This window comes from Strigops habroptila, chromosome 2 (genome assembly GCF_004027225.2).
Source record: "Strigops habroptila isolate Jane chromosome 2, bStrHab1.2.pri, whole genome shotgun sequence".
Classification (NCBI taxonomy): domain Eukaryota; kingdom Metazoa; phylum Chordata; class Aves; order Psittaciformes; family Psittacidae; genus Strigops; species Strigops habroptila.
In genome coordinates, this window is record NC_044278.2 from 71,886,129 (window position 1) to 71,957,441 (window position 71,313).

The window sequence follows — 71,313 nt, forward strand, 5'->3', positions numbered from 1 at the left end:
GCACCAGCGCATGAGGATCATTGCTGCTTCTCAAGAATTAATGTGTTTAATTTTTATAATAGAATGGTTTGGGTTAGAAGGGACCTTAAAGATTACCCAGTTCTAACCCCCTGCCATAGGCAGGGACACCTTCCACTAGACCAGGTTGCTCCAAGCCGCGTCCAACCTGGCCTTGAACACTGCCAGGGAGGGGGCAGTCACAGCTTCTCTGGGCACCCTGTGCCAGTGTCTCACCACCTTCACAGTGAAGAATTTCTTGCTAATATCTAATCTAAATCTCCCCTGTTTCAGTTTAAAGCCATTATCCCTTGCCTTATCACTACAGTAAAAAGTCCCTCTCCAGATTTCTTGTAGGCACCTTTATGCACTAGAAGGCTAGAAGGTACTGGAAGCCTAGAAGGTGTCCACAGAGCATTCTCTTCTCAAGGCTGAACAAGCCCCACTCTCGGCCTGTCTTCATAGCAGAGGAGCTCCAGGCCCTATGATCATCTTCATGGCTTCCTCTGGACTCCCTCAAGCAGGTCCACTTCTTTCTTATGTTGGGGACCCCAGAGCTGAACACAATACTCCAGGGGGGGTCTCACGAGGGCAAAGATATGCCTGCATGGGAATCAAGGGTAATGAGGAAGGCACAGAGATCAAATACCTGTGGTTCCAGATGTTGAAATATCTGTTGATGCCGCTCACCTTTGTATCTTGCAAAACACAGATCCCATTTAAATTGTACCCCTTCCCCAAATCCCTCCTAACTTTGTGACCTGGCAGTAGCTCCAAGGAATTTTAGTTCCTTTCTATGTGAAAAACGAGCAACGCAGTCCCATCGCTCTGAACTTCCTGTGTTTTACACACCAGGCTCATTACTCTGCATTGCTTCAATACAGGATTACCTGAACATATACATTAAAATCCCTGATCCAACTGGATCCTGTGCAGTCCATCGCAGGAATACAATCTGAGCCCTGGGTAGCGTTGCCATCCGCAGTGTAGGGAACCTTCCATATGGTTTCTGAAAAGTGGTTACAGCACACGTGCACCAGGCACTTTTCAAAGTAAAACAGATCTGTTCATTTTTATTTTCAAAATACCAAAGCAGTAAAATCATGTAATTGAGTAATCACTTGCCAAATTTCCTTTTTTAATCTAATCTATTTTGAGTTACATCAGAGCCAAAATGCAAATCAAACTGGTAAGGTTCCAAGATTTTTTTTTCCTTTCCCTTTTAGAAAACGCAATTTAAGGGGCTCATAAGTAAGGAAATTTTAAAAACCATTTGTTTTGTACGCTCTAAACTTCGGAAAACAAGTTTCAGCCTGAAGTGCATTTTCATAGGTAATAGGTTAAATAGAAGTCTTATGTAAATTGTGATCTCTTCTTCACAACTCCAATGTTCACTTCATAAAATTTGATTTGAAAACAATGCCATTGTTTTAAAAGAGGCTCAAAAGGTCAGAAATGAGGATAAAAAAAAGTATCCACTCTGACAAGGCACACGTATGGTCTCTCAGCTCTAAGTACAGCATCACAAAAGGGGAGATTCCTGAGATTGCTCATTTGCAGTCTCCATGTATAAAGTTTTTTGAGGGATTTGTGTTGCAGCAGCATTAAACACCAAACACGCTCGCCAGCCTGGGCAAACTCATCAGGAGTTGACCATAAGGTGAGAAGGATCCCCACCATCCTACCGCAGCCTCACTAAGTCAGATGTCTCAACAGATCAACCAACTGGTAGGTAGTAGGCCTTCCAGAGCACCCGCTGCTGGAAGCCTTTGCTCTTTGGGTTGTGGTTGTTCAGATTCAGTCTCTTGCTATCCACAAGTGGACCCCTGTGAGGAGACACGTGGCCTTGCTGGTTGCCTTCCACCATCGTGCTGACGTCTGTCAATAAACCTGGCACCCACTCAAGTCATGGGGCTTTTCATGGTGTTTGGCTCTTCTCCCCTGAAAACTCCTTCCTCAAATGGGGCACTGCTTCTGACACCTCCCTGCCCCTTTTGTAAGGCTGAAAAGGCACAACTGACCCTGTTCAATCTGAAATACTTTAAAGCAGCCAGTTTTCTTCTTGCTGGAAAAAAAACCCCTCCTGACACTGCTGTCAAGAGCTGTTTATGGAAGGGACAGGCCAATCCTTAGCACTCAAAATGTAGCAAAAGACACACAGGAGAGTGAGGTGTAGGAGTTTCAAGGCTGATAGCTCGCAAAAGACTGACTGACCTTGCAGCTGCCCTCTTAAAGGGGATCTTGCCCCTCTTTAATGTGCCCTTCCTACCCTGTCCCCAAGCAGCACTACCAGTACTCATCTAATCCTGATGACCTGGTTAGGTAAGCTAAACCCACTAAGATCTAATTTTGTTTTTCTGCTCCTGTTGCTGCTAAAGGCTGAGTTTTCTACCCGTTTAACTCCTCAGCTCTATCTCACTTAAACTGTTAGGTGACAGCCAGCGTCAGTTCAATGGAAGCCAGGGCAGTGTGCGGCCAGGGAAACAGGGACACTCTTTTTTTGGCAGCTAACAGCCCAAATTAGCTGTGATGTCAACCCACACCCTCAAGTCTCTGATGGTTAGGGAGACTAAAGACATGGTAGAGAGGGTGAAGGAGAGGCAGGAAAAGCGCGAAATCAAAACAGACCAAGGATAAAGAGAATACACATACTAGATGCAAAGTAGGGGCTGGACTGTGAGTGTTGATCGTGGGAACAGATGGAGAGATAGAGAGAGAAATGACACCCATTACACTCAAAATCATATGTATGAGAGAGGGGGAGAGGGGATGGCAGAAGCAGAGCACGGTGGGAGAGATGGAATTCACACAACAGGAAAAAGATTTGCAGAAAATAATGGTTTAAGAAAAACTGGAATTGGAACTTACTGTTCACTGGAAAATCACAGCCTAGTTGTATCAGCGCAGTTAGAAAAGAACCATCCTTTGAAAAACAGCTCAATACTTTCTCTTTTAATGTTCGACATTTGCAAGGATCACCTGCTCTTTGTACATTGCATAGTCACACAAGAAGAATTAAAAGGTACAGCATCACATTTGGCCAGCCCAATAAACATTTATTGGATTAACTAGAGGCATAACATTGCACAGAATAAACTAGAGCCAAATCAAATAAAATATTCTTCCAGTTCTGTAGAGGATCGAGATGCAAACAAAAAGATTTTGATACTTCTATGGCTCTCCATTGGCACAGTAACCAGAGAGGAATATTCATTAGATCTGACTATAAATGTTTATCTTGTGTGGGAGGTCTTAGTATAGTAATATGTATTAGAAACTTGGTATTTTTCCAATCAAGCCTTCCCACTTCCATTTACATATATTTAATTGTAAATATCCATTTTCCTACCTGAAGCACTTTAAATAAATGCACAATAACCACATTCTACACAGAAGAGGAGTGAATAGCTTAGGAGACTCGTGATGAGCCCTAGAACTACTCCAGCCTCCACACAGCTGGTCCAGAGCAATGCAAGATGATCCCTCCTGCCAGCTCGTGGGGGGCCTTGTAGACCAAGTAGGTGATCTCACCCTCATTTCTCCTGAACTGGGATATTTCCCCCCAAACCAATCAATCACCGTTGACAGAAACTGGCATCTATACCAACGGAAAGGTGATGGCTGGTAAGGAGATGCCCTCTCACACACAGAAGTGGGTTTCTTCAGAGCACAACCAACTTCAATTTACACTTCTCTTTTCTGAGCACTGAAATGCATGGGCAATAGAATTAATATACTTTGTAACTGCAACTTCAAAACAGAACTGCAGAATGCACAGAAACTCTCAAGTGAGGTGTCATCATCTGACCTCAACTGAACACTGCTGTTCACCACAGTCCGCAGCAGCAGTGCTGCCTTCGGGGGGAACACACTTCAGCCCCTTGAAGCAGGGAGGTGGCAGGAGCCCAGAGCTGCCCTAGCTCTCCCTGAGAATTCCCCGGATACACAGCACCTTTCAGCTGGCGCAAACCCATACCACTTATGCATCGGGGCTACAGGTGTACCGCAGGAGTGCTTTTGACTGCTGCTGTCACCTAATGCATAGCTGACATAGGGTACATCATGAGTTCCTCAGACATACGCAAAAGCCCCAGTTTGTGACAGAAAGCATACTTTTTTTCTTTGTGACGGAAAGCACATTTTAGAAGAAGAGAAAGAAAAAGTTTTCCAGGCAGGATGCACTGATTGAAGACAAGTGAAAAAAAGCTGGAAGCTATTCTTTCAAGATGAGGTTATGAAACCAAATTGATAAAATGGGTAACTGTGAATAAGCATGAAAAAAGCAAGGTCTTATCAGCTGGTTTCACAGAAGATGTAAGTTGGGAAGAAGAGATAGGCTTTCACATACTCAAAACCACTCTTCAGGCATGATCCAGAGGCAGTAAGCTTCAAGCTAGAGCCGAGGTGAGGATGAAGCTTTGTAAATTAGTCATACTTGAAGCCTCTCCCCAAGATACTCTGTACCGAATTAACTAACATCTTGAATATTACCGCAGTCACACTGACCTACTGCTACAGTATGCATTAACGATTTAGTAACATAAAATTGGGGAGCGCTGGTGTTGAAACAGACCCTGGGCAGAAATGCATGTCCTTTGTACTGCTTACCATGATGAAGCCATATTTGATTGCTAGAGTTACATTAATAGCAAAATCAAAATTTTATTTTCAATGCCAAAACTCAGAGGGTAATGTCACCAGATGACTTATGGGGCAATCTGGAAAAGATTAAGAGACAACATCTTTTGCTTTGTATTTACAACCAGGTTAACTATGAATTCATTTTATGAGTTGTTGTAGGGTATATTTGTAAGGTGAAATTAAGATATCATTTACCTTAATACTGACCAATTGAAGTCAGAGGGACTACAGGAAGTAAAAAAAAAAAATACTTCTGGAGAATAAAACAAATAGAGTGCCTCTTCTGAAAGTCACATACAGTTTTTTTCTGCATAGGTTAAAACTTTTATCATAACAGATCATAAACTGTAAAGCAGTTCTTGTGTCTATCAGAAAATTCTATTTTATGTGTGAATTTCATGTCTTATACATGAGGACAGATAGAACTCTTCCACTGCATTATTGGAGACTTATCAAAAAACAGGATGCTTTTTTCTTGAGAAGATGAAAAGTACAGAGATAAGCAGGGAAATAAAGACTGAAGTTTAACCAATAATATTTTTGTGTGGTTATCAGAGGAATGTAATAATTAATCTTTTAATCATTCTGAAGATTGTGTGAAATCATAATATCTCATCTTTTCCAGCCTCGACCTGCCATTCTTGATCTGAATTACAAACAATAAGAAAAGAGATGATTTAATGAGCAACTTTGTCATGTTGCCATTTTGCCTTAGTCAAAGGCAAATGTCTAGTTTTGCCTCTAAACTAAAATGGAATAGACTTGAACTATGCTGACAACTGAGGCAAACATGACCAGAACAGTTAGGGCTATTTTAAAGCTAGGACCCCGGTGTCTTCGTGTTTTCATAGAGACATAACTAAATACACACTGTTAAGAAGAAACAAACATTCATTTACTAGAAAATAAACCCCTTTTTGTGAAGAGACAAACATGTATGGAAAGAAGCCTAACATTTGACAAATACTAAACTAAATCCGTAAGGAAATATTTCAGTCGCAATGGTAACAGGTATGTTCTTCTTATGAAGGAAAGAAAATGTCAGCATGATTTAATCATACTCAATAAATAGGCACTTCAATAAAGTATACGTTTACACTGGCTTTCTGAATGCTAGGGCATCACAAAGTAGTATGGCTTTATTACAATGGATGGAAGATGGCAACTACTTAGAAGCCAGTGCCAACAAGGATTATAACAAATCCAGTGAGTATTTTGTTTTTCAATTATTCATAGAAAATTTAATCCTGATTAAGTATCCTTGGGCAGGAATTCATGGGTAGTTGATGACTGAAACCAACATTTATTTGAAATGCTTCTGTTAATTTAATCTGTGTATATGGCTTAATTATGATTGAATCCTCAATGTAACAGAAATGAATTATATCAGGATTAAAATTCTAGTACCACATCACCCATTCCATTTTCTTTGCCCCTTTTTTTTTTATTTGAAAGATGCAAGCCTGCTGTTTTAACTACCTTCACGTTGCTATGTCTTCTAAGCCTCAAATACTGTTTAGACCTTCATTACTGGATTAAATATGTAGTTACATTTACTAAAAAAAAAAAAAAAAAAGGCAGATATAAACCTTATTTTCCTTCCCATTAAGATTTTAACCACTATGAACATTAGTTGCAAAATAGGCTTTTCTTTTACACTGATAATAAAGGAAAGTTTCTTGCAGCCAGTTGGGAACATTTTACATGTGTTTTCTAGAGGACTCCCCTTCTTTTGTTTGCTCTTCTTTTATACTTATACATAAAACACATTTTCTCTAAAGCATGAAAATAAAGGAACTTTTACTCATTGTTACACATCACACCAATTTCACAACTGGCCTATTTCAGACTTGTTTGAGCTTGTACATGTTTAAAGAACTGCATTTTATAAGACCTTCGAACCTTGTATTGATACAAAACAAGGACATTTTTTTGTGTGCGTGAATACGAGAGAAAAGATTCATTGTACTTTTCCGTGATACAGCTCAACACCATATGTTGCATATAATATTTATGAAATTAATCAAATTATGGATTTTTCTACTCCACAATACTTTTAACAGATCTAGGGACCTTGTCACACCAAAGGTCTGTGAAGTGCTCTGATATTACTACTCTTTTCTAGTGAAACCAATGTATGACACACCTGTGACAAAAATACCTGTATATTTAAGTCATTATTGCACATTTATTACAGAAGGTACTCCTCCTAAACATTTCAGAAGTGATGTCGATTTTTATGTCCAGAGGATACTGTTAGTGGCAATGTCACTGATGACAGTGAAGATACTTCCCAATATAGACTATGAGATAGAAAAAGTCTGTAGAGGATAACCATAGAGATACACTGACAGAGGATAACACCCATGGTAATAATCTAGGGAAAAAAAAAAAAAAAAAAATAAAGAGAGAGAAAGAGAGAGAAAAAGTGAGAAAAAAGAAACCAAACCCCAACCCAACCTCCACCAAACAACCCACAATAAATTTCTATAGCATACTGTGTAAGTGCTTGAGGTCTAACTTTAAACCTTTTAATACTGCTGCAGTTACAAAAGATTTGAACATGAATCTCAAGTCCAGGACTCAGACTCTCACACCTGGGTGTTTGTAACTTGGTAGATAGCCCTGGGCAAGTCACATAACCCTTCTGGCAGTCTCTGTTCTGGGGAATTTCAGACTTGCAATTCACCACCCATGCAGTTTCACAAGCAGAGGTGATGTTTAGATATTCTATTCTTACAACAAACAGAGTTGGGGAGGGAGGGGGGAAAAGCCTGGAAACACTTTGCACTAACACAATCATGGTGCTGTGAGGATAGTGATTTATAAGTCTCACTTATCGAGACTTCTTTTCAGTGCAAGTCTCTTCAGCGGTAAAAGATGTGTAAGGTCGTATTTATTAAACACATAAAGGTAACTCCTGTTTCTGAGAAAGCAAAAGTCTAAGTTTATGTACAGAGAGTCTTTCAAAATACATGTTTTCCTTACATAAGCATGGTATTTACTGATTGTGCATTTCTTTATTGTATTGAAGTGCATTTAAAGAAGGAAACACAGCTAAATTATCACAGTTCATGTAGGAACTGCAGCTGCACACAATGGTTAAACTTGCTCAAATGCAAGAGCGGAGCAACTGCACTCTCTCTTCAGCAAACTCGAAATCTCAAAACATTGCAAAAGTTTCCTTTACTGATCTCTCATGTTCTCTTGCCCTGATGATGTTTTAATCAAACAACAATTAAAAGTCTCATTTGTAGCTTTAGAGGAGTCTTTTTCTCCTTAGATGTCTTTTTTTTTTTTTTTTTTTTTTTTAAATCAAAGAAAGTATTTAATTTACTATATATTTTTAGTGGAACCTTTTTCTTTCCCTTACATATCCTCTACACAAATAAAAGCTCAATTTCCGAATATATTTGCATACAAATGCACAGATGGTTATAACCATAAAGAAAAGAAGCAAACTCTACCCTGGAATGAGGCAGTCAATCACCTGAAAATAGTAGTGCTTTTTATCTGAACGTGGCAGGCTCCACACACTAGTTCTCTAGTTCCCAATATGTTTAAGCAACCAAGAAATCCAGAGAGTCCACCTGTGTTTTTAACTGTTTAGCGCTTACAAACCAAACTACACAGTTGGACAGATTTCTTAATCTAAAGAATACAGTTCAGCTACAGGTTCCCTGACCTATTTAGCCACATAAAGCTTTTAAAGGATGAAGACTAAAAAGCAAACAACAGAAAAAAATCCACTGATTTATCTTTGTACTAGCTTTGTTAAAAGAATCCCCAAGGTGTTTTTAATTAAAAAACAAACAAGCAAACAATAAAACAAAACACCCCCTCCACATTTTCCTTTGACTTAACAATCTCCCCCCTCTCCCTCCCTTAACCTAGAAATTATTACTCTTAGATGATTCAAGCCCTGTACGCCTTTGTAAAATATGACTCACATTAGCATCAATGAGAGCTGTGTGACTAAGACTTTTCAAGTTGCTTTGGGGTCATAAGATTAACCGCCTAAGAGCATGAGTTTGCTAACAAACACTGAACATGAAGAACAACTACTATTCAAATTCCACCTCTTTTATCTTGCCTGTACATACCTTTTCTCTTTGATATTCTCTGAATATTACAGCAATGGTTGCAAGACATGGGTGGCACAAAAACCAGAGAATGCAGGCCTGAAAGAGAAGATGAGTTTAAGTTATAAAATGACTACATGCCAGCTTAGAAGAAAGAGATGACAGTTAGAGGAACTGCATTTACATTTCTGTCTATTTTATGAACCCATTGTTTAATTTTCAATCAACAGAACGAAAACCACACAATGAAAGGTGGGATTTCTGTTTAAAAAAGCTCTATACTGCTTGTCAAATTAAAATGACTACTCAGAGTTTGATGACAGGGTGCAATTTAATCAAATCAGACACTTAAACATTAACTTTCTTATGGAAGAAAAGAGTTTAGTGCTTCAGTCAACTGCATGCCACAATTATATTTACAGCAGAAAGGATCAGTTTCCCTGATGCAACCCATACTTTGGCAAAGGTGATATAGAACTCCCTTTTCAGCGTGCTTCTCTCCACTGTGATGATCTGGTAAAGACCAGCAGCCAGTGATAAAGCTAGGCAAACTCTGAGGCCAATAAGCAGTCCGCTTGCTAAGCCAGGGTGTGAATGGTAGCTGTGGTGATTCGTATCTTCAAACTGCTCCCAGATTAGTAAAAAGCTCTGGAAAAGAACAACAATAGCAAAGTACATTTAGAGTAAACAGGGTCACACTAAACCTCTATTAATCTTCCCATCACAGATTAAGTTATTTGCACAACTGGTCCCTAGCCTGAACTGCTTTTAGTTTGTCACTTATCTATTATTACTCCAAGTGCAACTGGCAGGAACAGTCTCACTTCTTGAATTTCATAACTTTTAGAAAGTTTGACAAGATAAAGTTTCCTTTAATTTGGATAGAAGGAATGTGGCACCTTAGCATAAGATCCCTAGTTAAACAATCTAGTTAAACATAACCTAGTTAAAAATAAACTAGTTAAAGAGTAGGCCTACTCAGCAGGAAGCCCACTGAAATGATTCCACAGAGCTACAGGGAGGTGTCTCCTTCCACTTGGGATCCACAACCTGTAAAGCTTGTTTCAAAGGCAGGCGACTACGCCTTTTCTTTCAAAATCCTAACAGGATTCACTTTTCTTTTCAAAGATGGGGAAGTAGAGGGTGGTGCTGCTGCCCCTTTTATACAATAGCCTAAAGGCTCAAGCATTCACCCAGGATGAACTTGGATCTCCCACAATTCCCTTCTTTGCCTAAAGGATATCCAGCTCACATCTCCCACCTCCTTGGAGAGTGCCGCAACTGCCAGGCTATAGGCTGTTCTTGGGTGGGCCACTCTCCACCCCTTCTATTGAAGCTGTGCCATTGTGGAGAAAAGAATTCAACATCAGCTAGGTCAGAAAGGTGAGTGAGCCTGACTCTGCAAGCCAGCAGCTCAGAAACCTCTGAGGGTCCAGGATAGGGAGCAGCACAGGTTCCAAATACTGTCCAAATCTGGACAAATGCTCTAGCCAACAGATAACTACAAAAAAGAAAGTAATCCTCCTTAACTTTCAGCACTGTATCCATTTGCTGCAGAACTCAATTTTGTAGGAGCACTGCGAGAAGGAGTATTGATAGATTCTCTAATGAAAACCAGACTAAGAAGTGTCTAAGCTTCTGAATCTTAGTTGGGTAGGAGGCAGGTGTGTACTTGTTGCATAAAAAATGGGTCTTGCCGAAGAATACCTTTTTAAGACTTTGGGAATGTTAACGTTACAAATTAGAATACCCATAAAGTTTAGACTCTCACAGCATCATGTAGCAGCTGAATGTCATTTTACAACCTGAATATACACTGGAATCCAGTCTACCTACTACACACATCTAACCTGCACTTAGGTTTCAGGTGCCTAATGAAGCAGACTTTCTGAAGAAAGGTAGGCAAATTTGATTTATGAGTGAGGTAGCTCTGAAGGCCTTCAGAAGCAGACACTGTATGCCTCAATTTAGAAATCTAAATTAGTCAAATTCCTTTCTGAACACATTCAAAGGTGCTCTCGCTATATTAACTACATAAAGACAAAAAGGTTACTGATATTAACTTAAAAAAAAAAAAAGAAAAAAGTGTAATCCACCTGTGCCTTCCAAAGGTGGGTGGCCTTGAGTCTCATCAGTCAAAACAGGATCATTTTTGCTTAGAATATCCTCAGAGACTACTCTCACACTTTTCCCTTCCCTTACCTAGGCCACGATATGGGCAAGTATGACTGCTGTCATTTCAGCCACTCCTCAACCACCTGGATGGAAAATGAAAGGATGGGAGACGGACAGACATAAAGCATGCATGTCTTGAACATCACTGATCACTAGTAAACAGTCTGACCAACAGGCTTCAAATGTTCCCATCATAACTCTCTATTTCTGACTAACTCCAAGCAAACATCTTCGAATGATCACATTACTTGACTGAGAAATCTGTCAAGGAGTAAAACTGAAGAAAGACTAAATGGCTCCTGAAACCCTGAAATACAGTGCAGTGTTTGGTAAAATTGTGTCTACAGCACTAGTTTTGGCATGAAATTGATGAATTCTTATCACAGAAGTTACTTCAGTCCAGGTAGAATATGCTCAGGCAACAAACAAGGGTTCTACCCTTACACAAAAGAACTTTGTAAGCTGTATTACACTGCAGTCTTGTACAGAGCATTTTCCCTTTTGATGTTTACACTTCCCTGGACTGGACACACACTGTCTGAGACAATAAAGAACAGAGCTCATGAGGGCTTGAATTTTCCTTAACCTACACCAACAGTAACAACAATGAAGGAAGCCACTTTCATGAGAAGATGACAAAGAGCTGGAGTAAAGGAATCATGAGAACAAAGTCCAAATCCTCATGGGAAAATAGTGTCTGACGGCAGGGTATGCTCTGGACTAGCTGCTTAAAGAGTGGAAGCTGTGTAAACAACATAGGAATCAGTTGATCAAAGACTGTGTATAGTAACAGCAATGTAAGATCACAGAAGTCCAGCTTCCTTCAGTTTCATTAGATTATTTCAAAATAAGCAGAAGGCAGAGACATTAGAGGCAGAGACAGAACCATCCATGCAAGACACCAGAAACTCAGACAAGGTAAACATGTGTCATTGTTCTTATTATGAGCTGGGATGGTGATCTCCTCAGAAAAGGGGGATCCTATAAAAGAGAATTCTCTGCTATGAAGTGCTCCTAAATTACAATGGATTAAGCAATCTGTTCTCAATGCAGGAGGAACTTTCACAGCCAAGCATGATCTCGAAGTCCAAATCTCTTTAATTTGCTATGCCTGAGAAACTAAGGTCAGTAAGTCTTAAAGTCCCTTATCTTGACCACGTAAAGGCACACATCACCTCACTTAGCTGCAGTATCAGGAACAAGCTGGAAAAACACCCACACAGCAACCTGCTGAAGTGGATATCAGGGATATTTTTTTGCTGGCACTGAGCAGAACTACATCTGAGCTCTAAGAAGAAATCAAGGGGGGAATTCTAATTGTTATACTGAAGAACAACTCTGCTTAGGCTGTAGACAAAAGAACTGGATGCGCTAGGTAGCTGAAGAGCTAACTCACACTAGCTATGTCCAACATTAGAGTCACAACTGCTTCTTCGTAAAGGAGAATGATCATCTCCTTATTTACATAACACACTGTTCAAAATGCCCGACTTCACCTGCACATGCTTCTGACCTATGTTGGTTCACAGTGGACACCAACCACTGGCCAGCGTTGGTTTTCCTCTTCAAATACTAGAAGAATGTTTGCCACGGACATCATCATGATGTTCCAGATATACAAGTTGAACCTCCACATTCATACAATGAATAACCAGACACTCTTCCTTTTTGTCATGAGTAAACAATTACGGTAGAACTCCTCCTTGCATTCGCTATGCCAACACTGATTTTATGGCAAGCCAAGATAACATATCAATCTCCAGTAAATGCAGGTTCTCATGGGACAGATCAGCTCTGAGACACGAGGGGAAGGGGTAAGGAAAAGGGAAATCAAAAGTAGCAGCAAGGCAAAGTGGATTAACTAGCTGCTTCTAACTGTACCTAGTCCTTGGGTATCTGATGTCATGCAATACCAGTATAGTAAATTGGCTGAGATGTAAAGTCAGAGGTAGAGCTCATTCTGAGCACACCTCTGGGGTGTACCTAAGAACCCTTGTAAAGTGTGATGTCTAATGCAGCAAGATTCTATGTCATTTTGGTCAGGTTCGAAGTGATCAGCTATCTTTCCAGAATCATTGCCTCTACTACGATCAGCCCTGAAAGCTGAAACTGTTCAGGTCTATGTGATGGGAAAGGACTGCCATTAAGAAAGTTTTGAACAAGGTTTGTGTCTCAGCAGCAGAGTGTGGAATCTTTAATGAATACAGAGCGGCCTGGGAACCTTTTGTTCTGAAGCTAAAAAAAAAGAACAAGTTAAGGCAAAGGGAGATGCTGAATGGGAGACTTGTCCTCTTTGCAGCTGCAAAGACCGCAAGAGATTTGCTGACTCCACCTGTAGAAGTGGAGTCCTCCACACCTCCACAGTGTAGGCTGTGTCCACCCTACTCTGACGGTAACCTGTAAACACAGCCTGGGAAATTGCTGTTGTTTCTGAAAGAACAAAAAGAAAGGATCCACAGCATTAGAACAAAGAGGAGGAATAAACCTTCACAATTTGCTGAGTAATTGGAACTAGTAGCAAGCAAACAGGGTCAGATAGTTTGCCAGTCAAAATGCAGTTAAGCTGAAGAATAACATATTTTCCCAGGCTGTCCACTTGCTTGAGATGAGGACAGGTAGCGAACGGTAATAAAACTAACATGGTTCAATCTTCCTCTGCTGCATTAGAGTAATACATGCGGCTTCCAGCACCCTCCACAGCAAGTCCTCAGAACATCTCTGATCATCCACATAAGCCTGTCCAACCTCTGGCATGGGAGCAAACTGGCTCTCCCATGAGAATTTCTGGGAAAGAGCAGGATAGAAAGGAGACCATTCTAGGTTTTAGTCATTAGAAGTGCTATAGCAGGTCCAACACCCACATCAACCTAGAGAGACCAGTGGACAACAGAATAATCCAGAGAATAAAGTCTTGAGCTCAGCACCTTTGATAGAGGCAATGTGGTCTGGAACCCGCTCCCCTGAGCTCAACAGCTGCATTCTGTACTAAGGAGAAGAAATCCAGTGGAAGGTATATTTTGTATGTATTGAACCATGAGATGGAGAGTATCTTCTCCAGAAGGGGCAAGGATACTCGTGGTGTCAGGGAAATTTTGCTGCAGACAGTAGACACTGAGATGGGTGTGCAAAACCACCCAGATAATGACGTACTCCAAAACCTATATTCTGTTCCTACAAGACTCCTTCCAAACCTGACATTCCCAACAGTACCAGGAGATGCGGTAGAACTGTGCCTTTGTGGAGAAAAGTAAAACAGCCAATGCTCCAGCAGTGCTCAAAAAAGCCAACACAAATGTGTAATGGGTCAGCACCAGGGGAAGCAGCATAGACATATGATACCTTCCCCAATTTTTACCACAAGTAACAATCAAAAAAAGATCAAGCTGATGATACTGTGTCCTTTCTACGTGTAGTAAAAAGGAAACAACAACAAAAAACCTTTTCAGTCTAAAGTGACAAACTACTAACACACCCATGTATGTACAAGTGGAGAGGCATGAATAAAATTATACACTTTAGAAGTCTTCTTTACTATCAGCATGTAAAATTTCTCGTGCTAGATGGGTGTCAAAGTAAGGTGGAATGAACCTATCTTTAAAATTCAACAGTCCCATTGACCTTAATAGCCTTTGGTTTATATTCTTAATTAGCAAGAAATATCAGCTCCCAGCTACTTTTAATGTTTTAGCAGTCCACTTATTTAGTTTGGAAGCAGGACTAATTACAGATACTACTCAAATGACATAAAATCTTCAGTATAATCTCTTCCTCATTACTGTCTCCAGCTTCTCCCTGCTCTTCTTTCTCAATGGCTTTCAGATTCTCTTGCCTTTATGCTGTGATTTAAAAAAATTTGTTTACAAAAGGCACCACCAGGGTTGCATGATTTCCATTACAATTTACTTTTAAGTTACTGGTTTACTTGACTTTCTAATTCATACTAATGGAAAATATTTGAATGAAATTATGTGTCAGACCATTTGTATATTTGCAAGACCAATCATGCACATGAACCTTTCAAGAATTCCCTTATACTGATTGCAAAGACCATTAGGCATCCTATTTGAGTGGTTCTAAGACGAGGGCGCTGAGGATTTAAAATTTTTTTGTGACAAAAGGAATTTCTGGCAGCAGCTTTTTCCATCTTTCCTCTCATGCTGCTTGTTGTTACCCCCCATAATGTAGTTTACAACCCCTCAGTTATACTGATTACAACTATTTATAGGACCACATTATAAATCAGATCAGCAAAATGACTGTGCTGAAATCTCACTCTCTCTCTCATTTTGTGTGTGTTTGTGTGTGTGTGTGTGTGTGTGTGTGCGCGCGTGCACAAATCTAGATAATTCACTGATCTGGTTTACAGCATAAGGCTACAAACAATTGGCACAACCAGGAGTTTGAAAAACTGTGGGAACTTCTTAAGTGGTTTTACTACTGAACAAAAACATACTGTGGAGCTACACCTTAAATTGTTCAAGTAAAGAGAAGGTGTTGTTACCTATTAGACATACTGGGTGCACATTATGCTGTGGGTTTTTTTCCAGTCTTAATACTCCCTCCCTCATAAAATATTGAAATTAGTTGGTTCACGGGTCTGTCATACTTCATAGCAGCTGTATATTTCAGTCTAAGAATGAATATAAAACACAAACCTGTGTAATGACAACTACTACAGCAATGCCAGTAGATGTTGGAGTGGAATCCCACTGAAGAGGTCTGCCATGAGATTTCTTCATTCTGCCTATCGTCCAACCCATACACAGACTCAACAATAAATATAGCATTTGTATCTGTGAGACTATGTCACACACTATTGAAAACAAAAGAAAAATAAAGTCACAACAAAAATAAAGGTTTTTTTCTACAGCAAAAAGAATGTTCTATATACCCACAAATGAAGGATGGACATTTATGCCTCTCTATCACCTTTAGTCATAATTTTAATGGCAGTTTGACTAGATGAGATTGTTTTGCCACAAAATGTGGATATTTTGAGTAGTTTCCAGTGACGAAACAGATCACTATTAGCTTTCCCCTAGTTATGATGCCGTTCTGCAACAACACAGACACAGTGTCACATCCCTCCAAGTCCCACTCTTGGGACAAAGACGTCTGGGCTCAGGAGCCCATCTGCATAAATATACTTACAAATGATAAAGAACTAAAATCATATGTATGTTAATCACACTGCAAATATAAAACATGATGAAATGAACTCCTTTTTTGCTCTCAAAACCTTTTGTTCAAAAGTCAGATAGTTGCACTGTACTTTAAATTAATTGCAGCGTATCTTAAGGATGCAGTAGCTTGCAATAGAAAGCACAAATGTTCAGGACAAATTCCACTCTGAGATACTTAGAGGGGAAAATATAATGAATAGCCCTAACACAAACTTCATTTGGAGCAACATCTTGCCTGTATTTCATTTTATTAAATGCAAACTACCTTTACCTCATTTTGCTATGTCCATTTTTTTCCTTTGTTTGGGAACAATTAACACATACACCATAAAGTTACATTCCTAATCAGCGTCTCAAACCTGCGTTTGAAGCTGTACTTGAATACAGAAAACTTCAAGCTAGAATATATTAAAAGTCTTTACTTGTTAGCCTCGCTGAAGTACTACCGATGGTAGTAAGAACTGAAGATTCTTTCTGGGTGGTTGTTAGCTTTAGATCTGATAAGCTGGACTGTATTATTAAAGATTAATGTACTTCCACATTTACTAAAAATACTGGCACAGAAAATGTTGTCCCTGTACAGAGATTAAATATGCACACAAGAGAAGTGTGTCAAATGAAGATCAGCTACAGTGCTTCCCTGACAGCGACACTAACAAAATATGGATATAAACGAGAATTCAACATGTTATTCCTGGGATATATTTGGTGTTCTCACTGTTTGCATGCTTAAATGCTTCTTAATGTACTCCAACACCTTTGCTATTTAAGCAATGTCAAGAGCTTTTAGTAAATATGAGATTGTTCATTCTTTAATAAAATGAAGTGGTACTGATTTTGGACAAAATGATCTTAAAATTATTTTACAATGCTAGCTATGGAGACATAGTACTCGCTAAAAAAAATTGTTACGTGAACCCAAGGCATGCCAAACCAGTGTCACAAATCCAAGCTAGAGAAATGACTGAGCAAACCTGGATGTTAGAGAGAGCATTTTATTTTCTGTCACTCCTTAAGATAACTGGCTCTGCAAGATACAGCCAGACATCATCTCTCAATCACATCTTGGATATAGATATTGCTCAGCTTCAGGATGGCAACAATTCAAGTGGATTCCCAGAAAAAATGGTATAAGACAAAAATTCAGCACCAGCTTTAATCTTTGACATCTCATACACCTTGCCAGAAAGTAAGAAGGTTGAAAGAAATTTCTAAAGTTACAATAATCCTACAATATCCAGGGTCAATGTAAAGTCACATGCTACTGAGCTGACACCATAGTTGTTCGATTTCATCACAATTCATCTTTTTTGGCTATTCAACAGGCATAGTAATATTCTTTGACTTTCACATTTCGATTTTACAAAAAATTAAAAAAGCACTATTTGTGATGCTTTTGAGGGCCAGCATTACTTGTGTGACTTATGCAACTAACGTTAGTGATAAATTAGACTGAGGGTCAGGTCTTTATACATGGTAAAGACTAAGTGATGGTATGAAAAAGAGTAATTGCTTAGGACAGTATCTGAACAGGTTTCTAGAAAGCAATTCTGGCATCACTGCAGTCAACAGAAATTCTACCATTTATTTTTAACTTGGATTTCTGTTCTGATATAGGAAAAATGGTAGCACCTTCCATCTTCAAACTACACTTCTTCCTACCAGCCATACTTAGAATTGTAACTGACACTGAAGCTTTCCACATTTCTATTACTTCACCTCTTCTACTGGTTTGGGAACCGCAAACCTTAAAAACAGTAAGAATATCTGAATTTCAGCTATTGATTAAAAAAAAATATTATTTTATTCTTAATAAACTTTGCTTTAAGCAAATAAAAGTGGGCTCTTCATTACAACACACACAGAGAAAATCTAACGTGCAGCTATCCTTTCTGAAGTTCTGTCTGGGTAGATAATATTGGTTTTCTGACTATGGAGGAGTTACGACTACCTCCATATCCTCTATTTAATTTCATTTCAGGAGACAAGAAGAAAAGTTTAATAATACAGTTGCAGAGAGCCTGCAAGGAGCTGCTAACTCAAATTGTTAAAACAAGAAAGAGGCAATTACTGTGGTGCCAAGTGCCATCAAGAGGCTGTTTATTCCAACTGCAAGCTTCTAAATGAACTCTAAGGGAAATATTTTTCTATATAGGCTGTTACTCTCCAATGCTATCTCATTACCACAGTGCTACTTTCTTGAGGTTCTTCAAGCCAATCAAAAGGCTTAGAAAGACCCCCCAGTGCTTTGAAGGTGAACTACAGAAAAAAAACCCCAAACAACCCCACCCCCCAACAGTGTTTAACCCTGAAGAACACAGCAGGTGTAAATTAGTGCATTTTGGGAAGGGATGTTATAGGAGTTAAGTTCCAATGAGAACTCAGAATATTTATCCAGAGTGGAGAAAAATATTTTGTTTACATCAATTCTTTATGTAAGCATTTTTTGTACCACAGTAGTCATATCACTTGTGTTGCAAAAGGCTGATGTTTTTTGTTATAATCAGTGTTAAATTTGCTAGTGAAATGACACAACCCATAAAACGCGATTAAGTTTCCTAAAAAACTTCACTATTCTAGATCATGCAAATTCCACAAAATCCTTCAAGGTACCAAAACATTTACTCATGTGATAGGCACTTATTTCAGTGTTTGTAGGAAGGAATCTTCAGACAAGAAAATACTTTAAAAAAATCCTAAACAATATCAGAATTGTGTAACTTCAAATACAGTTACGGTAAACAGAATGAAACCTGTTTTTCAGAAGAGCAACTTCTAGTACTTAAAGATAAAATAAAATTAAATTTAAAAATTTAATTAAAAAATCCAGTGCTACTGTACAGTCCAACAATGGCATTTGCTAATGTATTATACAGATTAATCTGTAGGAGTATGTAAAATATAGTAGACAAGCATACTCACATTCTGACAGACTTCCCATAAAAGGTACTCCTATTCCATCTTTAGAATAGCTGATAAAAGAATAAAAAGATTACATTTTTAGGTGAGTCTTACATGCATGTTCTCTCTTAAAAGTACATTCAGGCAACGATGTAGTTCTAAAATGTCAGTTCTGTGTTTTGCCACAATTGACACAGAAGAAATCATGTACTGATCTTTACAACAAAATGTTCTTCAAGTCTTAAGACTTGAAAGCAAACATAAACAAAGATACCTTGAGAAATGCAGGTAGTTGGCAAAAGCTGAACCAGCCTGCAACAGTAATGCAACTGTCAACACCTTTAATACAGTATGCATAGGTCCACGCTTCTTAAGTGTTTGCCATAGGGACTGTGCATATATGCAAGCAGTTACGAAGTATGCTAGGACAAGCAGGAAAAAGAATTCATGTAATCCTGTGGGGAGGAAAAAAAAAAAAAAAGAAGAAATATAGGTTAGTTTTTGTAAAGAAACATTGCTGCTAGCAGTAAATAACTAAAACAAAATATGTTGGATAGTTTTATAAAATCACTGGGAAATACATAGTAACTGTCACCCAAAAGTGATAGTACAGATAAAATGAGTAAATCCTAGCTTATTTTATCCAAGAAAGTAAAAGAATTTTTTCAAAGAGCTATTATTTGATCTGACAAAGTATTTTCTATTCAACAAAAACTTTTTTTGAGAGTAGGAGAGATTCCGTTCAAATACAAAGAGGTTTGCAGCAATTACTGAAATAGTATGAAGTGGCATACAGCTTCTTGATAAACAGAAAATAATTGTAGCTCATTTGATCAGCCAGAAACATATTTATTAAAAGACTCACTTTTAGCTCTTTCCCCCGCCCCCCTTCAATTTTTAAAGGCATAATCTGAGATGAGAGAAACCCAGAAAAGACTTCTGTTGAATCTATTTAACCACTGGGTGTCACTCTTCCTCCACATAAAATAGTAAGTCCAAGTAGCACTGTTGACCAAGACAGAAAACTTTCAGATAAAGAAAAATGGGAAGAAAAACGGCACACAGAGTAACTTCATAGAATGGACTTTTTTTTTCCCATTTTGAAAAAATGCCTCAAGTTTTTGATACTATTTATAAATCACAAGTCCTCTAATTTAGTCTAGAAGCAGTTTGCTAAAATGCTTCCCTGAAGACCTGTATCCTAGCAATCTTTTTTATTGTCTGGAAGCTTTGGAACCCATCATATGAGCTCCCAAAGGGTCAAAGCGAGTGAGCTACAAGCAAAAACGGGTAAACAGATGTTTCTCACAGAAAATTTATGTTTTCCTTCTCCAACCTTCTTTGAAACCAAGTGGTGCCCACAAAATCAGACTCTGAACAATGTTTTTCCTCCAACAACAAAATAACTCTGCTAGTAACTTCCAACCAGCTCCACACAGATTAGAAACAGAACAATTATACAAATTTCAGTATCTAAGTTGAAAAACATTAGAACTGGATGAGTTCTAAACAGTTGCTAGTACTATAACTTCTATGGCTAAAATGAATTATTTTGGACATACTCATAGCGAAATGAGAGAAAAAGAGCATAGGGTAATACAGACTTCTAAAAAAAAAAAAAAACCCAAACAAAAGGGCCACTCTGCTGCTCTTGTATACCTACCCAAAAGCATGATTTATGGATGACAAAAATATGCATTTTAGATCAAATCTGTTATTCTTTCACTTTTTATCTTTCTGCTTCAAAAGACACCCACTGAAGTTGGCAAGGATTCTGTAGATAAGTTATTTGTCACTATGATGAATGGGTACACATGGAAAACTTTAAGAAAATGAACTAGCTTTTAATAAACAATTAGGGTAGAAAGCTCTTTCCAACCAAAGACAGATTGTGGATGATCGGCTTGAGACCAAAAGGATTTAAGAGAAAGTTGCACTGAAATACAACTATAAAAAACACAGGAGAGTAATTTTCAACCTGTCTTTTTTAGGTTTACTGACTTTCAAGTAACCTAGAGTTGACAGAGAAAATAAAACATATTTACCTTAATTTGAAATACCTAACTTCATCTTCAAAATGCTGTCTACCCTGTCAACTTCCCTTAGAAATCCTTGCTTCCACTGGTACCACGTCTTACGTAAAAAACCCGCTACCATGTAAAATGATAAAAGATTACTTGCCAGGGATCAGAAGCCAGGCCTCTCTCAAGGCAAACATCTCACTAGGTTACAGTCTCGAGTTCTTTCCTATACTTTTCTTATAGTCCATTTGAGATATCCTGTGTCAGGCCACACATCTTCAGTGGAAGATGACCTAACTAGAACCATTTGTAACTATGCAGTTTTTAGTCGCCTGAATGAAAGAACCAAGAAATGAAGCTGGATCTTCTGATACCCTAATGTTCTAAGCTGCACACCTCTCTGAAAAATGACAAATATTATTCCCCAGAAATGCATTAAAAAACAAACAAAAACAAAGAAACTCCAAAAACCCAACAAACGAAACCAAACAGGAAAAGAGAAAGAGACATGAAATTCTCCTCAGTTCTTTGTAAGTAGACCGAGCATGTAACCTCAGGATTTATGGCAGCGATGCAAGTTTTAATTCTGAATAAACAGAGGTATTCCTCTGCAACTGTGGAAGAGATGTCATGTACAGCTCGCCCCGTTTCCTACTTGTTATATCTAAATACATGCATCTAATGCACTTACCCAGCATGCAAGCCATTCAGTTCTGCTTCAAAGTGCTCAAAATCTGCCTACAAAATTGATATAGACCTGAGATACCTCTCTAGGAGGTCTGTGCACCACTTTTAGGAGCCACACAATGTCTTATAGCTGCTTTGCCTCTTGATTTAGCAAAAGAATGCTACTATCGTTTTTTGAGAATTAGTAAATTAACCTTATCAGTTCTGGATACAAATTCACTAAATAAAACCTGCCAACTAAGTTCATAGATTGAGAAGCACAGTTAAGAAATTAAAGAGACAGGTAAGACAATTTATAAGCCTTGAAAAATGAATGATTAACAGTGCTAATTTCTTACAGATTCTGCTAAATGTTTCAGGGAATATTTTCTTCCCTCCAGAAAAGGAGCTGCCTTTGACCAAGAATAAAAGCAGGGCATATGATTTTGAGCATAGCAATTATGCTCGTTCTGGGTATGTAAGTTAAATTTGCATATGAAGGCAGACTAAACCTATGGGAGTCTTCCCTTACAACAGACCTAGGTCAGTGATAGGTTGATGAGGCCTCCCAGAGCAGTGCAACTAAGCACTGTAATGAAGCAGACATTAGGTTGCTTCAGATTGTCCAAACCATACAATTTTATATGCATTTCTCTCACTGCTGTCTTGAGACACTTCTAAGAATTTTTTCCTTGCATGCATAAAGATTTAAAATTGCATTTCTTAAATAAAATAAAATCAGGACTGACAAATATTTAATCTGCAGCCTGTGACAAAGATACTTAAAGACCTAAACACTGAACTGAAGTTGTACTGGCAAAATGTTTTACTGTGCATCTATTCATGTTGCACAGAATAAAACTTTACACAGCTAAGGCATTTAATGAGGTCAATAAAATCAAGGATTAAATTCATATTCAACTGGAAACTTACAATTCCAACATAGGAAAAATACCTATCGGCAAAGATAGCTAACACTAACTTTCCTTGTGCATCTGTAGTTCCAGTTAGGCAAGTTTTGGAAAGTCAGTCTAGAGAGTTTTCTGTAATGCCAGAAAACAAAGTTTACTCTCCATGAGAAAGCAGAGTATGAAATTCTAGTACTAAGAGACTCTACTATCCATTCCCCACACTTCTGCAAGCACAGCAAGTACTCATTTGTTTGGGTGATCAAATCCTTAACTTACAAATCTAATTTTAAGAAAAAAAATCTTACCAGATTCCCCTGCGCTAAAGTGATCTAATGGATTGCCTTCTGCATCTGGGTTTAGTAAGACCATTTCAAACTGAATATCCTCGGATTCAGAATAATTCTCCTCGCAGGTAAACTTGTCTACATAAAACACATACCATGTTTCCGGATAAGGAATCTGGGACACTGTCAGATTTTGCTCTGTGTGGTTCACAGTCACTTTGGAAAAAAACAAACAAAAATAGGATTAAATACTTGATTAGTTTGTTTTTTTACAAAAGACATCTCTGAACAAAGATAAAATTTACATCCATATCATGATATACAGGTTATAAACAACATACAGTACCAGTCTTTGTTTTGAAAGCTAGCCATAACACCAGAGATCAGATTTACAACTTCATCTTTTGTTTCAAATGGGTGGAGACAAGGGTTGGCAAGGATATGTGCTGCATTCCATCGCTCAGCTTTTAGGTTCGCTGGCAGGGCTCCCTTCTGCCACAAGCCAGTAACTGCAAACTGTGTCTCCTACTCTTAGCACATTTCTGTCCCCTAGTACAGTACCAGTAGGACTAGCTATTCTGCAGATACTTCTGCAGTATGAAAAATACCTTTATGAAATTTATTCTGTTCTGTTTCCACAGATATTTAGAGCACCAAACAGGAACAGCCATGTGTGAGCTCAGTAAACAACATCCTGCATGCATTAAAGCTGCAAATTAGCATATTTTACAGCATCTTCCCAAGACCATAATAGACTGAATTTCAATGAACAGCTAAGGGCTGAGACCAGTGTCTAATAAAACTGCATATTTCAAAACAGATTATATTTAAAATCAACTATGTAAGAGTTGCTCTTACATAGTTACATCTGCTCACTGGTCTTACCACTGTTTTTCCTAAAAGCAACTATTAACCAAGCACAATCTCTCCAAGATAAATGTTTGCTGCAAATGAAATCTGTAGCTATGTATGTCGGGGTGAAACTGCAAGAACTGCAAATACTATTACACTGATTACTGAACTCGAGAACTGATCAGTTCAACCATAAATGAAAGCCATCTCTGTAGAAGAAATAACAATATAATGACTAGACAATGGCTAACGATGAGGAAAAATCTACAAAACAAGCTATTTCTGCTTTTTACACAAAGGCCTTTCCAAATGAAAACACACACAAATCAACCCTTAGGAAACTCATTATGCCCAAATATTTTGTAGACAAAATTTAGAACTAATTCCTAACTGAAGCCTACCTGTGAAAGACATTTATGTAGTTTAAATAAACTTGTTTCAACTTCAATAGTTATTTTCTGTTATCTAAAGGTGTGAACTGATAAATGTTAGGATCCACTAAGAAACGTACCATATGTTTCTTTGTAGCAATAGTCATGAAGTACAAACTCGGACACAACACGAACAAGAAAAAAAAGTGTGTTCTAACACAAGCGATTTGTCTTGTGCAGGTATGACTTATGCAGATAACGATAAATACGCATTCCATTCTGGAGCTATATATCTTGTCAGATATACAAAGTGAAACAGCATCCTTCAAAACAACCAAGATTTTTAAAAACACAGATTTTGGATTTCATATGATGCTTAATCCAAATGAAAGAGAAATTGCAGCTGACTCTCCATCTCAGCTCTCAGCTGAGTTCTGACACACTGGTATTTGCATCAAGCCTAAAGACATACAGAGCGTGTTTTATCAGTTCTCCATTAAATCTGCAAGCAAACTCACAGGAAAAGAAGATAAAATAAAAATGTAATTGATTTTGCCCAAGATCCACAAACAGATCCAACTCACCCTGTGGTCACATGATTCTTAAATACAGTAGAAAACAGCGATACACCACTGGGACAGACAGGAGTGACGGACCAACTGTTAGTCATTTCAGCAGCACTTCATGTTCAGCTCAGACCAAGAGTAAGGGAGCTACATCCTTAGAAGTGACATCTGTGTAAGATTTCTCTGTGACAGCGTTCCAGGAGATCAATTTGTTACTCTAGGGATTCTGGCCGCACAGAGGAAATGTATTTTTAAAAGAAGCTGTATTCATTTAAGATACATTTGAATGAATTATCTAATGTTAATTTAATTTCTTAGAGGAAAATTTATGCTTTAAGTGGGTTTCATAACATTACGATCAATAAGTGGTGCAAAAATTATTTCAGTATGCTTGTCTTCCAGTTACATAACTGGATGCTTCAGTTTTTTACAGTTCTTTTACATTTAGACGGATACTCAAGTTAAGCTTTATTCTGATTAGCTCAACTTTGATACTGTATTAAAAATTTTCTAACACGTTTTGTACACCAAAGTGTGATAGGTTTGTGCCTTCATGAAAATCAAAATACAATTTAATTGCTGTTTTCTCATCTTTGAAAAATGCCATTTCCATGGAACTGAGGAACAAGAGCCTCCTGACAAATAAGAAATGTTCCTTCATAAACAACAGAGTAACAAGATAACTTGCATATTCTGTACTGGTATAATTCGCAGCTCAAATATTAAAAACATTTGAATGTGAGACTCAATAATGAATACCAAATTATAAAATTAAAGGGTGAAAGAACATTAAATGATAATACAGGCAAGATATAAAGTAAGGCAGCAAAACCCAGATTAATTTTTGCAGATAACATTAAAGACAAAAAAAAAAGAACCCCTGGAAAACTAATGATTATAAGGTTGTAAAAGAAAATCTTTGCAGGTGCAAAATTACACCCTTTTAATATGTACTTGGGCTACATACTCCCACCTTACAAGCATTCACTTCAGAAGTTTAGAGGTAACTGCAGCAGACTGCCTCTAATTTTATGCATTCCACTGCAATAAAAGCCGCAACTCAAACTGTACATCTGACTGTCTCAAATGTTTAGATTCTGAAGTTCTTTAGTTTCATATTACAATGATATTCTTCAAAAATTCTTTCAAATACTCAACATCACCTTTTTTATGTTAAAGTTTGAGGTTTAAAAAAAAAAAAAAAAAAAAAAAAAAAAGACTTCTGCTCCAGGCAAAGTTAAAATCTCTGTACTGAATGAGTAATGAAAACTTCAGCCAAACATGTACCCTTTCTGACTTGTGTACAAGTGAGAGCATGAGGCTAGAACTGCTCATAAAGTTTGGCTGTTTGAACTGAAGTCATTATTTGTCAAGGATTGTTCATTTTCCAGCAGTAAACTATAATCAAAACTTGCAAACTAAGTCTTCTGAAGTGATGCAAACACAGCAATTTTACTTCCTTGTAATAATTTTTAATTACAGAAGGACGAAGTCCTGCTTTTACTTAAGTTGACGCAAAGTCCAAATTCACTGAAGTAAATATTCTAAATGCACGGATAACTTCACAGGGTTCTAAATACACAGATAATTTAATTAGTAAGGAGAAAAAAGTAGCAACTTACTTGTCAGCTGAGCTTTGGAGAACTTCTCTGTACAGCTCTGATCTTCAATGTCATTCTGCAGTGTCTGCCATTCCTGTGCTTGAAACAGGTGAAGTCTAGCTGCTTTTGTCACGGCTACTGCTACATTCTTGATTCTGACACACAGAACAGCATGGTCACCTTGATATTTAAAAAATAAAATCAACTAATCTGCCTTGATGTCAGTTACAGACAAAAAGCTAGTGTGGCACAGAGTTTTTTTATAAGTAGCAGCACTGAAGCTTTGCTTTATTTCCTAAACTTTTACCACTACTTCCCATAAAATTCTTTAAACTCTTTCAGGAAAAACAATTTCTACACATGTCTAACACAATACTGCATGCACAATTCCCTGTGATGGTACTTAAACAAACCTTCACCCTAACCCAGATGTCATTAGCCTTCTCTACTACAAACAGCCTTTCTTATCCCCCCTTTTTTAATACAGAATTTCAGATTTTGGTTTTTTTTTTCTTTTTTACTTCCTTCCACCCCAAATTTTATTTTCTCAAGTCCAAGTAAAGACAGTGCCTCAATCAGTTTCAATAACTGGTTCAAAGTCTAGTGTTTTATGACCTTAGTAGCATGATTATGAGCATCATAAAATCGTTCTTGAATCTAATACCAGAGGAACTTATGTAAATGGGCCTTCATATTATGGAGTACTTAGAGCTAAAATACTTAATTGTAGATGACAGACATCAAACTGATACAAAGAAAATCAAACTTCAAAAGTGTTCTCTAATGTGTCAGTCTACCTATAGGCTGCATCTTGGCCTAGAGAAGTACTTTTGCCGTTTTAGAATTAGCTTACTTGACACAATTTATCTTGTCTGGGTAATTCCACAATCCTCAAACTTATTTTGATAAATTCTTTCATTATATATTGCCATATACTTCTTTAATGTAACAGTATCCTAAATTAAAAGAGGATTTAATGAAGAAGAAACACCAATCAGTATTGCAAGAGCACAAACTTATTCAAATTTAAGTAAGCTTTGAATGTTTTTTAAACCGTCAGAGCAATCTTCTCTCCCACCTAACCTAGGCACCAGCTGGATGTGAGTCAATGGACTACCACCAGCTTTAAATAAGTCTTTGCCAGGAATATCTGCTTGTTCAGAACCAGCTGCAAGATAGCAGTCCTGCAATAAAACCTCAAAAAAGGTGGTCTTCTGGGATCTGTAAAATGCTATATGGACTACAGTTTACCTAGGCTGCTAATAAAAGATTTTGAAAACTTAACATAAGGCTCTTAAAGAAGGACCAGGTGGCTTCACTAAGACCCGAAATACATATAGTTGTAGAATAAATTATATCTGAACACCTAAACCACTCATCTTGAACCTTAACATTCTTTTCTCAGACTTAAGCAGTGCTCTTTTCTTTAGATCGATTTAGAGCGCTTCTACAATTATCTTCTAGGACGGCGATAATTAACTGTTTCCAAGTCGCTCCCCAAGCTATCTCCACCTTATCTATCATCTCTCATTCAGCGCTGGAAGGTCACATTCCAACTCTTATGGCTTATGTCACATTTTCCTTCATCCCACTGGATTTTGTTTCTTGCAAACATTTTTGTTTTCCTCTCGCAGCACTCCTCCAGCCTGGGAGGAAGCCTGAGCGTTATCTTCATGCTTGTCTTTTGAAGCATCCCAGACTTTTCATAGAATCATAGAATCAACTAGGTTGGAAAAGACCTTTAAGATCATCAAGTGCAACCATTACCCCAGGACTGTCAAGTCCACCACTAAACCGTGTCACTGAGGGCCTCATCTACACGTTTTTGAACACTTCCAGGGACAGTGACTCCACCACTTCCCTGGGCAGCCTGTTCCAATGCCTGAGCACCCTCTCGGTGAAGAAATTTTTCCTAATATCCAATCTAAACCTCCCCTGGTGCAGCTTGAGGCCGTTACCTCTTGTCCTATCGCTTGTTACTTGGGAGAAGTGACCAATCCCACCTCACTACAACCTCCTTTCAGGTAGCTGTAGAGAGCAATTAGGTCCCCCCTGAGCCTTCTGTTCTCCAGACTAAACAATCCCAGTTCCCTCAGCTTTTCCTCATAGGACTTATGCTCCAGACCCTTCACCAACTTCCTGTGCCATGAAGCTAAATAATAGTCTAAGCTACTGAAATGCTGAGCGTGTAGGAAAAGCATGCTGACCAGCACAGCCTTGTCGTATATGGCACTCACTAAGCTCACATCTATTCTGCAAAGTAAACCTTCTGTAGCACAGCGTCAACTCCAACCTGTATTTGTGCAGAGGCCATTCCAACAGGGCTCTAGCCCACTGCTAGGCCTCTCAGAACTAACAGTCAAAACTATTACTAACGAGGAGTTAATAACACAGGGAAGAAAAGCCATCTGGAATAGATCTGGCGAGCATCCACGTCCTGGCGCACGGTGACACCAGAAACACCCAGTGACGTGCAACAGCGGCGTGCAGGGTCCGGCACCGCTCTCGCCTGGTGGCGTTCCAGGAGGGAAGAAGGAGAGATGCATGTCAAAGCTGAAACGCCCGGGCGCTCCCAGCTACTCCCGCCACGTCAGGCCCTGGCACACGAAGCCGAGCGCCTACAGCGGCGCTTTTCCCTTCGCCGGTAAACAGCGGCGCTGCCGGACTGCTGCCGGCTCCTCTTCCGCTGCCTCGGTGCCGCGGATCCCGCTCCTGACCCCGCTGCCCCCCGCGCTGCCGGCCCGGCTCCTCGCGGCCGGCGGCGCGGACCAGACCTGTTGCACGTCCCGCCCTAACAGCTCCCCACGGCGCGCCGCTCTGACACACTCCAACGGCTCCTCGCCACCCCTCTGTCCCGGACCCCGTTCCCTCCCTCGGGCACCCACCGTGGAACTGGAACCGCGCCACCGGCCGCCACGGGTCCAGCCGTGCGGCGGCGCTGGCGAAACCGCCCCGCAGCGTCTTGCCGCCGGCGCCCCACCAGCGGGCGGCAGCGCAGAGGAGCCACAGCAGCCGCCACCGCATCCCCGCGACCCTCCGCCGGCAACTGCCGCCGCTGACCGACCCCAGCCTGGGCTCAGTGCCGCCGCGTCACGTGACCGCCCCCCCGCCCGGGTTACAAGCGGCCGCGGGACACGCGAACGGGAGGGCGGGAGCGGAACGAGAGCCAATAGGAGCCGCGCGCGAGCGAGCGCGCCCACTTTAGGCCCCTCCCCGACTACGACGTGCCCGTTGCTGGGCTCGGCCGTAAGTTGAGACCCAACGTCGTAAAATGCGACGGTCGCCGTTAAAGGCAGAAGCAAGGCTTCGGTCTCTTCGCGCCGCTGCCGCTCGCTTCAGAGGCGGCGAGCTCCGGTGTCTGGACGCGCGGGGAGGGAGCAAAGCGTTTTTATATGCAGCCCTGCCTGTGAAACCCCCAGGAGAACGGCGGCTTCGGACCCCTTCGGCGCATGCGCAGTCGTGCCGCAAGGCGGTGTGTGTGCGGCGGGGATGAGGGCTGCCGCCGTAAAGCGCGGACGATGTCGGAGCCGGCGGTGTTCGAGAAGCGGCTGCTGGTGACGGGCGGTGCGGGGTTCATGTGCGTGGCAGCCGCGGTGCCCTGCGCGCCGCCTCGCGCCGGGCTGCCGGCCCTCGTGCTCAGGGCTCGGCTGGGACCGGGCCGGGACGGGGCGGGAGGGTTCCCGCGGTGCTGCCTCCCTTGGGCCTGTCCCGGGCCGGTGCTGCGGCGCCGCTGGCTCGGCTCGCGTTCGCTCAGGCTCAGGCTGCGGTGAGCGCATCCGCTTCTGCGCTGCCGGTTTCGCCTGAGAGGCTGCCTCGCTTGTGTCGTAGATCGGTTGTCAAGTACTGGGGGTGTCCTCCGCCCGGTGACGGTGGGAGTCGGTGCTCGGCCTCAGCCGTGGTGGGTGGCAGGGCTTTGAGTCAGCTCCTATGTTTAACCCCAGTTTTCTAGTGCTGTGGGTTCTGCTCGAGGAAGAGAAAGCTCCAGTCCGTATTAAGCTCGAGCCCGTCAGCGTGCTCAGAGCCTGAGAGGACTAGATCTCTGTGTGTATCCCCCTGCTTGGGAGGCTGGAGATGGTGTGAATAAGCCCTGCTAAACCTGAATGCTCAGGGCGAGCTTCTTGTATACGCGACTGTACGAAAGAAAAATGCTGTCTAGCAGCCAGGAGATCATTGCTTCTTACACCTAGCAGCAGTGACAGAGGATTGAGTGTTGAGAGTCAGTATTGTGGGTTAGGAAATTTGACTGTTTAGTTCTCCCTAATTCCTAATGTATAAATTTAAGCGTGTGAAGGTATTTTAGAATGGCAATTGAATGCAGCGTAGAACAGCCTGGTTGGAATTTTTTTTGTAGGTTTTTTTTTTTTTTTTATTGAGGGACTGGTAGAGTGGGGGAGTGGGTGGCTGTGAGCAGTGCTGCTTTGTTTTGTTATAGCATGGACTTTTAACCTGTTTTTTAGTTTAACAGTATGCAGTGGTGGGCATTATCAATAGAATAATGTTGATGTATCTTAAAATATATCTGTGAATTCCTGTTGCTTGTCTTGAGTACAGCCCCCTCTAACCCCTCAAAGCCCTTTGATATTGTTAAACTTATAATTTAGTATCTTTCTTACATAAATGCTAACTGTGTAATTGTAAAATGTTTTTCTTCTATTCCACAGTGCTTCGCATGTAGTTGTCTCTCTTGTGAAAAACTACCCGAACTATCTGATTATAAATCTAGATAAGGTAATAGCTTGTTTTTTTTTTCTTGATATGGAAAACTGTTTTAAATTACTTTTTAATGCAATCTGTAGCATGTTGGAATTTATGTGGGTTATTGTTCTTTATTATGTTTGTTTGACTGTCCATTTTTTCCTATTAAAAAAAATCAACTGCTGTTCATGTGCTCACCACAAAGAATTATTTTTAAAAAAAGACACTTTTAAAGTTCTAAACTTCAGTTTAAAATTTTTTTGCAGTTAAGATAGATTTCAGAGTTTTGTGTTTATAAAGCTTCATCATGTCTGCTTGCAAAATAGCTTTTTCTATTGTAAATTTTGTTCTCGAACTTTCTAGTGATTAGGTGGGATTTGAGTTAGCCTGTTTACTTTCACGAGGCTCACTTAACGATATTGTGTGCGTATTTCTCTTTAGCTCAACTACTGTGCAAGCTTGAAGAACCTGGAAACTGTCTCTGAGAAGGAAAACTACAAGTTTATCCAGGTGATAAAGGCTTCCTTTCCAGGAAATTTGACTTTGTACTGATTTTTATGCCTTTGTGTCAAGGTAATGTGGTCTCCAGGTCTCCCCAAACTAGAAGCCACTGTTTTCATTTACGGTCAAGTTGAAATTACTTCTACTAATTCTATCTCTTACATGAAGTAGTCTTTTGAAAGTTGATGTATTTTTATTGTGAAATAAACGTACAGAATTGGTAAAAGCCTGGTGATGGATATGAGTGATTATAGGGATGATTGTTTTAGTTTTGATGGGTGATATGGAAAAGATGGACTCATATTAATCTCCTCCATGCCTCTCTGACGGTATCTTAGATTTTGCACTTTCAAACACTGCCACTTGTCATATTCCATGATGTGCAACACACTCTTGTTCTGCTAATATCAGACGTCAGGCTGCATACTTTTGCTGCTGTAGATGCTGTGTAGTTCGTAATTGTTCTGGAACAGGGTCTCATGGGACCATTCAGGGTATGCCTTCTCTTTTAAAAATTTTGCCAATTAAATTAGTTTACTGTTTCCACAGTTTTATCTTCAGACATGGGATAGATTTTGATTTATTGTTCGGATAAGTGTTCTGACTGCTGGGTTTGTATATTGAGGTTCTTCCCCTCTATGAAGGTCAGCACTGATGCTGGTGTCTCTGTCTAGCTGGGCTGCCGGAGGTTACAGGACATGGGAGAAATGTATATCATTTAATTTTCTGAAATAGCAACTTGGTGGCAGCTTTGTTAGAGCTAGTAAATGTAAGTTAAATGTATCTCTTAGATTCAGGCAGGATAGGGAATTGAACTTGTCCTCACCTGTTTGGTGACTCCCGGGGTTGTTTCCATCTTTGTGAAGCACCTCTTTATTTATCTCTAAGCTGTTGAGATAAAAGTTTAATGAGAAGAAAGGTGATGTCTGCTAAGCAAATGTAGTTTCAGCATGCCCAAACTGGCTTTCTCGTTATTTTTCCTAATGTTTTTGATGGTTTCCCCTATGTGATATCAAATGTATGAATGCTTTAGAAAAGCCTTGTTACCTGGGTATATATTAACATTTAATTGCTGGAGATAGCGTGGACTTCTGGAAGGCACCCTATAAACAGATCCCTGTGTGAAGCGCGGAGTAGCAACAAGGAATCATGTAGCTATGCTGCTTCTGAACTAGGGTAGGAATATGTTCTCACAAAACTTACATCAGTATAATTATAATAGTATAATTTAAACTGTTTTCTTTTTTAGCAGTGGTTGGTCAGAGCTTAATATGCCGCTGTTATGCAGCCATGCAGCCAAACAGTTTTCACTGATAGGAAAAAATGGACTGGAAAAACAATCTCTGATGGGCAAGCCCTACAGTTAAACTGTAACACTATTACTGGCTTTAGGAGAGAGCAGGAAGGATAAATGCTGTAGTGGTGCTGTAGAAAAGAGGCCTGTTTTGGAAGATAGAGAAGTAAAAGCTTAGAAAACTTGCTTAAGGGACTGTATGAAAGATTCAGTTTTATCACAGTTTCTGTGGCTGCTCAGCGCACGTGTAGAGAGTTTGAATTTCATTTAAAAAAAAAAAAAAAGTCAAAATAATGTATGAGCCTGAAATGTATTTACTAGAGTGTTTCAAATCTGTTCAGGGATGAGAAAAAGGAAAAACAGTTTGTCTTCCTCCCATGTCTGACGTCTGAGGCTGTTGTTCAGAATTGTTGCTCAAGAGCTTCTTAAAACATATGTGCATTTGAACTGTTAATTGCCTTGTTATTGAAAATACAAAAGTCTTCCTCCCCACATCTTCTCTCAGGTACTCGCTTGTTTAAGTTGAGTCAACAGATAAATACAAGTAACTTTTTCCTAGCTTGCATTTACCTTTAAGAGCTGCTGTTTCTTCTGCGTCAAACTAAAGAATGGTTTGTGTGCTGGTGCTTGACTCTTTTCTAACTATATCTATTTAAAAGAAAAAAAAAATTACCAGAACAAAATGCAAAATCCTTGCAAGACATCCAACCATCTATTTTGATTAAAGTAGAAATCCAGTTCACCTCTTATAATGCCACTAGATGTCACTGTCCGTTAGCCGTATTCTTACTTGCTGAGGGAACTAGTCATTTCAACCTCAGCATTCAAGCTACACACTATACTTACATTGTGTATGTTTTGGAGGTGATGCTGTTTCTAATGTTTAATAGTAATAAAAATCATGAAATAAGTTTTATTGAGGCTGTTGCTCAAAATGTGTCAAATTTATCTAAGACGTGAGATAAATTACCCAAAACTCAGTTGGTAGTAACCTGTGCTTCCTTTGTAACGGTGTGTTATGTAGTGCTTGATACAAATGAGAGCTTACTATTTTCTATCAAAAGTAATTTGTTTGGGTTTTTTTTCCTGTTTAGGGAGATATTTGTGAACCTGACTTTATAAAACAGCTCTTCAAAACTGAGAAAATAGATATAGTCCTTCATTTTGCAGCTCAAACACATGTAGGTGAGCATTGTTGCATGTTTTGGTATTCTTTTCCATAAGTATGTTTGTTTGAAATGCATACTGATATCTTTTTCTTTTCCTTTCAAATAAAACAAGGACACAGTTTGTAGAGGCAGACTACATGATTCAATGTCTGGTGGCCTTTTTAACTTCAAGGGGTTCACAGCCTTGATTTAAAAAGTGCTTCATCTGACTGTTGTCTAATTTCATTGTACATAAATGGTAGTACCCTTTTTTTGCATTACATTTTAAATTCCATCTAAACACACACGTAACTGATAGCATAGTCATAAAGACAATGGGAAAAGAGTTTGTTGTATGTAGTGTTGTTTTTACTTGATTGGTTCCAACCTTGCAGGAGAAACAGCATGGAAGATGAAGGATTAGGCATAGCTCCCTTCAGAGTCCTGCCTGGATTCTAAAAAGAGAACATGAATTGCGCTTAAAAGTGCCTTTCACCATGAGCAGAAATCCTTGAAAAATTCTCCAGGAAAATGCTTCTGAAAATTGTCAGATTGATATGCACAAAATCATATCAATGACTTTGATATGGGACAGTGGGACAATTCTAAGGATTAAAAGAGCTGTTAGTTAATTACCAGTAATAGGTATAACTGCATCTTGTGGTGTCTTTGAATGATACTTTTCTTACTGATCTCTGCCCTTGCTAGTGGAGAGGGGAAGTAGTTATGTTGCCACTTAAAGTTAGATAATGCTATTTCAAATGGAACTGTCCACAGTCAAGCTTTTGCTCCCGATTCCAGCCTTTTGTTGAGAGCAAGGATTTTGTCTTTAAGTGTAGAGAGTATCTTTATTTAATAATGACCTTGCTATCTAACAATCAAAGCACTAGTGATAAAGTCCCAGTCTACATTGCAACCTCTAATGTTATGGTTCAATAGAAGCCATATCTTGCCTAAGTTTAATCAGAATTGTCTGATTTTTTTTTTTTTGAATGTAGATCTTTCATTTTGGCATGCCCTGGAATTCACCTATGTGAATGTTTATGGCACTAATGTGCTGGTTGCTGCTGCACATGAAGCCAATGTGGAGAAGTTTGTCTATGTTAGTACAGATGAAGTATATGGAGGTAGCACTGACGAGGTGAGTTTGAAAGTGTGTGAGGGTGTTTCTAGCTCTACTTGCTTTCAATAGTGAAAACAAAGTAGTGTTAACTTTCCTTGGCCTCCGTCACTGTATGACTTTTGAGCCATTTCTGGCAACACTGAAACTTGTAAACAAGCATTGGTTGTTTTTAGAAAGCGAAGTATCAAAACTGTCCTGAATTCTTTTGTAGCATGTTTTATACTGAATGCGTATTACCTAAAGCAGTGAATTTGGGGTCATTAATGACATGTGACTACTCCTCAGAGATACTATCAAAGGAATGTATTGCTCAAATTTTGCCTTGAGGTCATGAGACTTCAAGCACGTGCACAGTATCTTTTGGTTTTGGTTTTTCTTTTAAATTCATTTTTTTCCAGCTCTGCCTAGACTGTGAACTTGACAGGCATGGTTTTGTACGCTGGCCAAAATACTAACAGAACTGTAGGTACTGACAATTTGAACAGGAAACAGTTCCTGTATTACTGGAAGAGATATGCAGATGTTTCTTGTTGTTCTATGGACATCTTTTTGATACTTGACAATTTATGCCTGACCTTAATTCAGGAAATACAGTTTAGCTCAGTAGAGGCAATTATGCATACTTGTCTTTCTAAAGGCATAAGTAACAGCCAAGGAGTCTCGTGCCATAGTCTGTGAAAATGTTAATGTATTTAAGAAAAGCTCTGTGCACTTTCTTACTGTTGAAGTGTCTTTATCAATCCCTACAGCACAACTTCCATCTATAGACATTTATGATACTCATGGCTGTTGTTTTCCTGCATGTAAACCAGTGATTTGGCTGAGAACTTCAAGTGAAATTTTTCTGCCCCTGGGCCTTGAAAAGAGTGCTTCCGTTTATTCTGGTTTTTGTTCTCTTTGTGAGTCATAGTAGAATTTCTTGAAGAGTTTTTTAGCAGAGGAGGAAAGTCAAAAAATAAATCGGGGTCAATTCACTGTTCTTATCTGACTTTTGCCTCTGAAATGAGTCTTTTAATCACATGTTAAGGCAATTGTTATGAATCGAACTTTGGACAGTGTAGAATCCATCCTTCCTTTGGTTCATTATTGTATCTGGGTTTAGTTTGTTTCTTTGTCCCTGTCCCTCCTTTCACCCCCAACCCAAATGAGAAGTCGATAGAAGTGGCAGGACAGCCATTAAGCTACTTGTTGTGGAATGGGTCAGAATTATTAACGCCTTGCTTTGGAGGGCTTTGGGTTGCAATTCTATTTTTCTTGTAGAAATAAAGTTTATAGAAAAGGGAGAATGGACCCCTCTTATTTAGGACTGAAAGGTCAGTTAGGTAGTGCTAGTGCAACTGCACTCTGAAGCAATATGAGCCTGAAGAGGATTCAACCTGCCTGTGGCAAGTGATTGTTTTACAAGATAAAGGTTGGAGGACCTGCTACTGTGAGGTACTCTGCTATAAGTATAAGAACATTACTGCTAGTATTCTGGCCGCCTCCTGTATTTGATAAATAGACTATCTTTTGTTATTGGTCTTTTGCTGTAAGTGGAAGGATGACTTTCTCAGACTGGTGTGCTTGGCTATTTAGGGATTTTTATTTCCATTGCAACTGCAGCTTTTGTAACTTTAAGACTTATCTGGGTGAAAGACATGAAGTAATGCAAATTTTCCTTTTCATTTTAGGAATTTGATGAATCCTCACCCAAACGTCCAACAAATCCCTATGCCTCCTCTAAAGCAGCTGCAGAATGTTTTGTTCAGTCTTACTGGGAAAGGTACCAAGTAAGTTGATGTAACCTTCAAAAACTTTGAAACCTATACTTAATTGTCTGTATTATGTATATAAGAGTATAAAAGAAAAAGCAGTACTAGTCCACACAATGCCACCTCTTTCCTGATTGCTGATCATCTTGTTTGGATGTGTTAGAGGATGGCCATCACTTACTGGTGGAGATATGTTGCCAGACAGTGGGGAGAGGTCAAGTATTTTTATATTTTTGCAAATCTGAACTCTGATGTCTCAAAATGCTTCTGGATAAAATGGTCGACAAAGAACATTAGCAATTTAAAAAACAGTGCAGAAGCACTGTGGGTGTGTCAGTTTATGATTGATCAGCAAGAAGCCTACAGTTTTTTACTGGTGTATATTTTCTTATGTAATCACATTCATGTTTCATGCTCTTCAGTTCCCAGTTGTTATCACACGGAGCAGTAATGTCTACGGGCCACACCAGTATCCAGAAAAAGTAAGTTAAATCTATGCTTTTCTCTGAGCTGCAGTATACTGTAATTCAGGGTTACAGTATTGCTATTTTTTTCTCATAAGAATGAATGGATTTTTGAAAAAAGCACTGTCTTGCAAGTATATATGTCCACACTTAGCTGTGATTATGTATTTTGGTCTCACACTGATGTGTCTTACTATCAACACAATGAATACGTGGTTTTTTGGTTGTCAGTAAAGCATCAGAGATTCTAGTTATTGATATGAATTTTACTACAATGACTTTGTTTTGTAACTTTGCTATTTTTCAAAGGATATTTAACTACCCTATGTCTGACAGGGTTCCCCTACAAATTACATTATGTGTAATAATGTAATCATTAGACATAATATTTACAACACACGTGTGCTGTAACTGAGAATGTTTAATAACTAAGGTAAATAACTTCAAAATAAATTGAGAGCAGTATGTCTGACATAGCGATGTTCCAGCCTGTACGGAAAATTGGTAAGATGAAGCTATGGCAATCAGCTATGAGGTGAGCAGCTTTGCAAAGCGACTTGTTCTTTGCATGTACCTTGCAGTGTAGCTATTTAAAATGGTTACTGGTGAGAGGGAGTTGCTTTTTTAGGCAATACCAAGATCTGCTATGCTAGTGAATGGAAGTGCACTGACAGAATGATAATCCTGTGTACTCTTTGGAGTTCAGGGCTTGTGTGAAATGTAGCTGCATTTTGCAGTTCTAGTGAAGTATTTCTTAAAATTTGAAATGCTTTTTGTGTGTTGGGTTGGGTTTGTTTTGGTTTTGTGGGGTTTTTTGGTGGGGTTTTTTTTTGTTGTTGTTTTATTGTGGGGTTTTTTTTTTTTTTTTTTGTTAGCAAATTTATTTTTCCCTATGTTATTGCAGGTGGGTAAGCAATGGTCTTAAGAATGTTTTTCACTCCTGTGTGGCTTGGGCAATGTCTGTTTACAGGTTGCATGGTGTTAGAAGTATATTCAGGGGATGCATCACTTTTTACTTGCTTTTGGCTTATATAATTTCTTCCTCAAATATCCACTTCTAGTTGCTGCTAAGAACACAGTACTAGGCTAGATGGACCTTTAGTTTTACTGAGTATGTCAGCTCCTATGTTTAGAGTGGTAAGTTAACAAAATTAAAATAATTGGAATAGCTTTCTAATGGCTTCAGTTTAAAAACTTCAATAGCAGGACCAACTGTTCTGGGACGTTATGAATGGATCTAAACTTGTAGCTGAACATAATACTGTAAATCTTTATGCTCAGGCTAGTGGCTGTTGCTTAATCTGCTTACTTGAAATTCTCTATAGGTTCTCTTCCAAATTTAACTATTTTAATGACTAACTTTTTGACTATAGACTTACTGCAATTTGCTGGATGTTTAAATCATGTTCTAAACAGTTTCTAATAGTTACCCGTAGTGAGACTCTAGTGCAGGTCTGTGTGTGAAAAGTAATTGAACCATTTTATTTCATAAAAATGTTACATTTGTAACTATTGATTTGTAATGGTTGACCAGAAAGATAAGCTTTACAACACCATACAGGCACATACTGTTAAAAAAAACCCCACAAAATCCTTGCACTTCCTAGGCTTGATGCACTTTTTTGATTAGACTTAAGAAAACTTAGAAGTATTTAAAGGGTCTTATTAAGATACTTCATGATACTTACTGGTGAAGCACAATGTTCTTTGTAGAATAACAGCTTCTAAAATAGCGATTTTATTTTTTTTCTTTTTTCCCTCACCTCTCCTGTTCAATTCCTTAGGTTATTCCAAAGTTTATATCTTTGTTGCAGCAGAACAGAAAATGGTATGTAATTTGCTTTTTTTGCTTGTGGCATTTGTCCTGTAAAACTGTAATTACAGTTATTTTACAAACTGTACCACATACTTATGTTTCATAACTGAGTTACGAATTGCTTATTTTGATAATACCGTTTCCTTAACCTAAAGGATTGCTTGCATGTCGGCTGCTTAAGGTATCTTCAGGTAACAGCTAAGAGCAAAACTGCTTAAAATGCAAACTATTAATAAATTGAATACTTCTGTTTAAGGATTAACAAAAATTTCTTGTCTTTTCCTGGTTTTAAGCTGTATCCATGGTTCTGGACTTCAAAGAAGGAATTTTCTTTATGCAGCTGATGTGGTAGAAGCATTCCTCACTGTCCTGAAGGAGGGGAAGCCAGGTGAAATTTATAACATTGGAACAAACTTTGAGATGTCCATTGCCCAGCTTGCTAAGGAATTAATCCATTTAGTGAGTAAACAGTTATGATGCTTTCCTTTACCAGTCACTGCACATATAAACAATTCTACTATAAACCTTTTGTAGCTCTGAGAGAAATTAGGCTTGTGGTGGTCCTTAGAAGGTAATTGTAGCAGAACAATGTGCTACCCTTTCTGTGGCACCTGTACTATGTAAGTTTTCAGTACAAGCTATCATGCGTTACACTGCTGCATCAGTTATCTCATCTGAGACATTAATGGTTAAATACCAATTGGTAGGGGTTTTTCATGCTGGCTGCTTCAGTTTTGATCTGAGAATGTGGCACTATTAAAATCTAACAATTTGATGAGTGGTTGGGCAATGCTTAGATAAAGAAGCAGCACTGAAATTGTTCTGGATGGTTTTAATAATTTCAGTAATTTAAAAACTCTGTTTAGACAAAGACCATTTCAGTTTTGTATGTATGGATTATTTTTTAACAGACTTAAATCTTGCTAAAGGATCTATTTTAAAACTTACGTGAAGATAGTGCAAAATGTGTGGGGGTGACTTTTGTTTCTCTTCTTGACAGATAAAGAAGACCAGTTCAGAATCTGAAATGGAGCACTGGATGGATTATGTCAAAGACAGGTAAGGAAATAGTGAAGAACATGCAGAATAGCTTTATCCTGAAGACTTCTGGGGCTCTTGCCAAATAATTATTTTGTGGAAGTGTTTCTGCTCTGCAGGTGGGAAAACTTCAGAGGCAGCGAGAGCAGTTTTTGCTTGCTATTTTTGTTCTTTTTTTTTTTTTTTCCCCTCTTTTATTTGGTAGTGCATTTGACAGCTGTGATCTATACAGAACATTGTATAGAAAAACAGGATTTCCATTTATTGTTTGGATCTTTAGGTCAGAGTAGATATCTGGATACATACGTAGGAGAGTGTGTATTGCTAATCTATCTGTCTTAACTTTATTCAGACTTCTCACTACTGAAGTGTGCTTTGGGAGGACTGGTTTTACACGGTAGCTAAATATTTTATTAAGAATAGTTTAGATAACTTATTCAGTACTGTCCTGGGTTCAGCTATAGCAGTCATTTTTCTCCTTCTTAGTAGCTGGTGCAGTGCTGTGTTTTTTAACTTTCAGCCTGGGAACAACGCTGATAACACTGATGTTTTCAGTTGTTGCTAAGTAATGTTTATTCCAACCAAGGACTTTCTCAGTCTCATGCTTTGCCAGGGAGGAGGGGAAGCCGGGAGGAAGCAGAGACAGGACACCTGACCCAAACTAGCCAAAAGGGTATTCCATACCACAGCACGTCATGCCCAGTATATAAACGGGGGGGAGTTACCCGGAAGGCCCAGATCACTGCTCGGGTCGGGCTTGGTATCGGTCGTCGGGTGGTGAGCAATTGTGTCCTCTCCCCTTGTTATTTCACGAATCATTATTATCATTGGTGGTAGCAGTAGTGGTTTTGTGTTATACCTTAGTTGCGGGACTGCGCTTATCTCAACCCGTGGGAGTTACATTCTTCCGATTCTCCTCCCCATCCCTCCGGGAGCAGGGGGAGGAAGAAGGGGGGGAGTGAGTGAGCGGCTGTGTGGTTCCGAGTTACCGGCAGGGCTCAAACCACGACAAGTACTTTCTCTTCAACATCACTTGAGTGAGATGAATTCTATCATCTCTCATGTAGCTTTAGTATTTTGACAATAATGTGACTAGTTCAGACTTAAATGTGCTTTATAGATAAGACTCAATCTCCACAGGCAGAGATATGCACCTACAGAGTGTAGTTAGATTCCCATCTCAAGCTGAAACTGCTATCTCAAAAGTAGATGTAAAATTCTGAGGTGCCAAAGTTAGGGTGGTGGCAAAAATGGATAGCTTTTATAAATATGCTTTTGCTGTGTGTTTCCATCCTTAATTTCAGGCTTGGTTTGGCTCTGTTCTTTTATCTCCATTTCTTTTCTGCAGCAACAATGAGTCTTTGCTTACCGTAGATACTGCACTCTCACTAGTGATTAGAAATGACATACCTGCTGATAGCAGTTAAGTATTACGTCCTTTAGAATTCTCACTTTCTGTTCACATTTGGATTGTTATCATGGCAACTGAAGTCTCTTTAAATATACTAATTTTTGTTTTTAAAAGTAAGTGTTCTTCAGAATCCTATCTGGATGTATTGCAGGACTTTGAGCAAATTGCCTTTGGCTCACATGATATAAGTGTTCAGTAGGTCTCAGCATAATTCAGATTGAGATGTTTCTTCATGTGTATTGGGGCCTGTCCGCTGATGTTTAGACATAAATGGGATTGAGAAAACTAACCCCATAGATATACATTTTTCAAGGAATGTTGAGGTCTTGCAAAAGATTCGTAAGATACCTAACTAGCAGTTATTTAATTCTATAAGGAGCAACTTAAGGGTCATGGGGGTTACTTGCCATGGAAAAGTTAGTTCTGCTTCTGCTTGAGATTAGCATGTTTTAAGAAGTAGTTGGTTTCTCTCTGCACATGGAGATTCAGTATGCTAGTGCCAGGAATGCTAGACGAGACTGCCTAACTGCCAGACTATGAAAGGGAAAATTTGTGCCATGCTTAAATGTAGGAAAACTTTCTGTGTTGAATCTTGCAGCCTGGGATTCTACATATTGAGTATTACTAATTTTTGTGTATCTACTGAAGCACTCTAATGACAGTGCTTTGGAAGTCTGTGTATTTCAAATCTGAAGTATGTGAAAAATTGTGGGCTTTCAGGATGAAAAATGTAAATGCAGATACTAGAAAACACTGGCTTGCATAGTGACAGTCTAAAGCGTTCAAATACACTGGTTTGCACAATTGCATTGGCAGTGATTTGAGTTTTGCATTCATTTTTGTACCAATACGGTAATAATTCATATTTATGCTACTCAGTTCCAAGAAGTTTACTGTACAAACTGAATTGTGGTGTTGAAGCTGTACTCAGTGCCACATAGTTTTTGAAGGCAATATAATCTGTTCATGTTGATGGGAACTTTCAGAATTGAAGCATACGTAATGTTGGTTTGAAGACAAGTGTGAGGTACTGCATCTCTACTTAATGAAGTACTCTAATCAAAATGTTTTCCATCTGCATTTTGTACTTCATCAGACCTACCAATGACCTGAGATACCCCATGAATTCAGAGAAAATGCACAGCTTAGGATGGAGACCTAAAGTGCCTTGGAAAGAAGGAATAAAGAAAACAAGTAGGACTGATGGCTTCTACACTATCTGATTTAGAAGTGATGGGAGGAGGGAAAGGGGTGGAAAATGGACATATAGTTTTGTTAATGAGAAGCTAAAGGGAATGAATTTAGCATTTTAATTTTCCATAAACGGACTGTTCTTTAAGTAGGGAATTTACCTGATTTAAAAAAAAAAAAAGGTTAATCACAATAAAGAAGCATGAGCTATTAGAATTGGTTACTTTTTAATGCTAGAATAAGTCTTGCATGAAGACTTTACAAAATCTAAACTAGATTTCTTTAAATATTGTAGGTTAGAATTTTGCATAATGAACTACTAACATGTTGATAGTCCTATGATATGTGTGGAATATTTGAATTTCCCTGTTATTGCTGGTCAACTTGACTCATTAGCATTCTCTTCATACTAGTTGAATGGTACAAAGAAAATTTTCACAACTGGAAGAACTCAGAGAAAGCTTTGGAGCCCTTTCCTGTGGCAGAGCCATTTGCACAGCTCGGTGGTCCCTAGGGTGGCAGAGAACCTGAAGGAGTTTATTCTACCTCATACAGCCTTTCCTTCAAAGCCTGCAGTCAAGTGGCCTCACTGAACTCTTAATGTATTCAAGATACAGAAACCACGATGAATACAGAACTACAGTATGGCACAAATTTGGAAGGGTTTCAGCACTTTATAAATTGAATCTGTTAATTTCAGCTTTTGGTGCAATAGGTGTTGATTGTTTAAAATCACTAGGTTTTGATTTTTAAAGAAGTGTGCAGGGTGAAGAATATTTATAATGCTATAAATCAGTGTAACTGAAGTCAAATCTGCCTTAATAATTTGTGGTTACAGCTTTTGGTACTTTCAGTGAAATTTGTTTTGGTTCTGGAATCATTGATCTGTATTAATTTGTTTTTACACTATGATATTTTTGTCACTTTAAAGAGTTGCATTTTGTTTTTAATCAAGGGGAACAATGCTGTATTTTTCTGGAGAGTATAAATCAGTTGACAAAGCTAGATATGGCACCCACATGGTTCAGGCCTTTTCTCTGTTGATGTGGTATTCCCTTCTGGCTGATTAAACTGTTACCTACTCCATAACTTTAAATGCCCTTTTTTAAGAGAGGCAGGGAAAAAAAGGTATCAGGACATAGCAGGTGTTCTTACTGAGATTTCCAGAAGCATTTTCTTAAACTGCTCTGTTTTAGATGTCTGTCTTTTTTTTTTAAGTGTATTTTACTTGTTAATTTTCTTAATGAATTGTAACCAACTTGAAATACTGTAACACAGTTAACATTCCAGTGATGTTATTTCCTCTTATTTCCTGTGATGTGAAGGATATTTATGGAGAAAAATTTTGAACACTTCCTTGTGGGTTGGAAGACCTTTTTAAATGTCATATTTCACAACTTTTTTTTTTTTCCCCTAGTGGCAAACATCTTAAAGATTTGAGTTTTAAGGTAAAGTTTGGGAGGAAAATTCAATCCTAGAAATATGTTGATGAATATTTTTCAAAGTTGATTGAGTAATAAAAGTTACAGTGTAACTGGTTTCTCATAAGTAAGTAAACATGTTGAAAAAGGAGATGGTGAGTTCTGTGTTATTTTCTTTTCATTAATATTTCTTACTTTTTCAGGATCCAGGAGCAACTATCTTCACTTCTTTGGCTTTGAGGTGGCAGATATAGAAGGGACATCTCTTCCTGCTGTTCCCACTTTAGCTTCTGTACATGGCACAGTCCCAGACCCTTCTGTTGCCCCTGGTTTAGAGCTGCAGAAGCATAGGACTAAAATGCTATGGTATACTTGGAAATTGCTACAACTTCTCAAGAGTCTCAGAAATTGGGACTTAACGCTCAAAACACAAGTATCTGCAGAAGTTTCTTTCCTTGTCACCCAAAGGACAGAGCTTGGGGCACTTGCCGTAACTTTGCCCCCTGCTAGAGTTTCAGTAGTAACTGAACATAAAACTTAATAGTACTGATTCAGATAGCCTCAGGTAGTGCTGCCTTTGGACCCGTGCTGCTCCTGACCTCATCACACCTCTTGTGTGTTTTATGAGGCTGTTGATAAAATGCCACTCGGTTGGCAAGAGTCATCTGAAGGCTGAACAGTAAGCTTGCAGGCTTACCTTGGCACCAAGTATGTGTTCTAAAGTCTAGGAATGTGTTACTGAAGGTGACTTTTCTGTGACAAAGGGGGATAATAATACTGTTATTATAGAATCATAGAATAGTTAGGGTTGGAAAGGACCTTAAGATCATGTAGTTCTGACCCCTCTGCCATGGGCAGGGACACCTTGCACTAAACCATGTCACCCAAGACTCCATCCAACCTGGCCTTGAACACCGCCAGGGATGGGGCATACACAACTTCCTTGGGCAACCCATTCCAGTTGCCCACCACCCTCACAGTAAAGAACTTCCTTATATCTAACCTAAACTTCCCCTGTTTAAGTTTGAACCCATTACCCCTTGTCCTATCACTACAGTCCCTAATGAAGGGTCCCTCCCTAGCATCCTTGTAGGCCCCCTTCAGATACTGGAAGGCCGCTATGAGGTCTCCACGCAGCCTTCTCCAGGCTGAACAGCCCCAACTTTCTCAGTCTGTCTTGACATGGGAGATGCTCCAGCCCGCTTATCATCCTCGTGGCCCTCCTCTGGACTTGCCCCAACAGCTCCATGTCCTTTTTATGTTGAGGACACCAGAACTGTACACAGTACTCCAAGTGAGGTCTCACGAGAGTAGAGTAGAGAGGCAGGATCACCTCCTTTGACCTGCTGGTCACACTTCTTGCGATGCAGCCCAGGATACTGTTGGTTTCTGCGCCGCGAGCACACACTGCCGGCTCATGTTAAGCTTCTCATCAACCAACAGCCCCAAGTCCTTCTCTGCAGGGCTGCTCTGAACCTCTTCTCTGCCCAACCTGTAGCAGTGCCTGGGATTGCACCAACCCAGGTGTAGGACTTTGCACTTGACTTGGTTGAACTTCATAAGGTTGGCATCAGCCCACCTCAAGCGTATCAAGGTTATTACTGTTATACTGATAATAACAATACTAGGATTGCATTGCACTTGTATTTTTGGGGGGTTTCTGATACTTGGCTGGATAGCTGAAACCTCTATTTGGGAAGGATGAAAGTTACAGGACTTAGTATGTCTGAGACTATTAGAATACTTGGCTTACCAGATACTTACGGGTAGGCTTCTACTGATGAATTACTTAAATTTCTTTGTCAAACACGCATTGCTGGTAGCATTCAAATATTTTCTTAATTTTTGTATTTTCTTTAGATACAGCTTCCTTGCAAAATGTAGAGAGTTACTTATCCATCTTATTGCTTTGTAATTTACAGAAGTCAATATCAGAAATGGCTGAAGTACTGCAAAGATCTGCTTTAGCTATGGCAGCTGCTTTGGGTGGGCTGCATGAAAGTATGTATATTTCACATCTGCTTATGCTGGAATACTTGGTTATGTGGTTTGCCTTTAATTTTAAAGTATAGATTATTAAATTATTTAAACCTTACAAATAGGTACAGTGTCTTTGGAACATTAAAAATCAATTAACTTGTGATAGTGTTATCAGATGAGAACTACAAAGAAGAAAGCAATGGTGTGTGTTTGGTTTACTATATAGATCTTCTGAAAGTTTTGAATGTTTAGATGCTGAAGATGCAAGCCTTGGCATTTATGTGGCTATCTAAACAAGTGATATTGCTGAGAGTGGGTTTTTCAAAAGGATCTTTCAATTTTCAGCAGACGCTCTTCTAGTGTGTTTAAATGTTTTTGAAGGTTTAATCCTTCTAAGTGTTTGAGATTTTTGGCTCAGTGTTCCAAGTTTTAAATTTGTATCAATATATACATGCATATTTTAAAAATCATAGAATAGTTAGGGTTGGAAAGATCATCTAGTGAAGAGTTCCTCCCCAGAAAATATATATATATAAAAACAATCTAGGAGGCTTTTGCTTTGAGCTACTTTACTGTAGATCAGATTGCATTAGCGGGTGAGCGCTGTGGTAGGAGCATTCCTTTCACAGGGAAAAGTCTTTTTACTGTTAAAGAAAATAGCTTATTTTGCCATTAACATTCTGGCTTCTGCAGGAAGAAAAGGACAAAGGATCAACTAGTGAACTGTTCATGTGGAGGAGTTTAATGCTCTTAGTTTTTATTTTCTCACTGTTTTAACTTGGAAGGTAGGAAGAAGCAGTTCTGCAGAAGTCAAAGGTAGTGATTACAAGAAGATTGTGAACACAGGAATCTATCAGTCCACTTTTCTTAAGGTTTGTCTTGCAGAACAATGTGAGGTTACACCAATAAGAAAAATAAATGGAGTAAATGTGTATGTCACTTAACTTGCTAAAACTTTATAATGGAGAAGGGCTGGTCTTTGGTGAAGGGTTTCTATGCAGGTTCTGTCATGCACAAGAGGCTCACACATGGGAAATTATTTGGGGACAGCTGTCAGTTCTGCACCTATTTTACGGAGTTACTGTTGTTTGGATCAGATCTTCAGGAAGCGACTCCTGAAATCCCTTGTGCATTGGGGTAAACCAACATTGCTGCCCTGTTATCTTGGCGTACTGCTCCTGCTGATCAGTACATGCCTTGCAAGCAGCAGGTGAAAGGATTGGGAAGATGGCGAAGTCTGTAGCTGAGGCAGGGCTGCCTGGAGCCTACCTGCCCTGCAATTCATGGCATGTGCGGCCTATATGTCTGTATCTGTTCCTGTTTGCGTGATAGGGGTAATCTCTCCTGTCTCCAAGGCTTTCTCTGGTCTGACCTTGCCAGTTGCTTGCTTACATTTGTATGCTGCTTGGCATGAAGGTGTGCCAGCTGTGATTGAGGCTGGTGTATGTTGTCATAATAGGATGGAGTAGAAAACAGTTTTAGTTTGCCCACCCTGTCCTTTACTAGGTATAGGAGAGAGGTTGTGGGTGAAAATGTGGTGGTTTTTTCATTAGTAGGTTTTTATTTTTAATTTTTTCCCTACTGCAATGCCTATTACGGAAGGGTATAAAATAGTACAAATTCGGATTCCCATTAGGAGAAAGTTGTGAATAGCTTTGCTGGGCTCAGGATGCTCCATTTTGCTAAAACTGTGTTCTTATGCTCTCCAAGCAGCCATGAAATGCTGATGTGTCTCTACTTTCCAGTAAGAGATTCCTTCATGCAAACCCCCAAATTTTGTCTGGGAAAGTGTTTTTTTTAAATATATCTGAGACTGAATTGTCCTTCTTTTTTGCTTTTATTTTGTTTTGCATTACCTTTAGTTTTTAGCTCCAATTTTTGTGGTAACATATGAAAACACTAAAGCCAATAGTGTTTTGACTTCTACGCCTGTCATCACACATCTAGAGTTTATCTGCACCAGAGATCACAAGATTAAGTTAGTTGCATCACTAAGGAGACACGCTCATTAAGTGATTACATTCATCATTTCTGAGTGAAACAATCTTAGCCAGTGGCAAGGAAAAATCATAAGAATACAGGATTTTGTATCTGTATGCTGCTAGCACACCTCTTTAGTACAATGGTGTGGGGTTTAGGCTTGGTTTTTTTAACCTCTTCCTAACGGAATTTTTTTTGTGAAAGAGGTTGTTTCCAGATACTGAACTACTGGCATAGGCCTCAGCATTTTAACTTCTGAAACTGTTGGCTCATGAAGAAGAGTGGTTGTTCACAAAAGACTTTACAAAAATGGGGTAACTTGAGGAAAAATATACTCTGAAAGAAAAAGGAAATATGGGGTGGGGGTGTGTGTCTCCAGATATTCACACGGATAGTCTGGGAAAAGGCTGCTTCTTCCACACTCAAAAAGGAGGAATTTGTTAAACTCCTCTATTGCTGCAGAAAAGGCAGAGGTTTGTTTGGCTTGCTTTTTGACTGGCACGAGAGAGTAGCGGTGGACAACCTTGCAAAGCAGTGTTTCTCATCAGGGAGCATGGATAGGGGATGTTCTCACAGGGACCTTTGTCTAGAGCCATGTGATGTGCAAATATGCACGAACTTGAGACGTGAGTGTCCAGCACCAGCACCACATGTGTTAATGTGCACACTTGGGCACATCTTCTGCATTTGACCTGTAGCCCCAGGAGCGTGATAACATTTGCCTGTTGCAACATATACTTAACTCGCAATATGAGAATACTATTTTTTATTATAATTATACTTAGTCAGGATTTGTGATTTGTACAGACACACAGATCTTCTCTTGTGGAATGTACATCTCTGAGCAAGGCCGTGGAACAATGATGATGGAGGTGCCCTTGCTACTCATGTCTGTTTGTGGTACATCAGCTCTGTACAGAATGTCTCAGACTTCAAAATAAAGTCCCTGAGAACTGAAGCAAAAATGCTGCCTGTTTAACACTCCTGAATCCTACAGAATATTCTAGTTCCTATTGCTCCCCAGATAATCCAGGGAGCCACAGCTGAAAAGCCTTTATACGCCTGACACTAAATGCATATAGGTTGTGTACTGTGCATAGATATACTCCTACAGTTTAGTGCTATTGCTACACTTGTCTTTGCCTTAAGACATAGTTTGATTTACAAAGATCCGTCATCAATTCGTTCGCGGTATTCAGGGCACCGGCAATGTGGGAAGAGTGACGGCTGCCTCATTTAGCTCATCACGCACAGATGCTGGCCAGAGCTGGGTGGAGAAGAAGAGGTTAGTGATACCGCTTCGAAGGGACTGACAGTGGAGCCGAAATAGCTCAGTTGGGAGAGCGTTAGACTGAAGATCTAAAGGTCCCTGGTTCGATCCCGGGTTTCGGCAGCAGTGTTTTGTCTCTTTTCGTGGGGCTGCTTGGAAGGTGGCGGGCGGCCGCCCCCACCCTGCGCCCCTGACCGATCCCCACGAGCCGGCCTGTTCGTGCCCGGCGGGGCCGCTCTCAGGCCGCTTGTTCAGGGCGCCGGGCTCCGGTGCCGCTTGGGGGAGGTGTTCGCGAACGTGTCGGTTATGACACCTCGTTTGTGAGCGTGATAAGCGCACCATGCATGTTATCCCTGCCCATTTGCGTGGAGCTGGTGGCAGCATTGTGGGGTCAGTGGCCCCCACGGGTTTCTCCACCCCGGCGTTCGACTGCTGGGCCTGGAATTTCCTGTTGTCTTCCTCAGGTGGCTCGTTAAAAAACAGCAAAATAGGCATTTCCAGTGGTGAGACTGAGGGAAACGGTGCCTTTTTTGGAACTCTCTTAGTCCTTCGTTTTAAAACACTTTCTTCTGCTTTCAGGTGAATTTTTGTAACCTTTTCAATATACTGACACCAGAACAATAGACAGAAAATGTGGGGTCGTATTTGGAGGACAGTGGACATGTGATGAGCCAGCCATAGGAGGGCATCTTCTAAGCATGCAGCCGCATACCAAGAAGAAGATAAGAGGATGTGAACCAGCCATCAGAAAGCTTCTTCTAAACACATAGCCGCATACCAAGAAGAAGATAAGAGGAAGAAAACATCTGCAGTCGGATACATGGGAAGAACACCAGGAATTAGGTGATCCAATAAGGACACTTACCGAGCCACGTGATTGCCTTGTGCAAGAGGGCTTTTACCAATGAAAAGGCGCGTGACCGCATGTAGAGATAGAAAACTCTGTATATAAAGGGATCGTGGGAACAATAAAGTGGCTTCTGCTTGATTCACATTGAATCGTGTAGGGTCCATTGTCATCTCTCCTCAGTTGGTGACCCCGACGTGATCGTCATACAATAGTACCAGGAGCAACCCCGAAGGAGAGGACCAGCTGGAGAGCCGAGCCAGCGGGGCTGGAGCCGGGACGGATCGGAGGATGGTCCGTGAAGAAAAAGAATGTACGTTGCAATGGGACACCCTTAGAGGTGAGCAGCTGGTAATAAGAGATGGGGCAGAGTGTAACAAAGGAAGAAAGTGCGATTGTGAAACTGCTCCTACATATACTCTCTAAGAGAGGAATTAAACACGATGAGCTTGTGCTCTGAAAACTATTAATATGGTGCCGAGAGAACGGGTTCCCCCCAGATCCACAGGCCGCTTTTAAGGTAGAAACTTGGGAAAAGGTTGGGGAACGGTTATGGGATGCCATAAGAGACGGCAACAAAGAAGCTAAGGGGCTAGCAACAACTTGGAAGCTGATTCTAACGACCCTTCAAGCGATGAGGGCAGTGCGATCAGCTGCTGCCGGAGCTTTTATGGCTTTACAGCCCCCATTGCCTAAGATCAAAGTTTTCGATAGGCTCCCTGTCCCTTCCCCCGCTGCCCCGTCAGCACCTCTGACAAAGGACGAGATGGATCCCCGGAAAAACGAGGGGATGGAAGTGGGTGTATCCTGGTCCGTACCGCTGCCTCCCGACCCCTGCATAGAAAAGCCGCCCAGGGGAGAGCGGCCTCCCGTCCCACCCAACCCGTCTCACTCCAAGAGCCAGCCATCGCTTTTTCCACCTCTCCCTCCGTCCACGCCTCCCCCACCAGCGTCTCTGCGAAAATCATCCACGCTCGAGCCCCACAGGGAACCAGACTGGGTGCAGAAACTGCTTTGAAAGTTGGAGGACTTGGAAAGAGAGAAGATTGCTTGAGAAGAACACAGGGGGGTGGGGGGAGGCGAGAGGCGAAGCTGCAGGAAGCTGCAGGGGGTGGGGGGAGGCGAGGGATGAAACTGCTAAAACTGACCAGGACCCGACACAACGATGGAGAGGGATTATTCAGAATGCATTAGTGGGGAAAAAAAAAATAATAAAAAAAAAAAAAATTGCAAAAGAATTTGCAAAAGGATAGAAAAAAGGGGGATTTGAGACAAGGAAGTACAAAATGAAATATAATCTTTTGTAAATAAGAAAATTTAGTTCTAAGTAATTTTAAGCTTGGTGGCTTTGTATATAACAACAAAACTTTCCAAACCTAAAAAAAGGCCCAACCAAAAGAACACAATAAGGGTCCTTGTCTAAGATAAATCATTGTAGCTGACATAGCTTTGGAACCTTATGACCTTTGCACAAAATTTATTGTAACCAAAACAGGATTGTAGCTAAGGAGTAGCTGAAACTAAGCAGATGTTCAGGAGGTGATGTAGTGAAGTTATTGTTAAGTAGAAGGACAAGGAGAAATCACTCATTTATGCCAGCAGTGTTACCGAACTAATTAAGTTGGCAAGTTCTTAACAAGTTCTACGAATCAATTTGGCACCTCAGATGGGACCCTCTCTGCTCAGCTGCAGGACCCGCTGAGATCAGGGCTCCCTAGGGCCCCCGGGGAATTTTCCTGGAGGGACCCCTCCACTCACTCAGATCACTGCAGGAGCAGACAAGGACCATCTTTACGAAGGTATTCTTTTGTAAATAGCGTTTTGTTTTGGTTAACATTCCGTAAGTCATAGGAGATGTCCTGCGCGGCAGTCTGTTTGAAGTTTGGATTTTGGTGGGTTAACCTTTTGTTTGGAGCCTTCCGTAAATCAAGATATAGAAATCTTGTAGGTAAAGGCGTATACCCAGCTGGTAGTGCTCGATTGGTATGCGTTTAGATTTGTTTCTGTTTGTGACTTGCTGGTATTTGACCTAGTTTTGTGGATTATCACGGTAACGATTTTGGTGTTGATGATATGATATGGTTAAGGCTGCACTGTATGTTGTGATTGTGTCATTAATAGCTGTTTGTCTAATTGGATTTTGTTTGTGTTTTAGGTATTGTAGTTGTGCGGAGTGTGTTTGTGGGATCCCTTGTGTGTGCGTGTGTGTAAAATTAATAATGGGATTTCAACAGAGCGAAGTAATGTATGCAGATAAGTTTTTCACGTTAAGAAACCAGCAGGAGTGGCAGAAGGAATGTGGAATTAAGAGAGGTCTGCCAGATCCCTTAATTTTAGCTTTGGAAAGGGACAGGAGTAATTAGAGAAAGGTCACATTAAACTGACCACAAGCCCTTGGAATACCCCAATTTTTACAATTCCAAAGAGAAGTGGCAAATGGCGCCTATTGCATGATCTGAGGAAAATTAATGAGGTCATGGAGGATATGGTGGCGTTACAGCCTGGATTACCCTCCCCAAATATGATTCCAAAAAATTGGGACATTTTAATTATCGATTTAAAAGATTGCTTTTTTACCATTCCCCTGCATCCAGAAGATTATCAGAAATTCGCTTTTTCTGTAACAAGTGTAAACAAAAGTGAACCTATGAAAAGGTACCACTCGGTAGTGTTACCGCAGGGCATGAAAAATTCACCAACCATGTGCCAGATTTACGTGGCCTGGGCACTTACTCCGGTACGTGAAGCGTATCCAGACTTGCTTATTTATCATTACATTGATGACATTTTGATAGCTGGAAAACAGCTGAGTGGAGACCAATTGATTGTTGAATCACAAAATGTGTTGCAGTCAAACGGGCTACAATTAGCCCCTGAAAAAATACAAAAAACAGAAGTATGGAAGTATCTTGGCTGGGAAATCAACAAAGCAGTTATTTGACTTCAAAAGGTGGAACTCCGGGTGGAGATCCACACCTTGAATGATGTACAAAAATTGTTAGGAGGTTTAAACTGGGTGAGGACCTATGTGGTATTACCAATGAGGAGTTGGCACCTCTGATGAGGTTACTCAGGGGAGGAGGTGGTGCAAACGCACCCCGGACATTGACAAATGAGGCCAAAGAGGCTTTACAGCAGATTAGCGTAAAAGTTAATAAAGCCTACACTCATCGCTGGAACCCTGATTATGGGATAGGTTTAGCAATAATCAATAGTGAGCAGCACCCTTTTGCTGTAATACTGCAATGGATTCCTGGAAGAGATCCTTTGAGGTTATTAGAGTGGGTGTTTTTATTGGCACAGTCAAAGCGGACAGTTACAACACAAATGGAGGCGCTAGCACAATTAATCATGAGGGGGCGAAATCAAATTGTTGAAATAGCAGGGAAAGAACCATCTTTTATCATAATACCTTTAGTGGCAGAATATTTAGCTTGGGCTTTGCGCCAGTGTATTTTATTGCAAGTGGCGTTGCTGGATTATTCAGGTGAAGTAAAGGTGCACTATCCACCACACAAGCTTTTTAGTGTACTACATTCCTGTCAAATAGAAGAGCGACCTAGACGCTCTGCACGTCCGGTAGACGGTGCTACAGTCTTTACAGACACAGGAGGAAGATCTCAAAAGGCTGCCATCACATGGCAGGCCAACGGGCAATGGCATGATGTAGTTTTAACAGACTGTCAAGGCTCCAGACAACATTTGGAGTTGCGAGCCGTGGTAGAAGTGTTTGCTCGATGGAAGACACCACCAGTCAGTGTTGTTTGTGATTCACTGTATGTAGTAGGAGTTGTATCACGTATAGAACAGGCATTGCTGAAAGAGATAAACGATGAGGTATTGTACAAACTATTTCGGAGGTTGTGGCTATTGCTGTCAGAAAGACAATGTGAATATTTTATCACCCATATTCGGAGTCACACAGGAATAATCGAAGGCTTAGCGAAAGGCAATCAGAGAGCCGACAAGCTGGTAGTGCCGCTATGGGCGCTTCCTTCAATGGACCGGTCCGCGCAAGTCAGACAGTCTCATGATTTTTTCCACCAGTCAGCCAAAGTACTGCGCTGCCAATTCGGGCTGTCTGAATCAGATGCCCGGGGCATTGTCCAGTCGTGCCCCGATTGTCAACAGTATACCGGAGGCTTGGCTCCTGGAGTCAATCCTCGTGGTACTGGACCTTTAGAAATTTGGCAAATGGATGTTACGCATGTCCCAGAATTCGGTAAACAAAAATATGTGCATGTCTGCCTGGATTGTTTTAGTCTTGCAGTTTGGGCTACAGCTCAGGCTGGCGAATCTAGCAAACATGTGCAGCGTCACATGTGTTCAGCCATAGTGGCCCTTGGCGTGCCACAAGAAATCAAAACTGACAACGGCCTTGGCTACGTAGCTCGTTCCACGCAAGCGTTTTTCCAGCTCTGGGGCATTACTCACGTGACGGGTACGCCCCACTCACCGACCGGTCAGGCTATGGTCGAACGTATGAATCAGACATTGAAGCGTTTGCTTCAAAAACAAAAAGGGGGAGAAAGTGCTATATCTCCAACAGATAGATTAAACAAAGTCCTATATGTGTTAAATTTCTTATGATTGCCGCAAGATAGCTAGGTGCCACCAATGGTAAAACACAGGGCTGGTCTACAAGGAGGGTTGGAAGAAGTTAAGAGCAGACAATGTAAGGTAATGATTAAAAATGGGATAACAGGGGCCTGGGAAGGACCATTTAAGTTAATCACATGGGGAAGAGGATATGCGTGTGTTGTTACAGATACAGGAACCAGATGGATACCAGCCAAGTGGGTAAAGCCATGGCAAGAAAAGTTGCATGACCCACCTGAAAACACCCCAGCACCTAAGGACTCCATGCCATAACTGTGGAACTCGGGAGCCTTGGAGTTTGTGTGTTTGTGAGTATTGTGGGGTCAGATGGTATTGTCGAAGTTCTAGGGCATGCGCGGGGTAGGTGGTTATCAGTCACAATGGTTCAAGGGATGTGCTGTATGAATCTCTTTGACCATTCGGAGTCAATTCATAAAAGTCTCAAGGAGATAAAAGGCAACATGAACAAACGAACGGTGGTCAATTCAGGTTTAGATAAGTGGTTAAGGGGTTGGGGCATAATGGGATGGCTTTTAGATCTTTGTAAAAAAGGCATTGTAACTTTAAGTATAATTGCGATTGTATTGTTAATCGTTCCCTGCATCTTAAAGGGAGTGTCTAACATGATTACTAATTCCTTGAAGAAAGTTTGGCTGGTTCAAAGAGAAAAAGGGGGAATTGTGGGGTTGTATTTGGAGGACAGTGGACATGTGATGAACCAGCCATATGAGGGCCTCTTCTAAGCATGCAGCCACATACCAAGAAGAAGATAAGAGGATGTGAACCAGCCATCAGAGAGCTTCTTCTAAACACGTGGCCGCATACCAAGAAGAAAATAAGAGGAAGAAAACATCTGCAGTCGGATACATGGGAAGAACACCAGGAATTAGGTGATCCAATAAGGACACTTACCGAGCTGCGTGATTGCCTTGTGCAAGAGGGCTTTTACCAATGAAAAGGCGCATGACCGCATGTAGAGATAGAAAACTCTGTATATAAAGGGATCGTGGGAACAATAAAGTGGCTTCTGCTTAATTCACATTGAATCGTGTAGGGTCCATTGTCATCTCTCCTCAAGAAAAAGATCTTTCGGTATTGGCATCACCACTGCGGAACAGCAGTAAATCAGCTCCTTACCTTCATTTAGCATCTTTCATCTATTCATGAAAAGGTATCACTGGTCCTTTTTAATTGCAGCATCACATCAAACATTGCTGTTGAATTGCTTGTCTGATACAAGGAGCTCTCACTGCTGATGAATATCTTATTAGCATAAACAGGAGAAGAGTTACTTAGACCCTACTAATTAGACAGATAAGGGATAGTATAACTGCTTATACTACTATTTTTCCTAAAAATTTCTTAAGCTTTTGAAAGAACATTGAGACTGCACAGTTGAGTACTCAGTGACAGATGGAAATGTTAAAATGAAGGTTACTTGTGGTTTCTCATCTGTACTTTTGTGCATGTGATGTTAGATATAAATACTTTTTTCTGCAAAAAGTTTTAATTATTCATCAAAGACTTTAACAGTGCTTTAGGAATTAATTGGGAAGGTATTAATTTCTTGCAGAGGTGTAATCAAAGAGGCGAAAGAGAGAATGACCGTTTACTTTTTGACCTTTTCCACACTGCTGAATAAAAGAGCAAGCTTGGACATTAGACCTCTCTTTTCTTGGCTTTTGCACCAGCACTCTGGTAGCCAGCTCTTTCCAAGGTACATTTGGTATGGAGGGACCAGCCCCATGCAGTGCAGACACCAGCTGGACAGTGCCACTCAGCTGGGGGGGCAGAGTGTGGCCCTGAGACAGCTTTTATGCATACTGCATTTTTATGGCCATACCGCATCAGTGCTGCTCCAGAGGTTGGGTCCCCTCTGCCACTGAGTTTCCTGAGGGCCAGGAACAGTGTGGGTCACTCTTGCCTTCTCAAAGTGTCTGATTTTCAGCAGGAATACGCAGGAACATGGATGTATGACAGTTACGTGCTGTGGTAATGTCTGAAATGTCTATTTTTAAGCCAAGGATAATATTACGCATAATAGCAATTCCATTCCCAGAGGTTTTGTGATGTTAAACAGAAATTTTGTGGAGCACTGAAATACTGAGGGTGATAGGCATGGGGACACTGGGAAGAAAATCTCATTTTTGTTTGGTATGGAATTTGGATAGCACGTGCTGAATAAGACTTCAGTTTTTATGTGGAAGAAGAGGATAAAATTAAGAGATAACCTTAATTCAGGTATTTTCTAACTTCTGTCTGTTTGATTTTGCAGGCTTGATGCAGGTTTCTAATGTGATTTGGCAGGTTCTGGGAAAATAACCCCAAGTATTGTTGCTTTATTGCTTTTATGTCACAGAATATTCAGGCATATTTCATTCGGCTGTATCTTTACACCATCTTTTTGCTGCTTTCTAGGTTTCTTCTTGCCAGCAATCATTTCTATTTCCATTTATTTTTCTATTTGTCATGCTTTAAGCCCAGCCAGTAACTCAGAACCACGCAGCCGCTCGCTCAATCCCCCTCTTCTTACTTGCCCCACACCTGGAGGAATGGAGAGGAGAATCAGAAGAATGTAACTCCCATGGGTTGAGATAAGAGCAGTCCAGTGACTAAGATATAATATAAAACTACTACTGCTACCACCAGTAATAATAATGATAAGGGAAATAACAAGGGGAGAGAATACAATTGCTCACCACCCGCTGACCCATACCCAGCCCGACCCGAGCAGTGATCTGGGCCTTCCTGGTAACTCCCCCCCGTTTATATACTGGGCATGACGTGCTGTGGTATGGAATACCCCTTTGACTAGTTTGGGTCAGGTGTCCTGTCTCTGCTTCCTCTCGGCTTCCCGTGCCCCTCCTCACTGGCAGAGCGTGAGAGACTGAGAAGTCCTTGATTGGAGTAAACATTACTTAGCAACAACTAAAAACATCGGTGTGTATCAGTGTTGTTCTCAGACTAAAGTCGAAAACACAGCACTGCACCAGCTACTAAGAAGGTGAAAAATAACCGTTACAGCTGAACCCAGGACAGTATTATATTGTTCCCTCAAGACGAACCCCCTGCTTGGAAGCAAATCCAGACTACTGTCATGTCCGTCTAACTAATCCTTTATGTTTTAGTCACAAGGTTCCTTCTCTGCAGCTGGGAAACTTTTCTGCCACTTCAGATATGTTTACATGCGTATTTTTAAAATGACCATTGAATACTGAAGTTGATACCTCAGAGGAAAAATCACATTTTACAATGTTGCTTCAGCCTTACTCAAATACTCAGAATCTGGTGGAAGTTGTTCACATGTTTTCTCCATGACCATCCTTGGCTACTGTTCTAAGTGAATGAAAACTGGGGCAGAAGGAGCAGCTCAGCAAGAAGTGTACCCCACATCCTAGCTCTGCTGCAAGCTGCAACCACTTGCAGCCACAGAACATGACAAGTAAGGAAGAAGCTTAAAGCTTTACTTTGAAATACCTCTATTTGATACTTCTGACAGTGGTGGGACTAACTTGCTGTGACTGATGTTTTCCATAAGCTTTCCAAAGGTTCAAGTTCAGGTGTTCCTCAAAAGAGATGCTTCTCCTCCATCTCTATGTCCCCAGACTTGCACATCTACCTGATTTAAAAAGCCCCCTCCTTGTCCCTGCAAGCAATTTCTGCACCTGATATTTGTTACTGTCTTGTCTGCCTCTCAGCAGTGAATAAATGTTACTCTTACACGTAATAAAATTTCCTTCTCTCTGGATGGAAAATTGGGTTTGTCTGATAGAAAAGATTTGTTTGTGTCTCTTGACTAAAAGATCTCTGACTTTGTCTCCTCCACTGTTTACAGACATCTGGTAAATCTCATTTAGTTAAGCAGTATGATCGATGCAAGGGATTTAGAACACGAGTTAGGACTCACATTTAGTTTTTATAATTTTTGTATATTTTTAATAACAAATCTTCGTTATTTCTATCTAGTTTCTGTAGAAGAGCTAGAACTGTGTTTTTTAACTTTCTGGGAAAGAAATGCATTTAAAAACCCCAAAATTTTCAGTTGATGATGCAGTTACAGAATATAGCAGTCTACATTCAAGTCTTTTTGTTTTGTTCTCCTTGAGTGAGCAAGTTAGGAGAGCTATATTCTGTTTGAGTTCAGCTCAGGAACCCCATGTAAGGAGGTTTTTTTCTGATCCATTTCCTTGGGAGTTTGGGGGCTTTCTTCCTCCTTCCTTCCCCCAGCAATATATTCCAGTTTTCCTGGTTTGGCTTTTGTAGGAGCATAGAACTCATATTCCATAGCAGAATAAGACAGATTTGGGGCAGTTAAGTGAAATCTTAACTTCCAGTCCTGCTATGGTTATCAATGCTATCTTTATCCTCAGGGAACCTCAGGGGAAACATTATAGGTTTTTTTGATGTACATACATCTACTTGCTTAAAGCAGGGGAGCATTCATTACTTTGCCCAACAATGTTCTTGGGATTTAGCCCACATGACATGAAGGATGAATATCTTAGTTGTATTTTATATTTTCCTTTGGGATAAGTAGTAGAGTTAGTTTTTTGAATAAAAATTGTGAGAGAAGAGTATCTTCTGGAATTGGCCCTAGAAAGATTAATCTAAGGTCAAGCCTTTAGAGAATTTATAATGTTATTTTAAATACTGTATTTGTACAGTCTTTCAGATTTATTTTTTTTAGATGTGGTACAGAGCCAGATCTGGATTTCCTTCATATTTCTTTCCCTGTGACTGGGACAATTTGTTGCATTGCTGAATTGTAGAGACATGAGCCTCTGTCCTACTCTTCCATGCAGAACATAAGGTCTTAGGCTCATGCCTTCCTGACCATGTCCTGAATGATGAGCCTCAAAGGCTGGGCTGCAGGCTCACTACAGCTTTTGCACAACATCTACAAAACTCCACATGTGCCGAAAATAGGATATTAAACCAGCTTACATTTCGCTTAACTTCTTCGTCAATCACCATAATTTTACTCTGTGTAAATCAGGTCCTCTCCTGCCACAGCCATGTAGAGTGACATTTGTCTCACTTCACTTTAGACATTTAATAGTTCAGTGTCAAAGTTCAAACTAGTCACCCTCACCTTCTTTTAAGGTCCAGGCAGAGAAATCAGGGCAGAGAAATGTCATTTGACCTTGCTGAGATACCTGTCTGAGAATAGGATGAGTTGTCCATGGAAGCTCTTCTTTTTCTTCACAGGCTATTGGGGAACCACAGGCTAACTGAGATTTAGGTCTCTTATTTTGTAGATGCCTAGGTTCCTTAAGCAAATCATACTTTACATTCTATGACTGCCTTTATAGTTAACCCAGGCTAAAAGCTGATGAAATAACTCTAGAGATGAAGTTGTCTTTGGACAGCCTTTGGGCAGGTGGTCACCACAGCAGTGGTGCAGAAGCAGATATAGAGAGGGTCTTGAGTGGTAGATATCTTTGACATTATTTACACATCTCTTGCCAGCTGAAGATGCTGAGGTAAGTGGTGTTGCTTACTCAGGATGGTTTCATCTGCCAGTCAGCGTTGTATTTATCTAAACTATAAATCGGTTAAGGTTTCATCCATGTTCCTGCATATTATGGACACTGGAAAAAGTATGCTTGTTTAGGTAGAAAGTGACACGGAACTGAGTCTCATTAGCCAAATCATGGTACTGCTTCATGATCTCTGAAGAGGTTTCTCAGACAGGTTAAGTGAGGGAACAGGATACAACAATACAGCATATGTAACAATATAACAATATTGACATATATAACAATATAAAAATACAGCAATAATAATAACAATAGGTTGAATTCCTGGCTGCAGTCTTGTGTTTTTTCTGTGAGACCTGACGAGATTATTCTTCTCTGAGTCACTCTTCGGTTCTAACAATATGTGAATAGGTTGTAGCATATAAACTGGTTTTCAGGAAAAGTCCATAAATTAGAAAGGAACTGGATAAGTAACTTAAATATGAGAAAGCAGGAGCTGATGAGACTGTTCATATGCAGAGGGATTTTTTGCAAGGGCAGGATCGTGAGTTCTCTAAAGCTGCTTTGCATGCCCAAACTTTGGCCTCGTTCTCCTGGCTACAGGACAGGGAGACAGAGGGTAAGGTGGTGAAAGAAAGAGCAAAGACATGAATGAATAAAAGCCTTTGTAAGAAAGAAAAAGTAGAATGGGTGGGAAGAGAAAGAAAATTAGGGAGAAAAGATTCAAGAGCATTTCCTCTTCAGGAAGGTGGTAGAGAACAGAGATGAGCAGTTAAGTTGCAAAATGAAAAGGAGAAACGTTTCCAGTACAGAGACAGGAATCAAAGGCATAAGTACAACATTATAAAAGGTTGAAGAATCATCATCAGACTTACTAGAAATGAATGATAATCTTGCAAATATATAGAAAACTACATGGGTAGTGGTTCAACATAGCAGGGAGTGGGAGTTACTCTTTTCTTCTTAGCTCATCCATTATTGCAGTTTTGAAGGATTTGAAAATGTTGAAATGTTAGAGAAGCTATTTTTCTGAGATGTACTGCTTTGAGATGTAAGCCTAAGAGAACAGAAATTGTTTCTGCAAGTGTTGAGTCATTTTTTTCCAGGTGTAATGGCTTACTAGATTTTGTGTAGAATCTGGTTGCACTTGGGTAACTCAGAGAGTCAAACAAGACCAAGATCAAGAGATGCAGAGAAGCCTTTCTTCCCACGGATTTCTGTTTGGTGGCTGGTTTTAGTATTTAGGAGCAGCTTTTCTTTTCAGGTGCAAGCTCTTTCTTTTGTTAGGGCACTAAAAATGGCTTGCTTACTTACTTGCGGAGTCCCTGGTGTCTGGTGATGCATAATCTCACTGTAGTCTTTACCTCTGTTGGGGCACTTAACAGCTCTCTCTTCTACTTGCCAGGTTTCCTGACTCTCATAGGAAATGTGTGTGTTTGAGATCTCTCTCTTTTGGGTGAATTACTCTTTAGGGTCCATCAACTATAATGATTAAGATGTCTATTGGCTATAATGGGAACTTAAAGATGTGTAGCTCCTAGATAAATGCATACGTGTTAGATGCATGATAAAGGTACCTTAGTCTTGAATTGACTTTCATCTTGTATGATAGCTTTGCTTTGCACATTTTTCAGTGAGAAACGTTCATGAGTATTCAAGTAACACATTCTTGGTGTCACTGCTGGAAAATCACGCCTTAGATTGTGCTTCTTACTTTGCGAGCTCTGGAGCACATAAATTCACAATAGTTAAAATCAGCAGTCAAAATACTTACCTGTCACTTAAAATACAAACAAAAAGGTGAATTTGATGTAAACTTTGAATGAAAATTAGCATGGTTTAATTTCCCTTCAAAACATTCTGATTATGGCCAGTTTCATGTCATGCGTAAGTTATAGATATGTCACATAATATTTGGAGTATATAACGATAGAAACTGTTCTTTCTCAGGTGAGGTTTGTGACATTGCAAATACCCCTAAGTGAATGCAAACGTGGTTTGGCAGAACGAATAATCAGAGGTATGATATTTTCTTCAGAGAAAAGAAACTAAAAGTATCACAGTGGCCAAAATTTCCAGAAATGCTCATCACTTCTGGATACACAGCTTGAGATACCATGCATCCATTTGAGTCAGTGACTTTGCTTCTTATCATATGGTGTTCTCTTCCTTTCCTTTCCTTTCCTTTCCTTTCCTTTCCTTTCCTTTCCTTTCCTTTCCTTTCCTTTCCTTTCCTTTCCTTTCCTTTCCTTTCCTTTCCTTTCCTTTCCTTTCCTTTCCTTTCCTTTCCTTTCCTTTCCTTTCCTTTCCTTCCCTTCCCTTCCCTTCCCTTCCCTTCCCTTCCCTTCCCTTCCCTTCCCTTTCCTTCTCTTCCCTTCTTTCTTTTCTTTTCTTTTCTTTTCTTTTCTTTTCTTTTCTTTTCTTTTCTTTTCTTTTCTTTTCTTTTCTTTTCTTTTCTTTTCTTTTCTTTTCTTTTCTTTTCTTTTCTTTTCTTTTCTTTTCTTTTCTTTTCTTTTCTTTTCTTTTCTTTTCTTTTCTTTTCTTTTCTTTTCTTTTCTTTTCTTTTCTTTTCTTTTCTTTTCTTTTCTTTTCTTTTCTTTTTTCCCCTTTTAATTTCTTGTCCAAAATTCCAAAGGCTAAATACTTTTCTGGCTTGATGCTAATCTGTGCTTGAGTACAGTAGAAGGAACCAAGAAACAATACTGTAATTGAGAAAAAAATGTGAACCCACTGCCTACTTACTGCTCAGGAATTCTGTATTGCTCGCATGAGTTGTGTTCAGCAATTTCTTTGCCTGTAGCTTTGAGTATTCTTTTTCTTTATTCCCTCTCTTGAAAAAAAAAAACCCCGAGTGTATTAACCCCAAAAATGCTTTGGTATCTGTGTGATATATTTCTTCTCCACCTTTTGACAATAGGCTGAGAAGTTTGCCATTGGAGGTGAACCTGGGCATGAATCCAGACTACAAGGTAGCTGAAATACCGTTTTCCTACACTTTCAGTGTAAAGCCTAAGTATCTTACGTAATAAATTTAACACTGTCTGAGGTGTGGTAGCCTGACCTGGTAATTTAGAAGTGCGGGCAAGGCAGCACAGTCAACATTTGGATCACCGGGGCATTGGCCACTGCTCATGTTCTTAGATTCACCACCTGAGAAGTCCTTTGATTCTCAGTTGCTGCAAAGCAGTTCTGGGCAGCAGTGCCAACACACAGTACTACTCGTTTTTCACGAGACAGTAAAACTCCATAGTAAATAAAAAGTCATTCAGCATGCTATTTTGTAAATCGGTATAATGCTGTCATTGTCAGCAATGACTGACAATTGCTCCTTTCTTTAAGCGCAATAGCCATGGGGAAGCTGCAGGAACTTCTCAAGAGCAAGGCACTAAGGAACTGACAGTGCCTCCTGTTTTCCCAATGACTAATAGAAAGACAATTGTCTTTTTATAATTTTGCTTCATGGTGCGTCATGCAGGCCTGCAATGGGCAGCGACACGGTGACGCCAGGATGTTGGATCTGTCCGTCCTTTTTCTGTCTGTCCAAATGCTCCCTGCCTGGCTTCCTAAAATGTTTATGCATTACTGAGGACCAGAGGCTAGCACTACATCTATACTAGTTCTGCATGCTGTAGCGTGCACCCAGTTTTGTAAAATCATGTGGTTGTGACAGAGGGAAGTAATCATAATAAAAGTTACGTATGTGCTACTCTTCCACTCACAGTTTTCTTTCCCCTGCTCACTAAGTAATCTCCATGTTATCATCTACCTGGTATTCCTTTTCTCCACACTGACTTCTCTGAACATGACAGATTTCTCCTTTTCCTGTACATTAAAAGCACTTTTCCTTGCCTTACCTTGCCTTGTCTGCTTCAGCACTTGGCCTTTCTCTGTGCTTGCTCTTTCTGCCTCACATAGGATCTTAAATGGCAGTAGGAACCTTCCTGTGGGTGTCTAAACTGAGCCAGCTTTGATTAGAATGGCTACGTGGACACGTTTTATGTATAGGCACTTTAGTGCAGGGGTTTAATCAGCTAACTGAATCCCATCCTTTTTTATCTTTGTGATGCTGATAAATGTGTGTTCATTTTAATTGCTTTCACATGGTATGTTGATAACTTTGGTTCAAGGCATCGTCTACTCTAGATGCAAAGACTCATCTTTCCCACACCAGACAAGTGTATTCAGGTGCTCAGTGGTACAGAGAGGTGTGTTGTTCAGAATGTCCTTGAATCAGTGCCTCCATTTATAACTCCTGAGCTTCCTGAACATATTTGTCCAGCAACTAGTTGTTCTTTCTGTCTTTATCACATTTGCATTGAAAGCAGCAGGCAAAAGCCAGTTCCAGGTAAACTGAATCCTAAGAGAGATGAGTTGAAACCCATTTCATACTATGGGGTATTGCTAGTTGGCTTTGTACGTCCATAAATGAAGTAGAATCCTATTTTAGTTTGTCTGGCAAATAATAAATTTTGATATAAAGACTTGAGAACCTGAAAGTCCTGATGACAGTGTCTGCAGCGTGGATGAACTCTTTAGCTGCCATGATGGCAGTATGTTTGCTGCATAGGTAATAGACTTCTTATGCCAGAATGGCGCAGTTGAACATCCATGGAAATGTTGAATAGAACAGACACAACCACAGTTGTTTTCATTACACATAGCCAAAAATGGCTAAACAACAGAGGTGTGGAGGGGGGAGGTAACAAAAGCTTTTAGTGAAGCAGAGGGTTCTGCAGAATGGTGGAGCTGAACTAATAGCTGTTGCTTCAGACTTCTTTCATGACTTATCCTTACTTTATTTTGATTTATTAATTTTATTCCTTTAGCACATAGGAGCTGCATTGTGGGCAAGTACTGCTGTGTATAAGGAGCTTTTTAAAGCAATTTTTGTTGATGTCCTGAACAAAACCACTTGTCTGTGTGTCTGGTGTGTGTATTGATCTTACAGACTGTCTCTTGCCAGATGGGTAATAAATACTCAGCTGTGGCAGTTCTGAAAGTCTAGCCGCCAGACCAGTCCCAGAACAATTTCTGGTGTAATGATGGGGAAAGGATTAGAGAGCAAACAAGGACCATTTACCCTTTAAAAACAATTAAATAATTTATTTTGCATGCAAAAAGGCCATTAAGAAGGGAGCCCTGCTCCACTTGCCACTGTTTACAGTACAAGCACTGGAGTTCTGCAGTCAGCAGATGGAGTCTCTATCCCAAACTATTACTACCAGGTTTGTGAATTTTCATTAATGATGCACCTATATCCGCTGTGCTTCCAGTACATTTTCTGCTTTCCTACTGCTACTGCTTTAGTGGGAAGTGTTATCTTGCAGTGAAAAGAGGAGCGGTTTCCTCTTCTATTTATCATCTGTTTACAGGGTTTTGATTAAAAGATTAAACCTCTTTCTCCAGCAACCTCAGCTAAAACCAGACCATCAGTTTCTCAAAGCTTGTGAAAGACTTGAAGAAATGAATCTGAGGCATTCACTCTCCTGACAAGCTGCCACAGCCTGCAGAACTTGCTCTCACGCTGGTGTTTTTTCTGCCCTTGATGTCATGTGCAAAACACGAGGATTTGTGCCGTGCTAATCCCTCTAATGAGACCTTCTCCCAGCCTCTATATAAACCCTGTTCAAAGCCGTGGCTGCTGGACTGGCACCACAGAGCCAAAGCATCCATCTTTTGAACTGCATTCAAGACTATTGGAGACCAGGATTAAACAAACACCCAACACCAGCATCCTCAGCAGCGAGAGGGATTATCCCAGTTGGCTGGGGCATGGAGCTGTGTCAAGGCCAGACTGTCCCACGGCGGAAAAATCCCTGCTTCACTCGCTCAGTTCCAGCAGAGAGGCAGAGCCTGCACCCAGCTGTAATGAGCACCCTGAGGTGGCTCTTCTGGGCTGGCCTGGGCTACCTGAGCTGCTGCTGTCCCTCACGGGTGCAGGCACAGTTCCCCCGTGCCTGCATGACAGTGGATGCCCTTCACTCAAAACGCTGCTGCCCAGCCTTGGGGGCAGAGCCAGGCAACATCTGTGGATCCCTGCAAGGCAGGGGAGGGTGTCAGGACGTGCAGGCAGACACTCAGCCCTGGAGTGGCCCCTACACCCTTCGAAATGTGGATGATCGAGAATGGTGGCCCCTCAAGTTCTTCAACAAGAGCTGTCGGTGCGCAGGTGAGAAGGGTGCTGGGTTGAGGGGATGGGGATAGATGAGTCCACTAACCTTGCTCCAAAGGCCAGAAACGTCCCTGGTGGTGTAAGGCAACAATAAGACTCCAAATATTATCAGTATCCTAAGAATACTGTTATGTTCATGGTACTATCAGCTCTTTTTCAGAGTAATGGAGTCTAAAAAGTGTTTTCTTTCATGCAAACTTTTGGGTTTACCTCTTTGTCTCTGGAGTTATCCCTGTAGCCACCCATCACCTTTCTCCACAGATCTGATCATCATTGATCAGAGATAAATTCCTCTTGACATAGTACTTGGCAGCATGATATATCCCTGTGCACCGAAAATGCATGGATGTCTGGCCATGGTGTTTCCCAGGGTTGTTAACTAAGTCTGCAGCTCACTTGGTTTGTACAATCAGCAAAGAGTCCATCCATCCTTCTCCTCCCCATCTCCAGACGCTCCTTCCCACCCATGACTTTGCTTGGGCTTCTGTCTTCACATGCTGGAGGTGAAACACTCAGGGATGGGATCTACTTGAAGACTAACCTGGCCAAAAGGACCAGCTTGTAATAAGACCAGTTCACTAGCACTGGCAAGAGAGGGGGAAGAGGAAGGTGACACCAGGGCAGGATAAGATGACAGGACCATTTCCCAGCAGCATCCCTAGTTGAAGAAGGGTTAAAATGAGCAGGAACCACAACCTCAGCCCAGGCTGCTTTGCAGGGCTGGTAGGAGATGGTAGCAGGAGTCAGGCAAAAGGCACGTCTCAAGCACTGAAGTCACTTGCTAGGCAGATGTCAAATGCAGCCTGGGATTTCTTGTTGGGAACATGAAATTGTATGAATTTGCTAACATGGGAAGAATAGCCTGCTTTCCTTTAACCTGATTCTTAGGACTAGCTGAACTGATTTGTCTAAAATACATCTTGGCTCTCACTGTCAAAAAAGACCAGATCAATCTGAGAAGGAAGCACTGCAGAAAATTTCAGCCAATGAGGTTAAGTTTTGCAGTGCTATTATCAAGTGAAAGCAGAGAGGTAGGGACAGATGACTTACATTGATACCTGTTGAAGCTCCTCAAAATTATAACAGACTTCAGAGTATAGATTGGTTTTTATGTCTTTCTTTGACTAGATTTCAAATGCTGATGCGGAAGTACTTTTCCAGACAATTTACAAAAATTGAATGTAGGGCTTTTTCATTTTAAAGACTTCTATAACTCCAAAACTAAAGACAGGTATCATATACAGGCATAGACCCTGAGTCAGAAGAGCACTGAAGCACATGGGCATGCACCAGTATTTACACAGTCCAAGCGATTAGCGCATCAAAACCTGGGACTAAGTTGAAGAGCAGTGTAGACAGATGTGGTCTGCATAAGCAGACATTAATCCGCTTGTCCAGGTAGAGATTAGCACCAGTATTTGATATTTGCAGGACTGAGTCCCAAGTTATGAGACCAGAATGCATTGTTCTTTCATTCAGCCTTAACTTCTGCTGAGCTGTCTCCTCTCTTTGGCTCTTTAAGTCCGGCTTCTCCCACTTCATACCCTTCAGTCTTTATTATCTAAATATACCAGTGATAAAACATTAATGTGGATGGCATCCTTAAGGATGATATTCAGAAAGGTTTCCTGGGCTCTACTCTGCTTGATGCTGCAAGCAAAGGCATTCCTAGGTGAACACTAAGAAGTTCACAACTATGTGGGGTTTGAATTAGATCTGATGCTTTTGCAATGGTGGTAATTGTGTGTCTGTGTCTATCACTATCTTGTTGCAGTTTTTTTACTCTGTTTTATACACTGGTTGGCTGTCTGCACACCAAAGTTTTAAATGGTGTGACATGTGGCCTTTATTAGGCACCTAGGGCTGTGGTGCCTGTGGTAGGTAACATAAATTAAATATCTGCATTCAAAGGGACATGGAACAATGCACATGTCTACTATTTAAGGTATCCTGTTTTCCAAATTAATGTTATGTGCAAACTGCGTATTTGAAATGGTTCCTGGCTTGTGCAAACTCCAGTCCATGCCGAGGCTCTTTCTGGCATTTTAACAATATAAACGGTTGTGTTCCAGTGCCATCTTGGCACTATTTATAGTTTAGACATGGTGTAAACGATAACCTGTGGGAACTCCAACTGCCATGTAGCTAGCTGTATTTGGTTATACACTGCCATTTAAATGTGTCACATAGCTGATGGTGGTTAGGTAGGAAACCTGTAGGAGCTGTGAGGAGAAGGGGCCAGGATTTTCCAAAACGGGATTCTGGAGTTCTCGCAATAAATGAATCTATTCGAGCTTTCTGCTGAAAACTTAATAGCTAAGGATAAAAGGAACACTGAAAATTTGGCTTTTCGTTGTTGCTGCTTACTCACTGATGAAAAATGTCTCAATATCACATCCATCCCCGTCTGAGTGCTGAATATTTCGGGGGGGGGGCAGAAAAAAAAAGAAAATCCCAAACACAAACAGGTATTGATGGGTATTTATTGTGGGATCAGATTATTTTTATATTTGCTCTCAAATTAATGTGGATTTTCTAAGGAAAATAAAACCCCCTATATTTCTAGGCTTTAGAAGGTAATATGCACTAGTCTCTCTTTAACTGAGGACAAATATAACAGAATAAGATTCGTACAACAGAATGATTCACCTTTACTTCCCACTTTTTGCACATGATCAAAAAGATAATTTTAAGTCTGTTGTCAGGATGCTGCTTGCTGCATGTTTCACTCTATGTTGGTGGCAGCAAAAATGTAATCTCTAGAAAAAAAGATGTGGTTATGGCACGAATGTAGCCAGGAGACAGAAAAGAGTTTTAAGTTCCTAATTTCAGTTTTGAATCCATTGTATGTGTTCTGCAATTGATTTGCGTGCACCCAGTATTAATTCAATTTATATAAATTCTTAAACTGAAATGACCTGATGACAGTTCCTGACAGTGTGCAGTACTATGTGAAGGGTAATTTGTTTTTCAACAAGGTGTGTTGAAATAGACCAAGTGTTGGATGCACTAGTCTAACCCTGAACATTGACACTTGTAGGTAGTTACACAACAAAGCAGTATTTTGGTGGGATAGTTAAATTCAGTTTAAAAGAATACTGTTTTAGAAGATTTAGAAACTAAGTGCTATTTTGAGTTCTAAAGGTAAAAATTCTACTGATGTGATACAGATCTGGTATAGCGTTTAAAAAACTCAGTACAGAAGGTTGTTGTGAAAAAATCACTGTGGTCAGTCATGTGGCTGCTAGTACAGATTGTGACAATGATTAACAATGATGTGGTTTGAGTTCACTGAGGAGTTAAACATAATTATTATTATTTTTTTTTTCCAGCCACTTTTTGAGGTTGATGTGTGAACATGTGCTGAACATGACTCTAATTCTTTTTTCCACAGAAGTTTTCTGATAAAAAAAAATTTGAATCTTTTCACATTCGTGTGCAATATATAATCCAGCTGGGGACAGAAAGTTTAAATTCTATTGTTTAGCTGTAAGCAAATTGCCAGTTAAGCCATGTAGCTGAGAAGACAGCTCTCCCATTAGGTAAAAATGAGTTTTTAAAGTAGTTACAAAATATGCTTCTGAGGAGGGACGACGATGGACTCTACACGATTCAATGTGAATCAAGCAGAAGCCACTTTATTGTTCCCACGATCCCTTTATATACAGAGTTTTCTATCTCTACATGCGGTCACGCCCCTTTTGATTGGTAAAAGCCCTCTTGCACGAGGCAATCACGCAGCTCGGTAAGTGTCCTTATTGCATCACCTAATTCCTGGTGTTCTTCCCATGTATCCAACTGCAGATGTTTTCTTCCTCTTATCTTCTTCTTGGTATGCGGCTATGTGTTTAGAAGAAGCTCTCTGATGGCTGGTTCACACCCTCTTATCTTCTTCTTGGTATGTGGCTGCATGCTTAGAAGATGCCCTCCTATGGCTGGCTCATCACATGTCCACTGTCCTCCAAATACGACCCCACATGCTTCATTTACTTGTTGTAGGGCAATGCGGCTGTTGGATTATACTAAATTATAACCATACCTTGATGACCCTGTTAAAGCTCATGCTAGGTACAGATCTTCCACATCCTATAGCCTAACAGTATGTCCAAATGAAGAGCTAGAAGAGAAGAGCTATTTGTCTCGCATGGTAGCAGTCCTGATCCTACATTTGGGATACTGCAGTATGCTGATCTTTCAAATCTAATGTAACTCCTGTTTTAATGTAATGGCTAAAGAAGTCTCAAAATGTTCCTTTCTCCCCATCTGATAAATGATGTGTATTGAGCTGGTATTTGTGGACTGAAGAGGCATGGCAGCTGCTGATTTCATCTTCATACAAGAAAAAACAGGGCAGAAGATGATGAGTGTTGGATGGGTTGCTTTTTACTGAAGGAAAGACACCGAATTGATGGGGTTATTAATTTGTGTTACTCTCAGTGTCTGAAAGCCAACCACATGCTATGACTGCTCAGAGGTAGACAAATCTCTGTGAGCTCAGGCGATCACTGGGATGGAGGAGCAGCTACAGTGGTGTGTGATAGCTGGTGTTAGCATACACCAGTAATGCGTATTAACACATACCAAGTGTTGTGTCATTAGAAGTGTCTTTTTCTCAATGTCATGCCCATGGCCTGACCCACTGGGGGAAGTTGTGTTGCCATAGTGCCTACAGAAACAGCCAGATTCACCCAACTTGACTGGGAAAGAGCACTGTTAATGATGGTGAGATTAGACGCAGAAGAAGACAGCTCCCAAGACATGTGATCCAATCTACAGACGAAAGGGTTAGTGGAGAAGACACCCCAGATGGCTTTTATTACCCAGAGGCATTATGATGGTAATTCCTGAAAGCAGTGGAAAAAGCAGGGAGCATCTGGATCC

General features: G+C 40.2%; 3 protein-coding genes, 1 long non-coding RNA gene and 1 other non-coding gene across 7 annotated transcripts in view; 4 read left to right on the forward strand and 1 right to left on the reverse strand.

Moving 5' to 3' along the window:
- Window positions 1-2,934: 2,934 nt before the first annotated feature.
- On the reverse strand, window positions 2,935-29,334 carry GPR180 (G protein-coupled receptor 180). Of its 2 annotated transcripts, XM_030476752.1 has the most exons (9): window positions 29,137-29,334; window positions 26,273-26,431; window positions 22,883-23,077; window positions 19,254-19,434; window positions 19,001-19,050; window positions 15,551-15,708; window positions 9,177-9,368; window positions 8,742-8,819; window positions 2,935-7,015 (listed from the first exon to the last, which is right to left on the reverse strand). In XM_030476752.1, the coding sequence occupies exons 1-9, from the start codon at window positions 29,273-29,275 to the stop codon at window positions 6,857-6,859; spliced, it is 1,311 nt and encodes a 436-aa protein (XP_030332612.1). In that variant the 5' UTR covers window positions 29,276-29,334; the 3' UTR covers window positions 2,935-6,856. The 2 variants fall into 2 exon arrangements, with proteins under 2 accessions (XP_030332612.1, XP_030332613.1); XM_030476753.1 differs by lacking the exon at window positions 22,883-23,077 and having other exon boundaries at window positions 29,137-29,294.
- A 351-nt stretch (window positions 29,335-29,685) lies between these two features.
- Window positions 29,686-44,257, forward strand: TGDS (TDP-glucose 4,6-dehydratase). Of its 2 annotated transcripts, XM_030477056.1 has the most exons (12): window positions 29,686-29,828; window positions 30,913-30,979; window positions 31,388-31,456; window positions 33,836-33,926; window positions 34,888-35,030; window positions 36,683-36,781; window positions 37,186-37,245; window positions 39,012-39,055; window positions 39,337-39,502; window positions 40,044-40,102; window positions 42,589-42,686; window positions 43,097-44,257. In XM_030477056.1, the coding sequence occupies exons 1-12, from the start codon at window positions 29,701-29,703 to the stop codon at window positions 43,195-43,197; spliced, it is 1,125 nt and encodes a 374-aa protein (XP_030332916.1). In that variant the 5' UTR covers window positions 29,686-29,700; the 3' UTR covers window positions 43,198-44,257. The 2 variants fall into 2 exon arrangements, with proteins under 2 accessions (XP_030332916.1, XP_030332917.1); XM_030477057.1 differs by lacking the exon at window positions 39,012-39,055 and having other exon boundaries at window positions 36,683-36,774.
- Window positions 44,258-49,384: 5,127 nt separating this feature from the next.
- Window positions 49,385-49,457, forward strand: TRNAF-GAA. Its single transcript has one exon. It is a non-coding gene; the product is annotated as a tRNA-Phe (tRNA).
- A 1,175-nt stretch (window positions 49,458-50,632) lies between these two features.
- On the forward strand, window positions 50,633-55,816 carry LOC115603932. The gene is made up of 3 exons (XR_003990054.1): window positions 50,633-50,701; window positions 51,868-51,980; window positions 54,950-55,816. It is a non-coding gene; the product is annotated as an uncharacterized LOC115603932 (long non-coding RNA).
- A 9,999-nt stretch (window positions 55,817-65,815) lies between these two features.
- Window positions 65,816-71,313, forward strand: part of DCT (dopachrome tautomerase) — a 17,849-nt gene continuing 12,351 nt past the window's right edge. Inside the window, exon 1 of the mRNA XM_030476190.1 lies at window positions 65,816-66,429. Within this exon, the coding sequence (XP_030332050.1) occupies window positions 66,033-66,429 (397 nt within the window). The 5' untranslated portion in view covers window positions 65,816-66,032. The remainder of the gene's footprint in view (window positions 66,430-71,313) is intronic.

What these genes read in the sequence shown, in the direction of transcription:
- GPR180 (XM_030476752.1), bottom strand. Translation starts at nt 29,275, where the DNA reads ATGCGGTGGCGGCTGCTGTGGCTCCTCTGCGCTGCCGCCCGCTGGTGG. An exon ending in CTCCAAAGCTCAGCTGACAA is followed by an intron (nt 23,078 to 26,272) that starts GTAAGTTGCTAC and finishes TTTTTTCCAAAG; the next exon opens with TGACTGTGAACCACACAGAG. An exon ending in AACTACCTGCATTTCTCAAG is followed by an intron (nt 19,051 to 19,253) that starts GTATCTTTGTTT and finishes TTCTTTTATCAG; the next exon opens with CTATTCTAAAGATGGAATAG.
- TGDS (XM_030477056.1), top strand. Translation starts at nt 29,701, where the DNA reads ATGCGCAGTCGTGCCGCAAGGCGGTGTGTGTGCGGCGGGGATGAGGGC. An exon ending in ACGGGCGGTGCGGGGTTCAT is followed by an intron (nt 29,829 to 30,912) that starts GTGCGTGGCAGC and finishes TCTATTCCACAG; the next exon opens with TGCTTCGCATGTAGTTGTCT. An exon ending in CACACCAGTATCCAGAAAAA is followed by an intron (nt 37,246 to 39,011) that starts GTAAGTTAAATC and finishes TCAATTCCTTAG; the next exon opens with GTTATTCCAAAGTTTATATC.